Source organism: Mirounga leonina, unplaced genomic scaffold, assembly GCF_011800145.1.
Source record: "Mirounga leonina isolate KUSES-001 unplaced genomic scaffold, KU_Mleo_1.0 Mir_53, whole genome shotgun sequence".
Taxonomy (NCBI): Eukaryota; Metazoa; Chordata; class Mammalia; order Carnivora; family Phocidae; genus Mirounga; species Mirounga leonina.
In genome coordinates this window covers 28,636,845-28,708,933 of record NW_023270807.1, presented here as the reverse complement: position 1 = coordinate 28,708,933, position 72,089 = coordinate 28,636,845, and the positions used below count along the sequence as shown (strand labels likewise).

General features: G+C 35.0%; 1 pseudogene; it reads right to left on the bottom strand.

Moving 5' to 3' along the window:
• Nucleotides 1-38,581: 38,581 nt before the first annotated feature.
• LOC118001176 lies at nt 38,582-40,137 on the bottom strand (annotated as a pseudogene).
• Between the last annotated feature and the right edge of the window lie 31,952 nt (nt 40,138-72,089).

Below are 72,089 nucleotides of genomic sequence, written 5' to 3'. Positions count from 1 at the left end.
GATCCCCAAATCTCATTATCTAAATGGATTTATTGGGCTGAAACATTGTTATATATCTACTGAATCAGATAATGAGGACCAACAGGTTAAAAAAACAACTAGATATTTTATGCAACAAGAACACAAAATTCCCCAACCATTACACAAAATAACCTTAAATTCTGCTTCTATACTCTATACCATTATTCTTCCCAAAGATCTTCCCTCACTTTTTCCCCAAAGAAGAAAACAAAACCAGTTACACATTAAAGTGATGATTTTTCCCCCAAGATTTTAAATAATTTGTGTGCAATATATCTTATAGTAAAAATTAAAGGAATTTTAAGGTTGAAATAAATTTTAGTTATTTAACTGGTTAATTAGGTATACCAAACTAAACTAACTAACTAACTAAATAAATAAATCCTTTAAAAAAGTAAAAAAAAAAAAAGTTTATGCAGAGACATCTAGTTGGCGTTAATGATTTTTGGCCCACATCATACTGTAGATTTGATTCTAGGGAGAATCTGAAATGGTATATGTACTGGTCAATGAATGTAAACAGAAATAGTATGTGACACCTCATGATGAAAAGGTTAAACATTATACACACACACACACACACACACATATATATATGTATATATATATATACACATATGTGATATATATATATATATATACATATATATATATCTCATACTTTTCTTCCTCTTGCTTAGTTAGCCTGAAGGCCATATGTTGAATAGAGCAGCATGATAAGTTGGAAAGAGTCTAGATCCCTGACTCACAAATTATAAGAAAGCTGTCCTGGAGAGCCACCCAATTAGCAATATCTACATTGGATATTTCCATGAGTAATAAAGAAACTTGTACTTAGCAATGAAGATTTTGAAATTGCCTTTATGTATCAATTGTTATAATTTTTAATAAAGAAAGAAAGAGATAAAATAATTGTAGAGAGCTATAGCCAAAGAGAGATATTAGTTTCTACATATTGTTTGAGAGCATTGGGGGGAATGCTTCAAAAAAACTTGAGGAAAATGCATGTTATTAAAACTTTATGATCCTCAAAATTACGAATTCATTGGGAGCCCATGATAAATGGGGCAGAATTTAAATTTGACAGTTTTTCAACGAGAATTCAATAAGGAACTTGAAGAATTGTGTGTGTGGGGGGGGTGAGTGGGCGTGAAAGAGAGAGAGAGTTTGAGAGGAAGGGGGGGAGAAGAAGGAGAAAGAAAGGAAGAGAGGGAGAAAATCGGTTCAGAATGAATCAGTGCATAGTGAATAGGAGAATTTAGAGGCACTTATGGAATAATAAACCTTGAGAGAAAGTTAGGTAGAAGATGCCAGAGGAATGGTATAGGAAAAAAAAAAATGATGAAGTCATAAAAGAGGAAGCTGACAATAATGGGATTCAGAATAAAACTGGATAGTTAGGATATTAGAATTAAGGGTATGTCCACTTCTTTTTAATATTTTGGGGATGCTGTATTCATTTGGGAAATTTATTTAAATTCAACTTCTTTAACTCTTAAATGAAGAATGAGAGGATAGAAAATTGTGTCCTCACCTTTCTAATATTCTTTAGTTTAAAAGTTGTGAAACTTCTAAATACATACATATAATTTTAACTAAGGAATTGCACTTGCCATGATAAAACAGTTCTTGAAATCCTGTATTATTTTTTCTCACTGAGTTAAATAAAGTTCCACACATTATAATGTGCAAATCTCTAGTCAGAACATAAGTATTACCTCAGCCTCTGTCTTGGACTTTCTGGAGTGATTGCATTTCAGCACCTCTTATGACAGGAAACAGAAAAAACAAGCTTAAGATTTCATTTTAAAATAAAGATCTTTATCCTCTACCATTTACTTCTGCAGGAAGAATAAAATATTATCACACTTCCTTGATGAAAATAGAAGGACTGGCACTAAAGGAGACCTATGATCAAATGATTGACACTATAGCTTTCCAAATTGAGGAAGATTTAGATATGTATCATTGTAATTCATACCAGAAATGACAGAATTGTTGCAGTTTCTATCCTTAAGTCAGTGCAAATGTACTGGTATGAGTAGAGACACTTTCACTTCTAAGGTATTGAATTATTTCCTATCTTTTCCAAACCATGTCTGCCATGAATTCCAAGTTATAAACTTCCAGTTCCAAAAACTATGTTACTATTGCCTTAACTTGGGTTCTCCAGAAGCAGGCCTTGGGACAAAGATTCTGCTAAGAGTAATTTATTTGGAAGGTGAAGGGTGAGCCAACAGAGGTGTAGGAAAATGAGACAAGGAAAGGAACTGATATAGATGCATTATCAAATCAGTTACACTGATGGCTATTGAAAGTTAACATCATGGGAAAAATCTGCAGCGTCAGACCATGGATGGGCAACTGGACAGAGATATTTAAACAACAGCTCCTATCCAATATCACTTAAAGGTTGAACTTGAGCATTATATATTCCCAGCATTTCAATCTGCTGCATGTGTGAGAAAGTGACTTCAGAAGCAGAGAAAGCTCTTAAAGAGATGAACAAACTGGCAAGTGAGGCCAGTTTGTGCTGATTTCAAAACACCAAGGGCACATTGTGCACACTGTAATAAATCCTTCCAAACCTATGATGTCTTTTGAAAACCTACTTTCTTAATAGCAGGGTTTTAGGACAGAGTGCCTTCAATTTCCTTCAAGATATTTTAGGAGATATTACAAAGTGGTATGGAGGATTGTGGCCAATACTCCTCAAGTTTGGTGATTCCACAGACTTTCTACAAGATAAGCCTATAGCTGTCATGGGAAAATGTAGAATTTGGATCATCCTTCTTCTCAAGTGGTAATCCAACAGGTAAAGCTGTTTAATTATGTAATATAACATCAAGTGCTTTAGGACTATTTATTGAATAGATGGACGAGTTGATGCATTATAAAATGATGGTAATTTCATCAGAAAAATGAAAATCAGAAAGATATTGGAAGTCAAGTGGAGGGAGAATGATGTGTACCTTTATCAACTCCTTGACTTTGTGGAGTGATTCACTTATCTCTAAGAAAATTTTCATAGGGTTCTAATTAGGTTTACACATTAAAATATTAGTTATGTGGAATATTACTGTGCTGCACAGACATTTTATAACCATTTTTTCATCATAACAATAATTTCTTTCCAAACATACAGAAAAATAGAATTTTGCCATCTGGATATTGAGCCCAGATAACAGATTTTACTTGTTTATAAGCATTTTAGTAGGAAACAATGCCTTTACTTTTTATATATGAAACAAACATATTTAGGTACACATAAGTCTAAAGTAGAAATTGATAATTCTTGATTTCTCCATGATTCTGCAAAGATTTCAATTGATATACCACATATGCATATCAATGATCCCAAGCCCTCTTCTCTGGGAGCACCATTAACTGCTCCAAGTGAGGCTGAGGAATCTGGCTTGCCTTTACTGCATGCTGTTCTGTCAGCATGTGCCAGAATCATTGCTGTTAGATTACTAGAAGTATTTTTACCATTTGGCTAAGCAGCTCAGCCACATTCATTAGGAAGAGTACTAACAGGTGTTTTTCATGCTAAACTGTGCTTTTACTGCCATGTAGTAATTCAGGCTGTGTGTAGGGCACCACTGAGAAAGGTGGGGATGTAATCTATGCAGATGTTCTGTACGGTTTCAGTGGTGAGGTTACAGGTGCTTCGGAATTAAGATATAGGTATTTCAGAAGAAGCCAAAAGACAGTGAATTGTCTGGGGACTGGTATAAAATGGATGAGTTCCTATGGGCTTATATAACATATAGAGAAATCAGAACATCATAGGATCATTAGCAGAATATTTAATTAGACACCACCTTAATTAGACACTACAATACGTATGTGGAAGACTAAAATGAGTAGATGGAAGACTAAAATTTCAAATTTCACATAGACATAGAAAGCTAAAATATTTTTTTAACTGACCTATGGTCTTCCTTCCACAGGATATTTCTATAGTTGTTGGATTTGGCACAGTTGGAAAACAGAACTTTTCTGTAGTGACTTCAACAGGAGGAGTCACTGAAGCCTAGAAATAATTCACACATCTAGGATCTAGGATCTATCTAGGATCTGGATATGAATGTTATATCTGCAGTGGGAGGGAAGACAGTTTATAGATATACACTTTCACCTATTTCCAAAACTTGTTAGGGAAGATTTCTCAATTGAATGCAAGTGTTTTCTCCATTGAATGCATTTTTCATCTATTATTCAGCAATTAATTATTGAATACCAACAATGTTCTAGGCTCTAGAAATAAAAGAAATACACCATCCCTGTTCTTTTGGGGCTGTATCAGTAGAATAGGAGGAAAGAAATCCATTAAAATTGTTAGTTTAATAAGTCCAGTAGGGACAAATAATCCAAACATCAACATTGAGTACATGAGAGGCTTCAGCAGAGTCCTATTTTAATCTCTGAGTTTCTACAAGTCTTCCACCAAAATATGACATTTAAATCACCTGATAAGGATTGTTAGTTAGTGAGGTGAAGAGAAAGGGAATGGTTAGAAACTATTACATGTACATTTTGGAATCCCTAAGAAAGGAAAGTTCTTAGTTCATTCCAAGAACACCCAAAGAAGATAGGTTTGACTATATTGCAGTCAACCCAAGAGTCTAAAAGTGGTGAAGGATGCAGAAGAAATAGGCACACAGCTATAAGGTGCATACAGATGCAGCCCTGTAAGGTTTATTGAGAAATTTACATGTTCTCCTAAGGATTATTAAAACAACAACAACAACAACAACAACAACAACAACAACAACAACAAAACACAAAAAATAAAACACTGGATAATTTTGACCTAGAACAATGATTCTTGATTGGGGACAATTTTGCCCCCAGTAGACATTTGGCAATGACTTGAAACATTTTTGGAGGAAGCAGGCTATTGGCATCTGGTGGCTAGTTCACAGGGATGTTGTTAAGCATCTTGCGATGACAGGACAAGCCCCCACAAAATGAATTACCTGGCCCAAAATGTTAATGGTGCCAAAGCTGAGAAACACTGACTTCCTAGAAAATTTCACCGTTGGATTTAAAATCCAATTGTTTGTTTGGAAGAGGCTGAGTTTAAGGGGAGTAACAGAAGATGTGAGATAAACAGTTGGGAAGGTATTCCAGTGATGTAAGCAAGAGGTCATTGTAGCTTGGATTGAGTTTACAAGACAACTGTGACATTTAAAAATATTAGGAAAAATGGAGTGTTTAAGAGGTGAGATCAGACACTATTGCTGCTCATGCACTTTATTATGGACTTGTTGGCTTATCTTTTTGATGGAAGACAGCAACCGGGCCCACAGCTCCTCCAGGTCATCCTTTAGCTTCTCCAGTTATTGGGACAGATATAGATTTAGCTCCATGATGAAGATTACCATTTTTTCCTGTTGGTCATTCAATCATTGAAGTTAGAGATATGCCAGTGATGAGAAAACAATGTGAGATCTAGGTTATCCTTGCAGACTCCAGCTCATTTTCACAAGTTCTAAGTTCTGTGTTCTCTTCCTTACTGCTCATCCTTCTGTTTTTTTCCTGATAGCCTACCTTGCTGCCTGCAGATCCAGAACCAGATGCAAGTTAATAGCTTTGTATAAACTATCTCCTCAAATTGTGTAATTTCAAATTCCATAGTTTTTCTGTACCACTCTTAGAATCTACACATTTCTAATCAAATCCTGCCTGATACAGTTGGGAATCTTGAACTCAAATTTCAAAAGGATGGACAAAATTTGGAGTTCAGAACAAACCAAGAAGTGAAGACCTGACTTGCAGTTTAGGATACTAGAATTGTCAGCCATTGCAGTAGTGGTAAACTGCAAAGAGAGATGTTTTCACAGAGACTGAAGCAGAGTTTTGAATAAATCAATTCTGGCTCATATTAAGGTGGTCTGCTCCTACCCTAACTGGTTTCCAGGGAGGAAAGTAAATCTTCTCTTGGAAAAGAATAGTATCACACAGAACCTCAAATGATTTAAGAATTTTAAAACTTGGGGCACCTGGGTGGCTCAGTCATTAAGCATCTGCCTTCGGTTCAAGTCATGATCCCAGGGTCCTGGGAACAAGCCCTGCATTGGGCTCCCTGCTCCATGAGAAGCCTGCTTCTCCCTCTCCCACTCCCCCTGCTTGTGTTCCCTCTCTTGCTGTGTCTCTCTCTGTCAAATAAATAAATAAAATCTTAAAAAAAAAAAGAATTTTAAAACTTGTGTTTGTTCATAGCAACCTTTCTTGGAAGAACTTTCATTCTATTTAAATTTTATTTTTTAAATTTTTTGGCTGTTCTTGAGGTCTTCTCTTTCATGTGAAATGTAGGATGAAATTTCTGATGAACTATTTTATTACGATTATTAATGAAATTCCATTAAATTTGCATAGATCAATGCACAGATCATGAAATTTAAATTGTGGTTTTCCCAACTTCATAGGATCCTATCTGTCTATATACTTGGATCTTTATTTATGACTTTCAAAATCTATTTGTGTTTTTACAATATATATAGCACATATTTTTTATTTTATAATATATAACACATTTTTATAGAATATCCATAGTTATATAGATTTTGCCACTGTGAAGAGGATTTTATTACATTTTATAACTGATTACTTTCTAAATTTTATAATTTTTTAAGTTTTTTAAAGATTTATTTATTTATTTGAGAGAGAGAGAGAGAGAGTGGAAGGAGGGGCAGAAGGAGAGAATCCCCAAGCAGACCCCCTGTAGAGCACGGAGCCTGAGGAGGGGCTCAATCTCCCAATCCATGAGATCATGACCTGAGCAGAAACCAAGAGTTGGATACCTAGTGGTATCCAACTGAGCCACCAGGCACCCCCTTTCTAGATTTTAGAATTACTATTTCTGAATCTGAGAACAAACATTGGCAGGTTCTTGTTCTTAGCAGGATGACAGAGATGAAAATTATTTTAAGATGGTGGAAAAGAGATAGATCCCATCTTAAAGCCCAGCGCTATGTAGATTTCCAATCAAGCTGGATTTATGATTAAAGGAAAAAAAAGTGACTCTCAAACATGGGAATTGGAAATTTTTTTCCTGGGAGACTCAAACTTAGAGAGACAGAAAACACAAATAATTACAAAGTTCATTTAGTAAAATATAGCATCCAGAGGTGGGAAATAATATTTCACTTTTTTCTTCACTTTTTATATTACATTTATCCTAAAATATTCACATTTATGCATAATTTAAATTAATATTAAATACCAGATTGTAGCAACAAACAAAATTCTAAGAGGCAAGAAACCATGTCTTTTTGTCTATCTAATTAACAATATTGAAATTAAGGCAATTAATAACAATGACCTCTAAGTACTAAATAGTCACACATCTCTCACTTTAAATCAAAAACTAGAAATGATTAAGCTTAATGAGGAAGGCAAGTTGAAAGCTGAGATAGGCCTAAAGCCAGGCCTCTTGTACCAATTAGCCAAATTGTGAATGCAAAGGAAAAGTTCTTGAAGAAAATTAAAAGTGCTACTCCAGTGAACACATTAATGATAAGAAAGCAAAACAGACCTTTGCTTATAGGGAGAAAGTTTGAGGGGTTTGGACAGATGATCAAAGCAGCCACAACATTCCCTTAAACCAAAGCCTAATCCAGCAAGTTCCTAACTCTCCTCAATTCTGTGAAGGCCAAGAGAGATGAAGAAGCTGTGGAAGAAGAGTTTGAAACTAGCAGAGGTTAGTCCATGCAGTTTAAGGAAAGAAACCATCTAACAACATCAAAGTGCAAGGTGAAGCAGCAAGTGCTGATGTAAAAGCTTCAGCAAGTTATCCAGAAGATCTAGCTAAGGTAATAAAGATGGCTACAATAAACAATAATTTTTCAATGTATATAAAAGAGCCTCATATTGGAAAAAGATGCCATCTAAGAACTTCATAGCTGGGGACGAGAAGACAATGCTTGGCTTCAAAGCTTCCAATGACAGGCTGACTCTCTTATAAGGGGCTAGTGCGGCTGGTGACTTGACATTGAAGCCAGTGCTCATTTACTGAAATTACTAGGGCCCTTAATAATTATTCTAAGTCAACTCTGCCTGTGATCTATAAATGGAATAAAAAGACTGGATGATCACTATCTGTTTATAACATGAATATTTACAGAAATATCTACTATTTTAAGCCCACTATTGAGACCTATTTGCTCAGGAAAAAAGAAAAGAAGATTCCTTTCAAAGTACAACTACTCATTGACAATGCACCTGGTCCCCCCAGTGATCTAATGGAGCTGTACAAGATTAATGTTCTTTTGATGCTGACTAACAGGTCTATTCTGCAGCCCATGGATCAAGAGGGTAATTTTGACTTTCAAGTCTTATTATTGAAGAAATATTTTTCATAAGGCTACAGCTGTCATAGATAGTGATTCCTCTGATGCATCTGAGCAAAGTACATTGAAGACTTCTGGAAAGGATTCACCATTCTAGATGCCATTAAGAACATTCATGATTATGAACAATGGATAATATATGGAATTGTTGAATCACTATATTGTACACCTGAAACTGACATAACACTGTATGCTAACTATACTGGAATGTAAAATAAAGTAATTTTTTTTTTTTAAAAAGAACATTTATCATTCATGGGAGGAAGTCAAAATATCAACATTAACACTGATCCTGGGTAGCTCAGTCAGTTAAGCGTCTGCCTTTGGCTCAGGTCATGATCCCAGGGTCCTGCCATTGAGCCCAGGTCTGACTCCCTGCTCAGCGGGGAGTCTCCTTCTCCCTCTCCTTCTGCCCCTCCCACTCATGCTCTCTCTTTCACTCTCATTCTCTCTCTCAAATAAATAAATCTTTTTCTTTTTTAAATCAACATTAAAAGAAGTTTGGAAGAGGGGCGCCTGGGTTGCTCAGTCATTAAGCGTCTGCCTTCCACTCAGGTCATGATCCCAGGGTCCTGGGATTGAGTCTTGCATGGGGTTCCTTGCTCAGCGGGAAGCCTGCTTCACCCTCTCCCACTCCCCCTGCTTGTGTTCCCTCTCTCACTGTGTCTCTGTCAAATAAATAAAATATTAAAAAAAAAAGAAGTGTGGAAGAAATTGATTCCAATCCTTATGGTTGACTTCAAGAGACTCAAGACTTCAGTGGAGGAAGTAAGTGCTGATGCAGTGGAAGTCGCAAGAGAACTAGAACTAGAAATGGAGCCTGAAGATGTGATAGAATTGCTGCAATCTCATGATAAAACTTGATTGGATGAGGAGTTGTTTCTTATGGATGAGAAAAGAAAGTGGTTTCTTCAGATAGAATCTACTCCTGGTATAAATGCTGTAAAGATTGTTGAAATGACGACAAAGCATTTAGAATATTACATAAACTTAGTAAATAAAGCAGTGGCAGGGTTTGAGAGGACTGACTCCAATTTTGAAAAGAATTCTATTGTGGATAAAATGCTATCACATAGCATTGAATGCTACAGAGAAACTGTTCATGAAAATAAGAGTCAATCAATGTGGGAAATTTCATTGTTATCATATTATAAAAAATGGCATCAGCCACCCCAACCTTCAGCAACCACCACCCTGATAGTCAGCATTGAGCCAAGACCCTCCACCTGAAAAAGGATTATGATTCCCTAAAACTCAGATGATGGTTAGAATTTCTTAGCAAGAAAACATTTTTAAATTAATGTCTATACATTGTGTTTTCAGACAAACTGCACACTTAATAAACTATAATGTAGTGTAAACATAACTTTTATATACACTGGGAAACTAAAAAATCATTTGACTTGCTTTATTTTGATATTCACTTTATTGCAGGTGATCTGGAACTGAACCCACAATACCTCTGAGATATGGTTGTATAGCACTAAGCTGCCTGGTGAGACAGAGAACACGGGGCCTCAGATTGCTCATCCTCCATCAGACAAGTCCCTGAACTTTTTTACATGGTAGTGACAGGCATCCAAAAAAGAGAAGGGAATAACATTAAAGCTCAAGGCCTTGTTTCAGGACTGGTGTGCTGTCCCTTCTGCTGTCTTCTGTTGTTAAAAGACCATCACAAGGTCTGTGTACACTTAGGAAGTTTAAGTAAGCTCTATCTCATCATAGAGAGAAATATTGCAAAGGGTCTCATACCAAAAAGCATAAAGGTTTGTGGGTATTTGCAACTGATCTACAAAAAAAAAAAAAAAAAAATTGAGAATGACCAAAAGTGTGGGTGAACTTAGCATACTGAATATCATACTGAATATAATATATATGTTGTCTCTGCTTTTAAGAAATTGGCTTTGATGTTATCTTATAATTCTGTGATTTATGCTGACTTCTATTCTCACTGGCATGCTTACTTAACTTCTATGTCAAAAATAATGGATTAGCTGAAATATGGCAATATTAATGTAGCTCTTTCTCTGGTTGAATTCAGTGCTTGGAAATAAACAGGTAAAGAGTTGTGAGACTTCTTCATCTGAAAGCTTATATGAGAAGAAATTTAAAAAAGCCTGAAAATAAATTGTCTGCATGGTTCTATCTATAGTGTAACGAGATTTGAAAGATTTTTACTTTTATCCTAAAAAAGGTGAAAACACACAGGATAACAACCATTTCTATCCTATTGGCATGGGTTTACTGATACTGATGTGAGACTAGAATAAATTATTATTAACATCTAAAGTATAGTATGGAAGCTCTGAAAGTAACCATTAAAATTGTTGAGTACAGACAATTCCATTAAGGCATAGATTTGATATGTATTTGTTGGTTATTTATCTTCTTCACTATGGTATAGGTTTCTATAATACATATTTGGAAGAAGTATGCCTGACTTTACATGTTGCTGTAATCTTTCCCATGTTGCCAGGGAGTACAGAGCTAAGAATTATGCTCAATTGCAGTAACTTTTTTTTTAAATCACATACTGTCTGCTATGTTAAATCTTCTCAGTCTAAACACTTTTATCTCACTTGAGCTAACTTATTTTATCTTCATTTTATTGAACCTATTTTTTTGTTTTATTTATTTTTTTCAGAGTTTATTTATTTATTTGTCAGAGAGAGAGTGAGAGCACAAGCAGGGGGAGCGGCAGGCAGAGGGAGAAGCAGACTCCCCGCGGAGCAGGGAGCCTGATGCGGGACTCGATCCCAGGGTCCTGGAATCATGACCTGAGCCGAAGGCAGACGCTTAATGACTGAGCCACCCAGGTGTCCCTTTTGTTTGTTTGTTTTAGATTTAGCTTATTCCAATCAGATCCAGAGATAAGGGATAAACTAAAATATCAAAGGAAAACAAGCACAAATTTATCTGTCACAGTTTCTATGTTCACCTATTTGGGAATAATTGTCATAGAAACTTTTGCTAGAGCTAATGAAGCAAATAATATATTTTCAATGAGAAACAGTGCCAGATTTTAGATGGTAAAAATGAATTGCCTTAGGCAAGGTCTTAACCCCAATTACTTCGATTATGTGTTTCATGGAAATCATTATACTCAATTAATATTTGTTGAATTTATTCTATATTCATAGCACTTTTATGAATGCTATAAAAACTCAGACAAAGTGAACTCAAAGCTTCTATCACTGAAAGTTTACTTTGAAATATAGCTATTCAGATTTCTGTAGTGAGTAATCAATATTTTACAGGTTCACATTTTTAACTTGTAAATTTAGAAATTCTTTTAGATCTTGGTTTTGCTGCATTACTATTTCAGGGTTACTGGGATCTTTCTTTTATAAACTAATAATTATTCATAAATTGATCCTACCCATTCCCCCCCCCAGAATTCTTATGATCTGGTCTCAAGGTTTGCTTATACTCCAACTTCTCTTTTATATTACTTCTGGCTGTGTCAAAATATCTATGTTAGCCTGTATCATCACCCCTCACAGTACCGCTCAAACAGAAATTTGAAAGATTTGTTTTGGAAAGCAAAAATTCTCAAAAGCCAGTTTATAACATGACAATTACATCTAAGTGATGTATCTGAAATTTTATTGAGTTTTTAAGTAAAACAAATCGTTTGAACTCTTAGCTAAAAACTAGTGGTAAAATTATAGGAAGAACAAGTGGAAGTTATTTTCCTGGGAGGGAAGACTTCTATAATATTACATAGGAAAAAATGGAAAGTCAAAAAGGTTAAATAACTATTCTAAATAAAAGGACTAGGAAGTGGAAGAGTCACCAATTCTGAACTCTAGTCCCAAGACTACATAACATATTTCTCCTACATAATTCTGTGAGGAGGTATTGACCCTCTGAAGGGCATTAATTTAAATTTATGAATTCACCTCTCTGATACATAATTTACTGATCTAAGAAGGAAAGTCAGCTGTCATTAGGGACAATAGGAGTTGCTAGTTCACAGAATCCTTATTTATCTAAATCTGTCAGAATCCTTGTGAGAATCAGCTAATAAGTGGTAGAGTTTTAATATCAAGTTGTTAAAGCTGCCTAGCTGCCAGACTATATCTCTACTGCAATAAAAAAAAAAGAAATAGCTATATAATTTATTGTCATGGCTTCCTATGTTCCAGTTTTTGATTTTTCACTTGGAAAAATATGCATCATTAACTATAACTTTATTTCTTTTATAGTTTACTATGAACTGATAATATTGATTTGATACAAACATCACTTTATTATATTCCAGTATACTCAGTATATGGATGAAGTTTTTGAATAAGTGCTGATTATTCTATAATCTTAAAATTTAAATTGAAGCAAAATTAAATTGATGCAATATTCGTATCAACACATATTTGCCTATATATTTGCTGACATTAGAGATGTCAGATGCCAGATCTTTGGTTTTGCTGCATTACTACTTCAGTGTTACTAGAATCTATCTTTTATAAACTAATGATTGTTCATAAATGGATCCTATCCACTTCCTGACATTAGAGATGATCAGAACATATGTCTCTTTCTCTGTATCTATTCATATCTATCTGCCTATCTATCATCTGTCTATCTACCTCTCCATCTATCAAGAGACATCCTTGTAAGTAAAATATGTAATCACCAAAACACTATGCAACTATGCATACTATGAGTTTTAGTTCAAAAATAAAAAATGATCTGTGATATAAGATAATCCAAGATCCATAGAATGCTGCTATAAGCAGGAAAGAATATCCAATGGAAAAAAGACAGTCTTTTCAACAAATGGTGTTGGGAAAATTGGACAGCCACATGCAGAAAAATGAAACTGGACCATTTCCTTACACCATGCACAAAAATGGAGTCAAAATGGATAAAAGACCTAAATGTGAGACAGGAATCTATCAAAATCCTAGAGGATAACACAGGCAACAACCTCTGTGACCTAGCTGAAGCAACTTCTTGCTAGACACGACTGCAGATGCAAGGGAAACAAAGGCAAAAATGAACTATTGGACTTCATAAAGCTAAAAAGCTTTTGCACAACAAAGGAAACAGTCAATAAAACCAAAAGACAACCAACAGAATAGGAGAAGATATTTGCAAATGTTTTATCATATAAAGGGTTAGTATCCAAAACCTATGAAGAACTTATCAAACTCAACACCCAAAGGATAAATAATCCAACCAATCAAGAAATGGGCAGAAGACATGAACAGACATTTCTGCAAAGAAGACATACAAATGGCCAACAGACACATGAAAAAATGCTCAACATTACTGGGCATCAGGGAAATACAAATCAAAACCACAATGAGATACCACTTCACACCAGTCAGAATGGCTAAAATTAACCACTCAGGAAATTACAGATGTTGGTGAGGATGTGGAAAAAGGGAAAACCTCTTACACTGTTGGTGGGAATGCAAGCTGGTGCAGCTGCTCTGGAAAACAGTATGGAGGTTTCTCAAAAAGTGGAAAATAGAGCTACCCTCTGACCCAGCAATTGTACTACTAGATATATACCCCAAAGATACAAATGTAGTGATCTGAAAGGGCACCTGCACCCCAATGTTTATAGCAGCAATGTCTACAATAGTCAAACTATGGAAAGAGCCCAGATGTCCATCGACAAATGAATGGATAAAGAAGATGTGGTTCATATGTGCAATGGGATATTACTCAGCCATCAGAAAGGATGAATACCCACCATTTGCATCAACATGGATGGAACTAGAGGGGATTATGCCAAGTGAAATAAGTCAAACAGAGAAAGACAATTATAATATGGTTTTACTCATATGTGGAACATAAGGAATAGAATGGAGGACCATAGGGGAAGGGAGGGAAAACAGAATGGGAAGAGATCAGAGAGGGAGGCAAACCATGAGAGACTCTGGACTCCAGTAACCAAACTGAAGGTTACAGAAGGGAGGAGGGTGGGGGGATGGGGTAACCAAGTGATGGGTATTAAGGAGGGCACGTATGGTGATGAGCACTGGGTGTTATATGCAACTAATGAATCGTTGAACCCTACATCAAAAACTAATGATGTACTATATGCTGGCTAACTGAACATGATAGTAAAAAAAATTAAAAAAAGAAAAAGAAAAGAAAATCACTAAGTTAAGCCTGACCTCCAATGGAGGGAAAATAAGAAACATCTTTGGAGGGAGGTGAATCAAACATCCTGTTTCTCATAAAAGTTCATCACTAATTTTTACATTCTTTGGTGAATCTCACATCAACTATTATTGGAATTCTATTGGTGATTTTCTATGTCCCTGATTCTTTCCACGTTTATTATTTGGAATTTTTCTACAAGGGTAATTCTTTCCTTTATGTATGCATGTATGTATGTAATTACTTACTTATTAATTTATGTAAAAATCCAAGGATTTATGGATCTTATTTTATTCTTTGGTTTATAATTTGATACTATTGTTGTCTATTATATTCCAACTTGGACCATTTGGAGTTCTTTCAGGTTGGCTTCTGTCCTTTTTAAATGCCCCCATTCTTTTTTTTATGTGAGCAGTTCCTTAATTTCTGTTACTACAAGATGCTTCAGGCTTATTTTGAATTTCCTCTGTCCTGGTGCTAGAATCAGACATTTCTCCAAAGAGTTTCAGTTCCTTACATTAGAAAATGTCATTGGAAACCAAGACCTCTGATGTTTTTGTTTGGTTTTATTGTTACCACGTCTTAGTTCATTTGGGCCATTATGACAGAATACCATAAACTGAGTGACTTACAAACAACAGATATTTATTTCTCATAGTTACCAAGATCAAGGTGCCAGCAGATCTGTGTCTGATAAGATACCACTTCCTCATTCAAAAGCCAACATTTGCTGTCTCCTCACATGACAGGAGGCAAAGGGAGCTCTCTGGGATTTCATTTCTACAGCACTAGTCCCCATTATGAGGGCTCCACCCTCATGACATAAGCAACTCTCAAAGAATCCACTTCCAAATGTATCAAATTGGGGATTCACACATGAATTCTGAGGGACATAAATTTTCAGTCTACATCAATCACATTTATTTTTAGTCCTGGGCCAGCAGTTATATCTGTGTCAGTAGTCAGTATAGCTTAGAGGTTTTCCTTAAGTTCCTTGAGTCAGTAAGACTTCTACCTTTAGAAGAGAATCTATGTACATGTGTGTATTAGAGTTAACTTCAATGTACAGGCAGTGTATAATTCTGCCTTATGCTTCACTTCCTACTCGTTCAACGCCTTGAGAACAGCCAGAGGTGAATAGTTGCAGCCCTCTCCAGTCTTTCTTGGGCATATGTGCAGTTTTTTTTTTTTTTTTTTTCAATTACCAAGAATATGTTACAACTTTTTAAAATCCTTCATATACTTCTTGTTCCCTAGATATTACTTCTAAATTTTTGGCTGTGCTCCTTTGTCCAAACTGTACCTTAGGCAGCTCCTGTGTTAAATAGTTGCAGCTGATTGTTTTCAACGACTGAGGATAAGGTTTCTCCTCTGGAGCTGAGCTCTGAGTCAAACAGCCACAACACACTGGGAATGAAGCTTTTCCTGGGAACTTCATGTTGGGTCACAGAGTGACAATACACTGGTGATGGGACTTCTAATGAGTGCCAAACAGGTATGCCCTTTCTGATGGCTAAGAAAGAGGCTGTTGTTTTTTGAGGCTAGGGTTTGGGAGTAGTCCTAAATTCAAACATCACAAAACCTACAGTTCTAGTTGAGTGTCAGTATTTGTTATTGTATAAACATTTTTCTGTTTGTTTTAAACATTTTGTGAATTTCCAGAGCTCAGCATTTGTGAAATATATCTTGAATAAATACTGTGCTTTTAGATAGAAATAATTGAATTTTAGTTTCAAATATATTTCCAGTCAAAATCCTAGCCATTTACTTTATTTTTGTCAAAATTGACAAAATGATTCTAGAATTTATTCCAAAGTAAACCTAAGTGCAATTTGACACATTTAGATAAGAAGATACATATAATTTTTCACAACTGTAACATTCTTTTTAAATCGTGCAAAAATTAAGGCTTTGTGATACTGGCCAAGATTTTGTTTTCATCTTGATTGGAATCCATTTTCTTATTAAAATAATCAACCTAAAACACCCATATTTCTAACAGATTTTTTTCTACTTTCTAATGTTTTATAAATAATTCCTTAGATAGAGAATATTCATTTGAATATTACTCATTCAAATGAATATATTTGAATTCATTATGCAACTTTTCATGTACTTTATTATTTCTTAATCATACCTTGACACAAAGATATATTTGACTTTTTTGTATTATATAAACATGATATTTTGGAAGTAAATCTGATAACTTCTGCACTTACTACTTCCTTCAATGAATAAATACTGTTGTTACATTCCAAATAATACACTGAAAACTGGGGACACAGGATTGAGCAAGATGAATAAGATCCCTACCCTCATGAAATTTTCTTATCGGAAAGAAGACACAAATTAAACGAACTAAATATTGAGAATGTAGCACAGGGCCAATCAGAATTGCCAAAATCAACAAAAGGCTGAAAATACAATCTTGTTTGCTTTTAGGATATAGATAACAATATTTTAAAACATCACCACATTTTCATTCTATCCAACTAGAGCAAAATGGGACTTAGTATATCATAAGAGATAACACTGGCCAGGGATAGAATTTGTCACTTTCAGTGCCCTATCTTTCATTGGACAGTTAAGGGTTTAACTCCAGAATACTTGTTTAGAGATAAGAGGAATAATTTTGATAAAAATCCAAATAGAGACTCTGCTGAGCACTCTAATTAAAATAAAGTAGTTTTATAGGCTTCCAGTTATGGAATGAGTAAGTCACAGGAATAAAAGGCACAGCATAAGGAATATAGTCAAAGATATTATAATAGAGATGTACAGTGACAGATGGTAGTTACACTTGCCGTGAGTATAGCATAACATATAAACTTGTCAAATCACTATGTTGTACTCCTGAAACTAATGTAACATTGTGTGTCAACTATACTCATATTAAAAATTTTAATAATTAATTAATTAGTTAATTAAGTAGCATTATAAAAGACAATATGGACAAAGGTATTGTCTTGGAAAAAATTGTAAATAGCCTTACATTTTTCTGAAAAAGATGACTAGGGATAGCAATCACACACGTAGTCCATATGGACTCTGGAGCTGATGGTTAGACTATCACAAGGTTAAGTAGTTAAAAATTATATATCCTCTTTTTTCATATCTATAAAATAAATAGCTTCCAGAAATGTTGATGTGTCATTGAGCTTATATGACAAGACTTCAGGAGAAAAGGTAAACATTCTTTTATTTGAATTATAACACACTGTGAGACTTCCAGAAAAAAAAAATATATGGTATGTATATATATAACACACATGCCTATATGTGCATCTTGCTTGTTTGTATATACATATGTTCGTATGTATACATATGCCTTTGGAACATATACAGACAAAGGTAAATATACACACATTTTATTTTGGGATATTTCTTTCTGCCACCAACCTCCTGATAGTTTATTGAGAATATTATCATTGTTAAAAATATTATTGATTCTTCTAGCAGTTAGAAAATGATGATTATTTGAATGATCTCTGCACCATGAAATATAAATTCTGCATAGGATACATATATGGCTTTTAAAACTTTGTTATTAGAACAAACAGGGTTCTAGAGGGGAGGGGTTGGGAGGATGGGTTAGCCTGGTGATGGGTATTAAAAAGGGCACGTCCTGAATGGAGCACTGGGTGTTATAGGCAAACAATGAATCATGGAACACTACATCTAAAACTAATGATGTAATGTATGGTGATTAACATAACATAAAATAAAATAAAATAAAATAAAATAAAATAAAATAAGAACAAAATGGGAGTTGGAACTAGATCCATGTTGCACAGTGATTATGTAAATAATCTATTAAATAGATGAGTCTCGATATGTGGAGAGAATACTCACATTTATTGTGTGAATACAGTGACTTTCCCTTCCTTTTTATTTTATATCTTAAGATTCCAAGAGCACTTTTTTGCTCATCTAATGTGTTTATTGGAATAGCTTAATATGTTGTTTGTTTGCTGTACTTTTTTTGTTGTTTTTTGTTTGTTTTTTTAGGTAGTGAAATATTGGTTATTTTCTTACGTGATATTAGGTTTGTCTTCTCAGACTATTTGGGGGGATAAAAATGCAGACAACGTTTTTTAGGAAAAAGGTGGGTAAAATATTTATATTTACTCAGTATGACAAAGTGAATGCATTAAAATCTATATTGATGGAAAATTCAGTTTGTTATCAATTTTATATATCGTGGCTGCTCTAGGATACTAGTTAACATCCAGGATTCTAAAGCTAGACTGAATTAGACCCTTATTAACTCCTAATACTGTCATTAGATAGCCTGATGTCACTGCTTTGATAAAATTGGAGTAAAGAATTGCCTACTTTGTAAAGTAGAAAGTAACAATTAATTGCATTAATATATATAAAGAATTTACAGTGCCTGGCACATGGTGAATACTCAATATATGCTAGCTGATACTATTCTCAAGTGGCAAAAGGAAGATGGCTTTTTTTCTCTATTGGCTCTAATGAAAAAATCTTTGAATTTAGGTTCTTGTCTCATGAAAAGTTCTGAAGTGATATTTCTAATTTGGAAGAGAATACTTTTAAAAAATGTACTTTCCATGCATTGGTAAATAAAGGGGTCAAAAGGAGACACAATTAATTATATTTCTAAATTGCTTTTTGGGATAAGCTTCTGGCACAGTGCCAAACTCAGTGCAGTGTTACCACTTTCATTTGCTGTGAGGATAAACTTCCCCCATATCAAGTCACTGCTTTTAACGCAGCCTCAGTGTCTTCAACACTCTCTAACTTCAATCAAAGATGACTCAGAGGTGACTCTTAGTGTTTGAAAGCTCTAGTGTTTCTTTACATATTTTTCTGCTAAAAGCAGTTCCTTCAGTCCTACCTGTTTCCTTCTAAGCAACAGGCCTTGGTGTTACCTTAACCCTTAGTTAACATTCTGATGTAAACCTGACTTCCATTCCTTAGAATTTCCTGGAAAAAATGCTATGTCTTGTACAAGAGATACCATAGCTCTCCCGTTCCTATCTCCAAAACCATATTTGTGAAAGTTTGGAAAAATGTAATAGTTTCATACATTCATATTTATATGATTGGGTTATTTTTCATTGCAACTAGATACAATTTCACACTGTCAATGTGGGACTGTAAACTTTATTCCTTTTCGTGTTGTTCATAGCATCCATGTTCATAAGGTATCTTCACTTTTCCTAAAAGTAGACATTTTTGACATTTTGATTAAATGGTAACATAATTTTGAAGTGAGATTTACTTATTTGGATCTGTGAACATAATAGTGATTGTACAGCATTTGGAAATTTTTGAAACATATAAATAAAAAATTAAATAACTTATAATCTGGCCACTTAACATCTATTTAAATATTTTCATATATATGAGAATTGTTATGTGTGTGTACATATGTCTGTGTTTCTGTGTACGTGTGTGTATATATCTGTTTATACAGATGTACAGAAACAGACATATACACACATATAATAGTTTATATATGTGTATATATATATATATATATAGAAAGAGAGAGAGAGAGAGAGAGAGAGAGAGAGATGTAAAGACACAGACACAGCATTCTCATATTACATATATATAGTGGATCCTTGCTGTCTGTGGTAGTTATACTCTATAAAGTCACCAAGAACACTGTATGCTGAACCATTGGTCTTGGACATAATTAGGTTTCTGTGAGCCTCTGGTCACAACATTTTCATTAATTGATCAATGCATAAACTTGTTTTACCTGTGTTTCTGTTTAAAGATATCTTATTTAGTATATATTGTTGATTCATGAACATTGAATTCACAGTCAACAACACTATAGCTCATGTCTGAAAGAAGCTTATCTAACACATGGATTTTCTCAGTAAAATACATCACAGCCTTCTCACATTTAGAAATAATGCACAGCACTGCAGCACTATATTTGAGAGCCATTTTGAACAGCAAAATTACCAGCAAAAAGCACAAAAATGTGACACTAAATATACTGGGAAAAAAAAAAAAAAGGATACTTTTTATAGTGGAAGAGCCGAAACAAGAAGGCAGACCATCAATTTGGTCAGCCTTACCTGGGAACTTGAGTAGTGGGCAACTCAAACTTTTCATTACTCAGCACATGTCTGAATGACCATGAAAGCATATGAGTATTGATTTTGGAATTAAAAATAAATTTTTATAAGGAAGCAAACAGGAATCCAGGAATAATTTGGATTGACTTGTAGATATCTATAATAAGAGAGACAGAGTTGGAGAGAGAGGTGACTTTTTGTCTAAATGTGGCAACCTACTGCATGACTAGAGAAAATATAACCTTACTTATAGCAGAAAAATGTTCACTTTTTCTTTCAGAGGCTGAAGCTAAAATACATCTTGACTTTTTTTTTTTTTAAAGATTTTATTCATTTATTTGAGACAGAGAGCATGAGAGGGAGGAAGGTCAGAGGGAGAAGCAGACTCCCTGCCGAGCAGGGAGCCCGATGCGGGACTCGATCCCGGGACTCCAGGATCATGACCCGAGCCGAAGGCAGTCGCTTAACCAACTGAGCCACCCAGGCGCCCATATCCTGACTTTTATCATAAGATTACCTTTCTGATTCCATCAAACAGATGGATGTACCAAAGTCTTTTCTCTTGACTCCTTCTATTCCTACATTGGAATTCTTCATTTACTAGGAAGTTGGCTATCCTGTCCTTGGCTCTTGAGTTCAAATTGATTTACCCATGTGGCCAAGCACAGTAAAACTTTGCCTAGGTGTTCAGTCTTCAGACTGGACCATGGGTCTAGCCAATTCCAAATCCTTTCTCTGCATAACTATAGCATACTGTTTGATAAATGACCCACTCATGACTGAAGCTGATGATCCAGAAGCAGCACATATGAAAACAAGATAATGAACTCCATTTTGTGCTACAGTCTGACTAGGATTTAGGCATTAAATATGTATTAACTTGACCAATTTACTTCCAGAAAGTTGGCATGAGTGTACATTTCTTCTAGCACTCTATGAGAATACACTTTTTCCCATTGCATTTTACTAAAACTTTTATTTTTAACCTTATGATTTTATCATAAAACACTAAAATTTGATTTTTTTTCCTGGTGAGGCTGAATTTGCTTTAATTAACTATTAATTTAAAAAAACATTTTTTTTGTAAATTGTTATTTCTTATCCCCCTCTTTTTTTTAATGGGATATGTGATTTATTTATAAATTTCCATTCGCACATTGCTGATTGAGACTATTAAATTTGGTTTGCTTCTTTATGCCACAACCCTGGATTTAACCTCTTCTTAATATTTTAAGAGTTGAAAATCATCTGATCTATGAAACTAGAGACAAACATGCACTTGATTTACATCATCATCTGTAAATAAGAAAAACGTCAGAATACAATTTTATGTTAACCCCTCTCCCTACCTCACCACAATTCTCTCCTACAGAAAAGCTTTCAAATCAAGCATTTACTATAGTAAATGCTTTCAAATCAAGCATTTACTATAGTATCAAGCAGAACACCATCTTTCATTTACATAAAGTACAAAAATTGCCTATGTGAAAATTAGGAAAAGTAAGGGAATCAAAGATTGATTTATTTCTTCAACTGCTTTTACTATCTTTTGATTTTGTGGTGACATAAGCCTTTGTTCTCAGAACAATTACTTCCAGCTCCTTTCCTGCCACACTGCTAGTAAAAGTTTTACCACTTGAAGATTCATCTTCACCCAGTCTCTAAACCAGTATTAAACCTCTGTGGTTGTTTACTTAAGCATCTTCCCTAGATATAGGCTCCAAAAATGAATTGCTCTTCAATGACTGAGTGCTTATGGACCCATGATTTGGCATTTCCCCAGTAGACCAGGACTCCTCTTTTTCAGAAGCCCCACCATAACATCTCTTTCTATTTTCTTGTATAGGGTCCTACTAGTATTAAAGCTGACTTCATTTTGCTGTCTGTCGCTTGCCTAATCCATGAAAATCACCTTGAGTCACGATCTTCAAAACACTATTTTCAAAGAATTCCAGGCAAACCTGAGCTCTTTTTCATTGAAATTATTTCATGCATTTTCTTAGCTTAAATACAGATACTTTTTTATTTTTTAAGGTTTTAAAAAATATAATATTTTATTTATTTATTTATTTATTTATTTATTTATTTATTTATTTATTTGAGAGAGAGAGAGAGAAAAGCATAAGCCTGGGGGAGGGAGAAGGACAAGCAGTCTCTGCGCTGAGCATGAGCCCCACACAGGCCTTGATCTCAAGACTGTGAGAACATGACCTAAACCAAAATCAAGATTTGTATGCTTAACTGACTCAGCAACCCAGGGGCCCCAATCATACAGATATTTTAAACATTTAAATATTTATAATGCTCTATCAGACTACACAACTTACTATTTTATTTTGTTAGTCAACAATGACCATATGTTTTGCTATTCCATTTGCTATTGACTATTCTATTATTACCTTAGGAATAATGCTAATTAACATTTATTCATTTATTATTATTATATAATTAAATATATTAAATATGATTATAGATATAGGTTCCAAAAGATCATTCTTGTTTACATTTCTGCACATTTATGTAGAAAAACATTTTGCTCTGTATTATCTTTTCAAAACTGTTTTATAATGATCATCCATGAAAGACAGAGTATCTCTCCCTGGAGCAGATTTGCTTAATGTCCAGGAAAATAAGATATTTTCCTCTATGGCAATTTGGTCAGGTTTGCTAGTAGCCTCATATATAAGATCAGGGTTTCCTAACCTCAGGGTTCTTTTCCTATAATACATAGTACTGAATGTGTAGATTGTCTGGCACTCACCACATAACACCAAGGTTTGGGATTTAAGGAACAAGTACAATAATGTTACTCTGGCTATTGTTATCTGTTAGTATAAACTGTCCTTTGATTTTTAACCTACAGTCTCATATCTTCTTCGAGCTTTATGTTGCGTCCTCTTATTTCTCAAACCATTTATTTATACTATCAATGTAATACTTGTAACTTTAGTAATATGCTTTCACATGTAGCTTTCTTTTATCTCCATGTAGATGATAAACACTTTGAGGGCAGAGTCTAAATCACATGCATCCTATTTTTCTACCAGGATATCTAAATGAATCCAGTCCACATTGAAGATTAACATTTGATAAAGTTACTCTAAATGCTCAACATATTCTAAAACCCAGATATATTGGGCCAGTGAATAAATAATTTTGGACATACTTATTTTAAGATGTTTCAAAGCTTAATTTTTGTAATTGTTTTCTGTTGTAGCCTTTCATCATTTTAGGGAAAAGTAGATACTTATTTCTGCACATGTACAAATAATGTTACTTAAATTAGGAAAACTTCCCCAAAATTGTTCTTGTGATACATATAGTATGAAAGTTGTCCACAAATCTGGGCATCTTTCCAATAGTGTATGATTGACTTTCCCAAATGTGGTATCATAGAACAGTAAGTTAGTAATGATGAACACAAGAGCATTCTTTATATTATAATGTAAATACCATCAATAGTAATTACAACTAGGAAGCAATATTCCTGGAAACCTCACAAATCTTTATCTAATTAGATTTATGCTTCCATTTATGTGTCTGAATCCTAGAGTTTTATTTAAGGAATTTGTGTTTGCAACTGACCAAGTACTCAAAGTAATTTTATAATTCAAGAACACTTTCATAATTATAAAATACGTAAATGCAGGTAGTTTAGTTTTAGATATTCTGTATTTCAGAAGTTTCTAGAACTATGACAAATAATTTTAAGCATAAAATAGATAGCTACTAATTGAAATGTCATTGTGCCAAAAAAGTAGAGTATAGGTACACTAGGGTAAAAAACATAGAATGGAAATATAGTTTAACCAATTGTTAAACAGACATGTGAAATTAGTCCATCAAAAATAGGTAGCTAAGTAAGATGTGGCACAGACCTTAATGATTTAAGACTTCACTTGGAGATTAGTCTTCAAACTAAGTTGATGTTAAAATTAACCTTATGCTTCAGAAGACACATCAACTAGTTTTGATCCTCTTTTATTTTGAAATCATGGAAGCTATCAAAATCAGAAGTGTTTATAAGTAAGTATTAATTTGCATATCTTATAGCAATTTGATAGAAATTTCCCAACTTGTTTCAAAAATTACAAAATAACAATTTAGATATTTAATTTAACATCATAAACTGTATAAACAAACTGGTGTTAAAACAATAAACTAGCGCTCTGTGATGATAGAATGAGCACCCTGTCATAGAATTAACTAATAGTATCTATAAAAATTATGACAGAAATTTTTATTTTTTTATCTGTTTGATTCCATTTTTCATAATTTGTGTCATAGTAATACTTGAAAATAAAATTAAGAGGTAATTTTAATCCATATAAGACTGAAATTGAGTTAATTGACATGGCATTACTACTTTTGAATGAAATCTGTAATTAGTTTTGGGGATAATTATCGTGCAAATATGTGATGTGGCACCATTGAATTTATAGTTCTTTTTTGTCATTACCAGACAATGAATGTTCCATAATATCATGTTTCTTATATAACAAAGGAAATGTGCATTTTTAGAGAAAACAAATCACAATTAATTGTAATATGTGCAACAGATGGTGGAACTTATAATCATTCTATCAGACTAATAGTATACTGTCTGCATTTTGGAACTTGTTTTTCCCAAAAGATGATGCTGGGTTGAAGCCATATTGACAGGTGGTACATTGCTAATGTAGTTAGTTTGATATACCTCATCTATTAAATCTTGTACGTTTTCCAAAATAACAGATGACAAGTGCAATTGACCACCTGGGGAAAGGCAATTTCAATAGAAAGAGAAAATTGATCTTCTCTTTTGGTGATTGTCGAGTTGCTTACTGCTTTTCCTATTTTGGGTGACATTATTAACCAGCAGCATATTATTTGCTTCAAAAAGTACACATTTTTTTTAAAGATTTTATTTATTTATATGAGACAGAGAGAATGAGAGAGAGAGAGCACATGAAAGGGGGGAGGGCCAGAGACAGAAGCAGGCTCCCTGCCGAGCAGGAAACCCGATGCGGGACTCGATCCAGGGACTCCAGGATCATGACCCAAGCCAAAGGCAGTCGCTCAACCAACTGAGCCACCCAGGTGCCCCAAAAAGTACACATTTTTGAACACAGATCATGATTAAGAGTAATCTATGGACGGCTAACAGATGCTCTACCTATCATAATTCTTAAAAATGTAAACATGTTTTGTGGAATATCAGTTCAAATGAGCACTTACAATATATGTTTTACAGATGCTACATTGAAATATCAATTAGATAATGAATTTCTTTAATATAAACGATAAAACATATCTCACAGATAGTTGTATGGTTTATAATCATTTTTATTTAATTATTGCAGAAAGTATCTATTTGTTGCAAGGACAGATATATAATGTCTTATGCTTTCAGATTGAATATAATTTATTATGAAGTTTCTTTGGCTTCAGCAAGAATAGACAATAGATAATTAAGACAAAATGTAATGGATTCTAAAGGCACGAAAACTATATGCTATTAAACTGTGATTTTAACTTGGTCGTATCACTGAGGACTGCATAGGTATGTAAATAAGAACTCCTATGTCAGTAAACAGCTATTCCTAAGAATCGTATGTATTCGAGAATTGGTAAAAAGTCAAGACCTAGTATAATATTATTAGATAATAACCAGTTCTGTTTCTTTTTTTTTTTAAGATTTTATTTATTTATTTGAGAGAGAGGATGAGAGATGAGAGAGAGCACATGAGAGGGGGGAGGGTCAGAAGGAGAAGCGGACTCCCCGCTGAGCAGGGATCCTGATGTGGGACTCGATCCCGGGACTCCAGGATCATGACCTGAGCGGAAGGCAGTCGCTTAACCAACTGAGCCACCCAGGCGCCCAACAGTTCTGTTTCTAACATGGTAATATTATTTCTTCTCAAAATTTTCAAAATAGGAAAAATCCATTTTAATCTTAAATAAATTGCAAATCTTAACAGTATAGACACACATTCAAGCAACAAAAGACTTTAAGCAATAATGAAATATTTCCATTCACATCAGATATATGCCCAAGCTAATTGAATTTAAAATATGTGAAATAGGGGCGCCTGGGTGGCTCAGTTGTTAAGCGTCTGCCTTCGGCTCAGGTCATGATCCCAGCGTCCTGGGATTGAGCCCTGGGTCAGGCTCCCTGCTCAGCGGGGAGCTTGCTACTTCGTCTCCCTCTGCTGTGCCCCCTGTTAGTGCTCTCTCACTCTCTCTCTGTCAAATAAATAAATAAAGTCTTAAAAAAAAAATAGAAAAGAAATCCATTTTTCTGACCAGAGGAACCAGGAAGAAAGGTACCAAAAGGCCAGGCTGGGTTGGGGAGGGGTTGAAATCACAGAGAGGAAATAGTGCTGTGTAGGACCCAAAGCAGCTCAGCAAAGCATCAGTTAAAAGATAATTAATCCAATTAAAAATGGACAAAGGACTTGAATACATATTTCTCCAAAGAGGACATACAAGTGGCCGATAAGCACATGAAAAGTTACTCAACGTCATTAGTTTCTAGGGAAATGCAAATAAAAATAACAGGTAACACTTCACATGTACCATGATGGCTGCCACCAAAAATATAGACAATAACAAGTTTTGACAAGGCTATGGATAAAGTGGAACCAACCCCACATTGCTGGTGGGAATACAAAATAGTGCATCCTCTTTGGGAAACAGTTTAGCAGTTTCTCAAAAAGTTAAGCATGAAATTATCATCTGATCTAGTACTTCCCTTCCTAAGTATGTAACCAAGAAAATAGAAAGTATATGTTCATACAAAAACTTGTACATGAATATTCACAGCAGAATTATGCATATTGGCCACAAAGTGGAAGAAACCCAAATGTCCATCAACAGATGAATGGATAAACAGAAAATAGAATAACCATAAAAATGGGATTTTTTTTTAGTTATAAGAAGGAATGGAGTACTGATACATGCTACAATATTGGTGATCTTGAAAACATTATGCTAAGTAGACAAGGCAGGGACAAAATCTCACAGATTTTATGATCCCATTTATATGAAATATCCAAAATAGGCATATCCATAGAGACAGGAAGTAGATCAGTCTGGGGGAAAGGAAGATGGGAGTGATTGCTCTTAGGTATGTAGTTTCATTTTGGGGTGATGAAAATATTCTGGAATTAGAAAATGGTGATGCTTGACCAACTTTGCAAATAAACTAAAAAAAATTGAAATGTACACCTTCTGTAAAAACTTATATATGAATTATTCCTCAGTAAAAATATAAGTGGTATAAAGACAGCAATTAAAGATGAACATTGGATTAAATAAGTCCAAACTATGAACACTGTATAAGAAACCTATATTAAATATAAGGAATACTTAAGTTTAAAGTAAAAATTGGCAAAAGCTAAGCAGTACAAATAATAATCAAAATAAAACTAGAGTGGCCATATTAATACCAGAGCAAGTGGACTTTAGGAAAATGAATATTTTTAGCAATTAAGAGGAATATTACATAAAGATAAAATAAATTCATGAAAAAGACATTAAAGTCTTAAATGCAAATGTATATAACAATGTTTACTGTTAACTCATCTTTATTTCTACTTTAAAAAATATTATATCTGCCATAGTGTTAGGTATGATAGTGCCGGAAAGAATATAGACATTGGTGTTAGATTTTGTGTTTAGTCCTCTGGGAAATATCCAATTTATAGACAGGAGGCATCACTGAAAATCCATGAGATAGATTTCAAGATACTGCGATTTTCCGATGTTTATTCTTGAAACCCAGGCATAGAATGAAGTAAATGGAAGCTATGCTCCAGTCTGTCTCTTGAATACCATAAACTGAAATATTTACTGACAATTCCCAAATAAAATCTACCATTGAATTATCTTTTCCCCTTGGCTTATATCTGGAAAAAAATACGTAACTACATTAAAAATATAGTAAAGACAATCAAGACAAGTTGCTCTACCTGAGTCTTCAAAAAGCAGAGGATTATGCCATCCACCTGATGAAAGAAAGGGTTATAAAATCTCTAGATGTCTGTATGACATCAGACTTTCTCCACACTCAATATCGATGAGTTTTTATCATTACATACCATTCATTCTTGTCAAATGTCAAAATTAGGTCCTGAAAAGAACCCAGTGTTTTCTTGAAGTGATACTTGCTAAAGTAGAACTTTGCTTGCAGGACACGTAAAGAACATGGAGAACAGCAGAATACCTAAGCAGATGCTCTGTTCCGAGATGAAAAAAAGGACAGTCCCAAACAAGCAGGACAGAAAAAGTATTCACAGGAAACACTGAAGCACAAAGTCATATACTGAATCCCAGCCCTGGATTGATATAAATCAGACGTGAAAGAAAGACAAACCCTGTGTGCAGCCATTAGGAATATGGAGGTGATTTGGTGCAAAGTTTTCAGACTACTAGACATACAGACTACAAATGGCAATGGGCACTGGAGTCAACTGCTACAGATACAAATGAAAAGATCACCCTTCTGTACATTAAGTTTATTTGTCAGACATGTGTATATATGTTTATGTGTGTGTGTGTGTGTGCATGGTAAGTGTTGGTGTGTTCACTTGCTCGCACACATACGTGTGCTCATTTTGACACGTTTGGACATCAAGAGAAGTTAGCAATAGAATGGGAAGTGACTGATATCAGATGAAAAACTAGTTCAGAAGGTCCTGAAATGTGTTTACTTACACTAGTTACATATAATAAATACAGGAACCATCACTAAGTCCTTGCACATAAAAGAGAATGCTAAAATGTGACATTATTAATGCTATAAGGCATCTCACGCAAATGTGGTTATTTAAATTAGTATTTGTTTGAAAGAACTATTAATTTGAACACTATTCTCTCCAGCAGGGCCTTAGTTTCAATACAGTCACTACCAACACTACCTGCTCCGTCTGACCAGGAGACTAACTCTGGTTGAAACCTCGAGTTGTGCCACTCAGATCATTTTTCATGTCTCTGTGTTTGAACTCTTTTTCTGCCCAGTTCCTCTTCTTTGTTAATGTGCCTTAGAAATTTCAGCTGTTTCACGGTTCTTTACTCCACCTCCTCAGCTTGGCAGAATGGGTGCCACTGACCAAACGTATCTGCATCAAGAAGCCGTATTTTTGGTGGTGGGGCTCATCCTGTGGGTTTCTCTTCCCGGAGAGGTGAAAGTCCCGCATTGCTTGATATACAATGTCCAAAATACGTGCTTCATATGTTTTGTTTAGTATTATATTTGTTTATTGCAATTAGTCTTGTACTAGATAGTTTCTCATGGGCAGAGATAGATACCCCTGGTCACTACTTTCCAGGGGGAAAAAAGTTACCTACTAGGTAGTTCCAAAATACATCTGGGCCTAGAGTTAATGTGTATCCTACAGAAATCCTTGGCCGTTGGCTATGCAGCCTCTCCCTAGCAATTTTATGAGTCTCACAATAATATAATAGCACCATTTTACATGATTTTTTTTTTTTTTTTTGGACTCCACTTATCACATTTTTCCGGGGGCTTTACTGCATTTTGTGCCTCATCCGTACTAAAAATTTTACTTATGTTATCTCTAATATTCAATATTATGCTATGAGTTTAAAAATGCTGTATTTTATTGATTATATCCATTGATTATAGACATTGACTATGTCCATTTTTCACATATTAGCAACTCTGAAAGCACGCACTAGCTCAAAAATCAGTTGCATTTTATATTACTGTTGGCCAGGTGGTAGTCATGTCAAATCTGGCATTGCCTGGCTTGTCAGAGCTTAGCCGTTATTCTAGAGTCGATGACCGTAACTCCTCAGTATGTCAGTCTCCAAATCACTAAGGGATCATTTGAGTGAGGACTAGGAGTACTCGTTATTATCTGAAAATCTGTTAATAGCTACGGGTTTTCATAGACATCCACTATTCTGAGATGCAAATTATTCAGAGAAGTCTGACCCAGAAAATAAAAAAAACAATGATTGAAAACCTTTACCTAGTATATGTCATTCATATTTTTTTTTTTTTTCTTTTTTTAATTCATTTGACAGAGAGAGATACAGCGAGAGAGGGAACACAAGCAGGGGGAGTGGGAGAGGGAGAAGCAGGCTTCCCGCTGAGCAGGGAGCCCGATGCGGGGCTCGATCCCAGGACCCTGGGATCATGACCTGAGCCAAAGGCAGACGCTTAACGACTGAGCCACCCAGGCGCCCCCTGTCATTCATATTTTCTTTTTTATATATGTACAAGAGTGCTATAAATTTTTAAATCTATTGCTAAATAAGCCTAAACTAACTTCCTAGGAGTATAAAATATTGTAGTGATAATATATTTTAATTCATTATTTTATATCAGTGTTTTTCTCTTTTTTCTAAGTAGTGCCAAAATTATATTCAATTGTATTTTAAAATAGTTTAAATGTACTATATCCATATATTTACATATGAGAAAACAGGATCAAAATGGGTTCTTATTTAGCATAGCTCTCCTCTGCAGCCTCTGGTGATGGTGTCCTCAAGAAGTGAATTTCTAAAAGGATCCCCAGCAGACAAGAATAAAAAAAGCCTGGGGCGCCTGGGTGGCTTAGTTGGTTAAACGATCTGCCTTCGGCTCCGGTCATGATCCGGGGGTGCCACGATCGAGTCCCGCGTGGGGCTAATAATAAATAAATAAAATCTTAAAGAAAATAAAAAGCCTATAAATGCATTTTTAAGTAGACAATAAAATCTTAAAAATTAAAGCTGGCTACAAAAGACCTTCATAATAAAGTGAATCTGAGAAATTAAATATTTTAGAAGGAAACAAATTAGAGCCAACATTTGTACCTATATGAAATCAAATATTAAAATTATTAATGTATATTAAAATTATTAATGTATAAATGGTAAACATTTCCCAGTGACACAGAAACCTAAATTCTGCACTTCTTAAAATACTAGCTCAAGACTAGTTCTCTTCTTTGAGAACTTTTAGTCATTAATCAACATCTTTGCCATATTTTTTGTACCTTTGTCCAATTTCACACACTAGATTGAATGTTTCCCTGAAATGATGTCTTTGAAGTTGCTTAAAAGGTGCCTCCAAGTCTTCATTTTCTTTATAGTACCACTTGTCCTTTAAATAAATAAGATAAGGAGAATAAAACTGAGTATGCTCACTTTAGGCATCATTTTTTTCTATCTTTGCCAACAATGTATTTAATATCGGTTCACTTTGTGAATTTCGCAAGCCTATATAGTACACAGGACGATGACTTTAAATTAGCCAATAAAGAAATAACCTCCCTTCTGTAACCCTCAGTTTAGTACTATATGCTGGCTAATTGAACATAATAATAAAAAAATAATAATTTAAAAAATAAGAAAGAACCTACTCCAAACCAATGTTAAATTTTTTTTAAGATTTTATTTATTTGCGAGAGAGAATGAGAGACAGAGAGCATGAGAGGGGGTAGGGTTAGAGGGAGAAGCAGACTCCCTGCCGAGCAGGGAGCCCGATGCGGGACTCGATCCAGGGACTCCAGGATCATGACCTGAGCCGAAGGCAGACGCTCAACCATCTGAGCCACCCAGGCGCCGGAGCTATTTTAGATCAGCAAAGTTTAGCTTTGCCCAGACTAACCGCTCAGAGAGTTCTCACAAACTCTTGGTATTTATAGTCTACATGTCTGTCTGCCATAGTTGTTTCTTGACACGTTTTACTGATAAGCCCCCCGGCGGTGCCCTTCAGCAACTGAGCTGCTGAGTTCTTATGGGTGAGAACAGATGAGATAATGATATCCTGACACAACCTACTTCATTGTTATATATCAAATCTTTACTTCTAAAACTACTTTTTTTTTTTCTCTCTTTGTCATTTTTTGGCATCATTTTTTAAATGGAATATATGGAGTTTGTGTCTATGAACCCAAGGACTTCTTATTAAGAGAATAGATTATCTGAAATGAATTAAAATACTTGTGTACTTTCACCCTCACACACAGATACACTTGGAGAATAATTGAGTTACAGTTACGCTATATCCAGTGTGCTAATAGGTAGCATATACCCAAGTAGAAGCTACAGTAAAACCTGGCTTATGCCTTCAGGAAAACTTTTAGAGAAAGAGAAGTTATTCTCAAACAGATTCTCTGTCTTTTATCATGCTGCATCTAAGCCAAGGAATGACTCACTCCTCTTTCTAATTCTGCTTGCTTTTTTGTTTGTTTTGCCTTTTGGTGTGTAGTTCACGTTTTCCTTGTCACTTTTGGATTTCAGATAAGTATAAAATTATCTTTTTCACATGCTTTCCAAAGGTACTATATTTTTGTGATCCTATTTTTTTATAGTATAGATTTATGCAAATGCAGAATCTTCCAGATATCTTATTCTCCTCCATATAAATGTTTTCCACAGTGCTTTCCAAGTATATTCCATTTTAAAAGTTGGCTACAATCATCATCAGATAGAATCACAGACAATAGTGGGCTTTTATGAGAAATAATTTCCTATGGGGGCATTCATCTGAAAGAAGCCTCTCTCTGTATCATAAAAATTTTATTTCAAATTTCTTTTTTGTCTCCTTTTATTACATGTTTCTGGACTCTTGCATCTGGGGTAACTCTACCTACCAACTTCTTTGGTAGGGTTTCAGTCTTCCAGGTGTTTATCACTTGCAATCCAATCAAAAACATACACATGGTTAATTCATAAAATAATATCCAATAGTGGGATCTAACAAATTAATTTATATTTGCTTTGCAATAAGCTTCTTTTTAATTGCGATCTTTCTGAGTTTCAATGTTTAATTCTTTAAGATAAATGTAAAACCATGGCAAATAATTCAGTCTAACAAACAGATTAAAAGCTCTCCAACAGCTTCATTTTCTGCCTATATTATTTTTATTTAATTTAATTAACAGTATTCTCATAATGCATGAAAGTTGCTTATCCTCGACAAAAATCCCTGTCTAAAACAGTGCTTCTCTTATATAGCTGCTAGTTTCACCATATCTTCATTTTAAAAATTATAAAAAATAGATGTTTTAGTTTTAAATTCTTAAATCTTGCTGAACTTGTATAAACCAAATTTATTTATGCCAATAGAATTATATCCTAGCATATCTGATGATGATGATACAAAAAGTGAGGCTTAAGCAAGTTAAAACGAACATATTTAAATGTAAGTCACTAGAGTTGACTAATGGTGTTTAAAATAAAAAGTTGAACTATATGCCCCTTTGACATGATTTTCCATATTAAAATAGCTTTTTCTAAGTATTCCCCTGCCCCCCCTTAAGAAAACTATGCAGTCATTTTAGACACAAAATACATACACATAAGCTAGATTCAACTTATGGATAGCCAGTCTACATAAGATTTTGTTATTTGCAGCATATTAACATAGATTCAGTAGTTCTAATTACATTGTTTTATTTTATTGTTGTGTTTTCCCACATAAGTCATTGTCTTATTCTCTTTTGACAATTTAACAAAATTATTAGCCAAAAACCTATCAATTGAAAAATATGACAAAATATACCCTGGCATAGAAAATAGTGTATTGCTTTCCACAATATTACTTTATCTATTTATGTATTCATTTATTTGTTTTTAACTTTTGAATTCATTTTTCAGAGTAAATATATGAATGAATTTCCAAACCTACTGAAGCATTTGTCAATAATATTTTGTGCCTGTTGCCAAATTAGAAAAACCACTAAAGTATACTTGGGCAAGCCAGGAAACTAATCATAAATGGAAAACTAAGGTCCAAAGCTATTATCTGTCATTTAAAAATATTTTATTTAATACACTTTAAAGGTTTGAGTCAAACCATTTTTTATAAAAAAATGATTGGAGACATTAATTATATTAATGAGCTTAATGTGCATCTAGTAAGTAGACTACTTGTCCTCTGAAGGACTAGAAATGCTGTAGTCATTAGTTTATTAGAGATTTTTTTTTTTTTTTTTTTTGTTCTCCTCTTACAGGCTTATATAGAAAGAAGAGTACCTTCCATTACTGATGGGCAAACTGAGGAAATTCAAATTTAACTGCCATCCCTAGGATTGATGTGAGACCCACTGGCATACATACACTGCTTTCAGGGATCTTTTCTATAATTTGGTATTAGAAGATACTTTTAAATGGCATGCCTGTGGGATGGCTCATAGTGATACATCTTAATTTTGCAATATTATATATTTTCTTGTGAAAGTTATAGAAAAGAGCTTTTTAAAAAGTGGATTTTTCTAATGCAAAACTGCAAAAATTGTATTTCACGTTTCACACTGGCTGGGTGACTACAGGAATGTTTTATTTATCTGATTTACTTTTAGCCCCATATAAAGATAGGTGGCAAAATATCTCTCCTATGAATACCTAGCATTTCAGTCATGCATTGCATTTTGGTCAGACATGTTATTTACCTGGGCTACACATGATACAGCTAGTGACAGAGACAGAGACAGAGACAGAGACAGAGATAGATCCTTGGTGTATGTACTTAAGATAACTTTAGTACAGTCTATTCTGAGTAGTTAATAATCTGCATTTCATTTCTAAAAGAGCTTATATTCAAAATTCTCTTCCCTGTTTGACTAGCCTCCTATTCTTCAATCCATCTGCCTCAACAGACTCTGCTTTGTTTGTTTTTCTTTTGTTTTTGTTTAAAGATTTTATTTATTTATTTGAGAGAGAGAGAGGGAGAGCACAGAGGGAGCATGAGAGAGAGAAACAAGCTCCCTGCCTAACAGAGAGCCCGACGTGGGGCGCGATTCCAGGACCCTGAGATCATGACCTGAGCCGAAGGCAGACGCTTAACCCACTGAACCACCCAGCTGCCGCAGGCCCTGTTTTTAACAAGGAAATTCAGCCTTTTTATTTTTTCACCTGAGTCACTGGAAGAAGATATGTCCCTAAAGAAAATGACTCTTGTACAAGATGTGGTTTAAGATCATTTAGTATTATTTAAAAGAACAAAACAATCTGTCAAGTTTATGAAATCAATAATAGATGATTTTAATAAGGATTTTTTTAAGCGAGCTTAGCCTGGTAAAGGGTTTCAAATTGTTTTTAACTGAAATGTGAACTGAATTCATAATATTTTGACACGTATTATGAAATGGCTTTCAGGCTAACTTGATAAATACAACAGACTATTTCATTCATACCATCCCACTCTTAAGTTTCAGCAAAAACAAGTATTTGGTATGCCAGACATTTAAAAGCAGAAATCATTTAGTTGCGGTTATTTGGATGAGGAAAAAAGAAAATAGAGATGGCAGGAGTGATTCATCCTTCCAGCTTGTTCCAAGATAAGAACCACCATAGGAAAGTCTCAAGATCTGGCTGTTATTTCTGAGGAACGCACCTGGTAATCTACAGAGGTGATATTAATGAGCCCACTTGATGTATAACTTCCCTGTATTGCTCATTTTTTGATGCTTGATATGTTAGAAAAAACATTCATGGAGGGTGCCTGGGTGGCTCAGTCGTTAGGCATCTGCCTTCGGCTCAGGTCCTGATCCCAGAGTCCTGGGATCGAGCCCCGCGTCTCTCGGGCTCCCTGCTCAGTGGGGGGCCTGCTTCTCCCTCTCCCACTCCCCCTGCTTGTGTTCCCTCTATCGCTGCCTCTCTCTCTGTCAAATAAATAAAATCTTAAAAAAAGAAAAAACATTCATGGAGATTTAGACTGGGTCTATGATTATGATCTAAGCAAACCATGCACGCACCTCAGTAGCATCACCTCCTTACAGGGTCTTAATTATCTTTTAATTCCCTAGGAACTTATAACACCAGTTCCCAGGGATCAGGAGCTTTCCTGATCTTAACTTTTGCTTCTCCTCTAAGACTTTTACATCCAAAGTCTTTAAATACAAGGTGATGTTGTGGTTTGGATCTTGGAAAAGAAAGAGAACATCTGTGAAAGTTTTAGAAAGCATGAAGAAAGCCTGCAGTTTAATTAATATTATTTGTAATTACATTAAATTACTTAGTTTTGACAAATGTGCCATTGTTATATGTTAACATTAGAGTAGACTGAGTGAAAGGCATATGAGAACTCTCCATAATATCTTTGCAACTTCTCTGTAAATCTAAAATTATTCCAAAATGAAAAAGTTAAAAAAAAGTATTGAAGTTCTTAACATTTCATTGGCTTATTTGAAGCTAAAACTGAGGCACGGGGTGGCGCCTGGGTGGCTCAGTCATTAAGCGTCTGCCTTCGGCTCAGGTCATGGTCCCAGGGTCCTGAGATAGAGCCCCACGTCAGGCTCCTTGCTCAGCGGGGAGCCTGCTTCTCCCTCTCCCACTCCGCCTGCTTGTGTTCCCTCTCTTGCTGTGTCTCTCTGTCAAATAAATAAATAAAATCTTTAAAAACAAAAACAAAACTGAGGCATAGGAACAGAGGTCAATCTGTTGGCTTAACTGCTCTGTCTGAAGGAAACAAATAAAACCAATAATCAACATATTTGGAGGTCAGAGAATGAGAATTAGTTTGCCTTTATATTTTTTAAAAGAATTATTATGTTAACCTTGCGTTTGCCTATATGATTTTTCTTTTAAAACAAGTTATTCTTGCATCTCTAAAATGGTAGAGAATAACTTAAAAATGAAAAGCAGTAAAACCCTAATTTAACTGTTACTCTTTAGTCTCTTCTACCAGAGACTACGTCTTTAACTTTTTCTGATTTTAGTTTCCTGGTGGTTACTTCTATGTTTCAGCAATATGTATGTTTATAGCCTTGATCTTTATGTAATTATTTAGATGCATAATTTTACTAGACTTAAAAAAATCACAAAATTTTTGTAAATTTTTTGTAAAATACAAAAAAAAATAAAAATTTTCCTTTTTCTAATAAAATTATAGCAATGCCCTTACATTCCTTACTAGACACCTTTGTAAGGTGTCACTTCTCCAGAGAGTGTATCTTTCTTTTTTTTTTTTTTAAAGATTTTATTTATTTATTTGAGACAGAGAGAATGAGAGAGACGGAGAGCACATGAGAGGGGGGAGGGTCAGAGGGAGAAGCAGACTCCCTGCCGAGCAGGGAGCCCGATGCGGGACTCGATCCCGGGACTCCGGGATCATGACCTGAGCCGAAGGCAGTCGCTTAACCAACTGAGCCACCCAGGCGCCTGAGAGTGTATCTTTCTAATCACCACTGAGTGACATGAGGTAGCCCTCCTATCAATACTTCTCCCACTTTTTATTTTTTCTCAGTCAACCAAAACTTTATTTTTACATTTTCCATGTTAAGGTGTATATTCTCCTCTGTAGCCATAGTAACATTCTGTCTATGTTTATTCTAAAATATAACATCCAATATGATTTTGCTCTAAAAGTATTATTTAATACAGGATCATGTACTATGATCTATTAATATTTACAAAACTCTCAGGTAAATGACCCTGAATATTCCTAGTGTGACATTCCACTGGATCTCTAATCTGCATTATAAATTTTTCAGAAGATACCATGGTTTTTGTTATCTTTATATTTGGATTTTGCTTTTCTTGTAATTTTTCTTTGCCTTTTTATCCCCTTGATATTTGTAATGTTTTTCTTTGTGTTTGTGTCTTCTTATTCAGTCATATCTTCTACCGTGCCTAAGATTCTACTCATGTACTTTGGTAGCCTGAATCCTATTTCCCCAAATCACCTTTACTCACGAGTTCTATACTCTGCAGCCAATCTGAAATTACTGTTCTCTAGACCTGCTGCACACTTAGGCCCAAAGACTCCCCTTCTCTACTCTAGTCTGACTCCATCTGTTTATTTTTTTAAAGAAATTTTTAATTTTTTTTAATGAAAAGGGTGGAATTTAATCTCTACTTACAGGACACTGCAAGATATGAGATTCCACATAAAACTAAGAAACCCACTGAGAGAAGCTTCATACAGTAGGTACCGTTTGGAACTGGTCAAGTAGAGTTTCGTTGTAAAAAGTGCTACCATAACAAAACACATTTAAAAAGAGTTCTTAGTCGAGAAACAGTAAGACAAACTTATACCAAACTTGGTATGCAACAAGCAATTTTATGCTTCACCTGTACAATCTAAAAGTTAAAGTTCCCAGGAGTACCATCCTCAACTTGGAATAGCGAGCTGTCAGAGGTAGTTTCTGGCACAACATTTTGATCTTCCTCTTCCTCAATAGAGATACATCTCAATTAAGTTTAATGAAGCTTTGTACACAGACACATTCTCATGGTTTTGTAGAGCTTCAGTTTTGTCCAGACCTCCACATTCTTCAATCATACTAAGTTTCTCAGTTTCACCTAGCTTCTCAGCAGCCTGAAAGATGTTGGAAGCAGCATCCAGAATAACCGGAATACTTTTGGTAACTTTTGCAGTTGAGAGGTTCATCAATGGTTCTATTACGCCACAATGAATGAGGTATACAATCTGTTCGTCTGTCCCGCCACTTGTATAGTTCGTCACAGCCCAGACAGCTTCCTTTTGTGTCTTAAAGTCTGCCTTAGAACCCCAATGAGAAATGGAACTCATCCATGATTCACAACTTGCTGTATCTGGTCCTGGTGACCAGCTGTGATATTTGACATTATCCATGTAGCTTCCTTTTGAATATCAGTTTTGGGGGTCATTAGCAGGCTGGGAAAGACAGCAAGTGCTCCTGCATCTATTACACTCTGAGTCTGTTCATCTGTCCCAGTGACAATATTTCCTTTGGCTCTTAGCGCAGGAGTCACAATGGGCAATTCAGTAGCTCCTAGAAGCTTCACAAGTTGGGCACAACTTCTGTTTTCACAACCATTTCAATCCCTTCATTTGGACCAACAATAAGGTAGGAAATGGCCCAGCAGGTATCTGCTAATACTCCTGGATCATCATGATGCAGGAGATGAACTAAAGTAGGAAGAATCTGGTCAACCTCATCTAACAGGATTCTTGTTGAAACAAAGGTTTGAAAGTGTTCAGTAAGGCTCTGTAAGTAACCACATGCTAAAGATGACATATCAGGAACTTCAAGGAAAGCCAACCATGGGCCAAATGCCCATACTTGATAATCAAGTCTCAGAAAACCAAACCATCACTTGCAATGTTTTTTAGAGCCCATACAGCTTGTTCACTGATGTGGACATGGGGAGATGCCAACAGAGAAATGAATGCTGGGATAGCACTTCCATCTACCACAACCTTGGTCTGTTCTGATGTCCCAGAAGCAATGTTAGCGAGGGCCCAAGCAGATTCAAACTGAATGGGGCGACAGTCAGTTCTGTCCAAGAAAAACACAAATTTTGGGATCAAAGGAGCCTGATTATGTTGTCTGTGGGGGGTTGTTTTCCCTAGAAAGCAGTTTCCCAGCGGCTTGAGTAGCCTGGAGCTGGCTTTCCAAGTGGTTGCTATTTATGCCTTTGACAATGTCATCAACAGACCAATTCACAGTGCCCTGGTTGTTGAGGTTTCCTGCAGTGGACAAGTAGCATCATCAGGAAGTGAGCTTACATTTCTCCTTTTCAGCATCTGGTCATCCTTCTTAGCTTTCCTCAGCTCCACATTAACTTCTATTCACTTCTGTACTGTATTCCCCCTTGTTCTTGAATCTGTTAAGGTGGGCAGTTGGTGAAATAGCATTCTTATTGGTGGACATGGTTAGGAGACAAAGGGAGAGAGCTACACACTGGCTCAGGCTTCCATAGGAGACCATGAGGGGCATCACAGGCTGCAGGTCAGCTGCCCTCAAAACGTCCACCATGGCTCAGCCCAAAGATGGTGTGCTGACTCCATTTGTTTAAATTAAATTTTAATTTTTAATTGAAATTATTTTTTTTAATAATTAAAAAGACACGCTGGGGTGCCTGGATGGCTCAGTGAGTTAAGCATCTGCCTTCAGCTCAGGTCATGATCTCGGGGTCCTGGGATTAAGCCCCTGTGTTGGGCTCCCTGCTCAGCAGAGAGCCTGCTTCTCCCTCTCCTTCTGCCTTGCCCCCCTCCCACTCTCTTTTTCTCTCTCTCTCAAATAAATAAGGAAAATCTTTTAAAAAATGCTATTATTTCCTGTTATCCGAATCTTTTATGTAGCAACCAGTTCCTGCTTTATGTCTGCAAAATCTTTCCAAATATATTAGAAGATATTTACTATAGTCTTTTTTAATGTTATCTTCAATTATCTGTATTAGCTCACTGTCTAGGATCAGATCTTCGGTTTGTATGTATTTGTCCTCTTCTTTAATATTTCCCATGTTTTTTCTTAATACACTGGTAATACATGTTTATTATTCATATTTGCAATGCAGAAACTGTATGGGAGCATTATGTGCATCGAGAGAATGTCAATTGGCCAGCTAGACTTTAAGGCGTATTACACATTATTATGCATATTATGGGTGAGTTGCATATTATTCCTGGGTATCCCTAAAAGCTATATCATCTCAATTAGCTGTAATTATTCTCCCAAGGCCTTTGTTCCATTTCTCAAGAGAATATTCTATCAGTTTTATGCCGCTAAATAACAACTTGTTAGCAACTCCATGTGAATATGTGGAAGAGGCTTTAGGAGAGAGAAAAAGGATTCTAACTCTTTTAAATGCAGAATTTCAAATGGTCACAGAGAAAAGCATGATGCCACACCTGGGCCCCTGAGACTGAAAACCTCTCTCTATACGGTCCCGCTGGACAGTTCAGTTCTTTCTGCAGCTCAAGGACCCGGGAACGCTACATCTTAGGTTTCACAAATCAATATTGTTTATATTCTTAGCATGTTCTAGCAATGTATTGAAACATTCCCTATATCATCTTCCTCATTGTGATTTTACACATTCTTTAATTTTTTACTATTATTTTATTGTAGCCTCAAAGTAGAGGAGATAGAAAGATTAATATGACTCTTCATTTTGGATTTTCAACGGAGGAAATATTAGTATCTGGCAGAAAAGTTGCCATTACACATTTATGAAGCCTGCTTTTGTTTATTCATATGAATAACTGAACATATATAAATTAAAGTAGCCATACACTCTCCTTTAGTTTTGCTAAGATTATGTGTCATTGAAGTTTACTAGTGATGCAACTAGTTATGTCTTCGTATCCTTGGAAATAAAACAAAGAGCTTGTTTGTCTTCTAATTTCTGGGATCCAGAAAACTTAACATTTAAAGCCTCTTTTTAAATGTAATTCCATTTGGATTTGAATAATATAATTTAAAATTAATATAACAATATTTGAAGATAGCAGAAATTAAAAATAAAAACTATATTTTTTGCTAACAAACCTAATAAATTATGAAAAAAACATTTATTTGCTCAACTTTATTTCCTTTGGTCAAGCATTTCCAAAATACATATTTGCTTTTAAGTGTTCTGCGGTCCAGTGTATCTTCAATAATGACATTTCACAACTATGAAGGAATCATCATCAAGAATCAGGCCTTAATATAATTTCAGTAAAGCTATCAATATACTGTTTAGATGTTAATCTTACATATGATTTTTGAATCTGTTTTTCTCTGTATTTGGTCCAGAAATGGAAACTAGTAATTACCTCCAAATAGGGCATTTTTCTCTTGTCTTTTTGCAACACTTATTCTTGTTCTGTGAAAGACATGTTGGGCAAACTTTGAACTAATATCTATTCATGTTTCAGCACTCCACCATGATATGCTGACCTAAGATTGTAAGTGTTAATGTCAAACAGATTTGTATGCATGTCTTTTCTTTCCTGCGATTTATGAGTATGGCATAAATTAAATTGATCTTTGAATCATAGTTTATACAGCTCAAACTTAGGAAAATGATATATACATCATGTATTTTTTTAGGAATGAAATGACCCAAATTTAAACACAGTATACACAAAATGAATTTTAGTTACTTCTCTTACCTGCCACTGTTTTCTTTTTTTTTTTTTTAATGTGCTGTTATATCTCCCCATCTCAGTTCTGCCAGTTTTAAAACAAGAAAAACAAAACAAAATTAAATTTACAGGGAGAAGAACCAGGTTCAGATTCCAGCACCTTTTATTCACACTGGGAGAGATTGCAACATAGGGCTGTGGCCTCTTAGATGTTTAAATTTCTCACATAGGTGACTTTTTTAAATACCACACCCCCTAATGGTTGTGAGAAATAAAGAAAGAAAACTTTAATGATAGAGTTTAAAAATGTGTACCTCCATGGTGAAAAATAATTTTACTTGCATGCATACTAAGTTCCATAGGAAAAGAATCTTTTCTCTTAAGTAGATTAAAATATTGGGGCGCCTGGGTGGCTCAGTTGGTTAAGCGGCTGCCTTCGGTTCAGGTCATGATCCTGGAGTCCCGGGATCAAGTCCCGCATCGGGCTCCCTGCTTGTCAGGGAGTCTGCTTCTCCCTCTGACCCTCCCCTCTCTCATGCTCTCTGTCTCATTCTCTCTATCAAATAAATAAAATCTTTTTTAAAAAAGTAGATTAAAATATTAAATATTATATACATTAGAAATGTTCACATTTTAGGGCACCTGGATGACTCGGTTGGTTGAGCATCCAATGCTTGATTTCGGTTCAGGTCATCATCTCATAGATCATAAGATTGAGCCCCCCAAGGAACTTTGCCCTCAGTGGGGAGTCTGCTTGAAGATTCTCTCCTTCTGTCCCTCATCCCCTTGCTTTCTCTCTGTGTGTGTCTCTCTCTCTAAAATAAATAATTCTTAAAAAAAAAAAAAAAAAGAAATGTTCGCATTTCCTTTTCCCTTAGTGGATTAAAAATATAAGATTATATATATATTAGAAATGTCCACATTGGGGCGCCTGGGTGGCTCAGTCATTAAACATCTGCCTTCAGCTAAAGTCATGATGCCAGGGTCCTGGGATCGAGCCCCGCACTGGGCTCCCTGCTTGGCAGGAAGCCTGCTTCTCCCTCTCCCACTCCCCCTGCTTATGTTCCCTCTCTCACTGTCTCTCTCTGTCAAATAAATAAATAAAATCTTAAAAAAAAAAATGTCCACATTATAAGAAAGAAAAACATTCAGAAATACTCCAACTGTTCTTTACAATGAAGTTGAAATTACATTGTACTTTCTCACTCATAGAATGCTTTTCCCTTGTGGCCAGTTCCTTTTTGATCTGTTATATGTAGTCATGAGAAAAGATATGGATAGTCTGATCTAAAACATTTTATGCCATAAATAAATAGTTTGATTATATCTTAAGCAACTTCTATGTTCTATACTTGTCCTGGATAATGTTCTAAAAAGTTTTCTAGACATATGTATAAGAGGATGGAAAAAAAAAAAAAAAGACATGATGCCTATTTTTAAAGATTCTACACTTTACATATATATATATATATATATATATATATATATATATATACACACACACACACACACATATATATGTATATGTATATGTATATATCAGTTGAATTTTTGTTATTTAACAGATTTGGTGGCAGTGGCAGTGGAATTGGAAGCAAACTTCTGATGACATTCAGGGACAGTGAGAAACACAGGTGTGGCACCCATGAGCCCCATTTTGAGTTCACTGACTTTCTTACCATTTTTGAGGGATGTGGTTAAGTTCCTCTTGGTTCTGAGCTCCATTCTCTTTGTGTTGGGCCCCAGATCTAATTGGGTTTTGAGTCAGTTCCCCATTTGTTTGGAATCACTAGTTCCACAATGGGAACCACTGGTAGTTCAGACCACAGTTCTCCCTTTGTTTGGAAATTCTGGTCCTTGGTTCCATACTCAGACTCCATGTTGGAAACTGCTGGCTGCAGTTCCCCATTTGTTTGGAATCAGGTTGCAGTACCCATTTGTTGAGGTCTGCTAGTTCAATCCATTCCCCAGTCCCAGGCTCCATGGTGGGAATTATTGGATGTGTACACAGGGCCTTCTCTTGGCAAGGATGCAGTAACATCTCTTGGTTACTGCTAAGACATTAAGAAGCACATGTTTGTTTTTCTTGTTTTGTGTAGATAAAGGCTAGCTAAAAGAAAAGGGATCTTTAAATTCCAAAGAGTTAAGCAGACCATCTTCCAGCATACCTGCTTATTTTGTGTCTAGGAATTATAGTCCTGGAAGCTGTCGATATCTACAAAAATAGCAAAATCCTGCTAAAAACAACCTAGAATTACAATGACCATTGTGGGGCATGTTCCAGTTAGATAACATCATTCATTTAAGAAGCACACTTGAAAGCAAGGGTCCCCAAATTAAACAGAATAGGATAACTATTTTAACTTATATGCCAAAGCTTCCAAAAGACTACAAGATTGCAAAATAGCTTCATTAAAAGACTAGTTACAGAAGGCTAGTGTAAAATTAGAGACATAGGAGATAACTAAAACAAAAGACAATAAAACTGATGTGACTCCTACTGGTCCCCTTTTCTTTAGTGAGTATTCACATTTTACTAATTCTCAGTCTGAAATGCCTTTCCACTCTGAAGAGACTATTAAACAGTTACCTTTTAAAATCTTTAAAAATAAAACTACCCAAGATTGCTGACAAAACTCCTCATGTATATTTTATCCTTTGGTCAAAGACTGAACTCAGAATCAGAGTTCAAGAATTTCCTAACCCGAGGGAGGATCCCCAGAAGTTTTTTTTTTTTTTTTTTTTTTTAAGAATTTAGGGTAATTATTGGGGCCTATGACCCTGGCTGTCAGATTTGTATCAGCTAGTCCACATATTGGTAGTGTTATAGAACCTGGACTGGATCGCCCGACGAAAGAACCAAGTGGCACTCGGAGATCTTGGAGGTTAGGAAGTTTATCTAACGCCAGCAGGCTCAGAGGAGAGTGATCTCCAAAGGTCTGAGCCCCGAGCACAGAAAAAAGGGGGCAATTTATACACTTCTGCTTCTGCATACTTGGCACTTTTGGCATGTGACCGAAGCAGGGCAGGGAGAAGAACACGGAAGAGCCCCGGGGCAAGGACTGGGATTCTGTCGCTGGCTCAGTTGGCCATCCTAGGACACTGATTTTCCTTACCAGTAGGACCTAGTGAAGCCGAAAAACAGATGCAAGAAGCAAAATGGCAAAACCTTGAGGAGGATATTTAAGATGATTGATCTTCAATGTGCTCCTTTTACAGATCAGAAAGAGCTTACAAAATAGCAATTGAACTTTTACAGTCCATTCCTAGGGTTTTTCCTGCCCTTACTGATTGATTGATTTATTATTCAAACATGCAAACAAAAGAAAGATGAATCTGTAGAGAACTTTAAAGCCCATTTGGAAGTCCCCTTTTGATGGCATTCCAGGTTCCATACAATAAATAAGCTCACCAAACTTGCTGTAGCTGTTCTTTTTGTAAATGGAGTAGATCCCGAGATTAGTGGATTAATAAAAAGGCAGAAAATAGGATGGGAAGCCAACCCTCTGACTGAACTCATGACCATAGCTGGCACTTCGAAATGACTTGGAGCAAGTCTCCAAACAAAAATATGCCAGGCTATTAGCCTTGCAGTCACAACAAAGCCAAGGCAAGAGACCTCAAATAATACCTGGGTCTTTCATTCTGTGTCTTCTTAGAGTCCTATCATAAAAACACTGGCTCAAAAATCAACATCTCACTTGTAATCAACTGGGACACTGGAAAAAAGATTGTCTTCAAAGGTCTTATGCAAATTCTTCAACTTGATATATCTACCCCCAAGGTAGCCCCCCCCATATAGGTCCCTCCCAGAGTTGACAGGACTCCAAGGGGTTCTCCAGTAAACTACCAGTAATTTCCTTAAACACTCAAGAGGAAATTAAACTTGAAATTAATGGGAAACCTTGCCAAGGATTAGTTGATACTAGATCTATGCTTTCTACTTTAACCCCTATCTCAGAGGAAAACAAATCCCTAGAAGGAAAAAAAAAAAAAAAAAAAAAGGTTTTTCCATGTTGGGGGTATCCGGTAAAGCTCAGAAAGAATTTCTATTTCAACCAGTACAAATGATTTTGGGACCTTTTACTGAAAAACATTCCCTTTTGCTATGAGATACATCCCTTTTGAATCTATTAGGTAGAGATCTCCTTTCTAAAGTTAAAGGACATTTTGCTACCAATGGAGACCTCACCTTAGAATTTCCTGACCAACTTGAACCTGGTCTTTTATGTTCTTTACAATCTGCTTTTGATATAGAAGAAAAAGAATTCCAACAAAAGTCCCTAATTTAATCAAGGTGCCTGAAAATCTGCAGGCTGCTTCTAATACTGACATTGGAAGAATAAAAAGTACAGAGCCTATAAAGATTCAATAGATGTGACTAAACCTTTTCCTGAATTGCCTCAATATCTACTAAGGCCTGAGACCATACAACGCTTCACTCCCACAGTAGAAGACCTAATCACCCAATCATTCCCTGTACCAGCCCCTGTAATATACTAATCTTGCGAATCCAAAAAACTAATGGGAGGGAATGGCAATCTGTTCAGGGCTTGAGAGTCATTAACAAGATACTTATTTCCCATTTCCTAGTTGTTCCAAACTTGAAGACCCTTTTGTTGCAGGTTCCACCAGACTAAAATCGTTCACTATTGTAGACTTCCAATCAGCCTTTTTCAGCAATTCCCATTGACCCTAACAGCCAGTATCTATTTTTTTACTTGGAACATACAATATATCTGGAGAGTTATGCCTCAAGGGTTCACTGAGGGCCCTTCTTATCTCTCCCAAGTACTTCACAGATATTTAAGCACCCTTTAGCTTCCTAAGAAATCAAGCTTTTTTTTTTTTAAGATTTTATTTATTTATTTGACAGAGACAGATACAGTGAGAGAGGGAACACAAACAGTGGGAGTGAGAGAGGGAGAAGCAGGCTTCCTGTAGAGCATGGAGCCCAATGTGGGGCTTGATCCCAGGACACTGGGATCATGACCTGAGCTGAAGGCAGACGCTTAACGACTGAGCCACCCAGGCGCCCAGAAATCAAGCTTTTTACAATATGTAAACAACCTCTTGCTCTGCTCAGTTATCAAAGAGGCATCCATAAAAGAGTCCTTTTATTTGCTACAACAGTTAGCTGAAAAATAACATATGGTCTCTAAAAAAAGGAAAAATTATAATTATCTCTAGACACTGTCCATTACCTAAGTTATAATCTAAGTGCTGAAGGAATCCAGCTATCTCCAAAAAGGATTCAGCTAATCCAAGAAATTTCCTAGGCCTTCACCTATGTGACTCTCAAACTAAAAATCTCTAAACTTGCTGAAACTACTGAACTCACTTGGCCTAAGATATTCTCTCTATTCTTGTTCATTTCCACTTTGGGAAACATAAAATCACTCTACATGAGATAGTCACCAGTAGACCGATGTCTATTGGTATACAAGTTTCTGGTGAGCCCTGTTGTCTCATGCTAATGTGAGCAGAGACTTAAGTCTTTAATGACTTATGCTGCAGCCTGTCATCATGACATTCATGACAGGTTAAAGAAGACTTCCTGAACCACAGCTGAAAGGATCCTGTTGGTCTTACTCTGGAACCTATGACTGAGTATTCTGGAAATTCATCAGAGGGAAACAGACCTGGAGCCCTATTAGAAAGGACCTTACCAAGTGCTCCTGACCACTGACACTGCTGAAAAACAAGAAGGTATTGAGCCTTGGGTATGCATCTCACAGCTAAAGAAGGTTCCACCAGATAACTCTTCCTGTAAAGATGCTGGAGAACTTGAATCAAACTGACAGGGAAGAGAAGTAGCTGACATAGAAGTAGACTGCTTTCACACAAGATGCCAGATCAAGACTTCACACAATCACAAAGCATGAAACCTTTTTTTCTTTCTTTCCTTTAGTCTAGTATTGGCGTAGAAAGAGAACACTCCCATCTATCTCCCAGACCACTGTTAAGGAGGGTAAAATTTCAGACTGCTGGACTTGTCATCAAGGTATCTAATCTATCCACAATGCTAGAGACCCTCTGGTCCTTCCTGTGACCAATTTCTCTTCTATTTCCAATGTCACCACAAACTATGGTCGACTGTCTTTAGTCTCTTACCATATATGCTGAAAAATTGACTGGCCCTAGCTTGAATGGATAAACACAGAAATCCCTGCAAATGAACACATTAATATTACATCCTTAATGGGATTATTTGTACCCCAACAGGGTTTGTCTGTGGTGGTGGTCATCATTCTCCTTGGACCTGTGAAGGCCTAGATAGCTGGCACATGGCCAGGTAATGCCTCTTAGGTTATTTAACAATGCACCTAACTTCCCACAAATGAACTAAGCTATCTCACTAGTCAGATCCCTTGGATTTATCCTATTAGAAAGGATCTACTAGAAAATATTCATGACTCAGGATTCACTTCATTTGGCAGGGTCATACTTTCCTGATTAGAAGTAAATGTAAGTGAGAATATGATCAGAAACCTCTCCTTAATTCTAGAAGGTATTTCAGAATCCATGGCTAAGGCAGTAGCTGTCCCCCCTTAAAATCCTGAGATTCTCAGGCCATGGTTGCCCTTAATAACAGGATCACCTTTGATCATCTTTTAGCTGACCAAGGAGGTATCTGTTCTGTGGCCAATGCCACCTGCTGTATCTGGATTAACACTTCCGGGGAAGCTGAAACTCAGTTACATAGGATCACTGAGCAAGCCACTTGGCTTTTAAAGGTGACTTCTTCAGTGGGGTCTTTCTTTGACTTATTTGATTTTAAGTGGTTTGGGTCTTAGGGACTATGACCTCAAAGTGCACTCCAAATGTTGATAAACCCTGCTTACTATAATCATAATAATCTCCCTGGTGTCTTTTATTCTCTCAAAAGCTTTCAGTGCACATTCGCAGCCTCTAACCATAAGCAAATGATCTCCCTTAGACTAGAATGTCAGAAAAGATGTGAAGAGAACGACAGGTTTTAAGATTATTAATCTGGAAGTGTGACCTGTCAATGTCACAGGAGTTAAGCACAAACATCACGACCTATGGATACCACAAAAAGAAATAACAAAAGCTGCCAATGATAGCTGAGAGTGGTAATGACGCCTTCAAGTTGGTTCACATCTCCCAGTCAAGCTGAGGGTCTGACCAGAAGTGGGGACTTGCTAAAAAGAAAACCAGAGCCCCAAATAAAGTCACCTGTGCTAAGCCCATGTCACAAAACCAGGTCTCAAGATCTAATCTAATTGCAGTCGCAACTTTCCCCGGGAATGTAATGTTAACCAGTCAGTCTGCGATTTCCTAGTCAGCACCAGTGAGGTATCTAATAAGAACTTTTTGTCTCCCAAAAGGAGGTGACCTTGCCTGGTAGAATCATTATTATTATTATTATTATTATTATTATTATTATTATTATTATTTTGGCTGTTTATGACTGCCTTGCCCTCTGTTTAAAAACTTTTCCCTTTCTGTAGACCTGCAGAGTTCCTTTCTTCTCACTTGATGGGATGCTGCTCACTTACGAATCTTTCAATGAAACCAGTTAGATCTTTAAATTTACTCTGTTGAACTGTTGTTATTTAGCACTGCAATGAAGAGGTAATTAGTACCACTTATATTTGAACACCATGCCAGATGCTATTGTAGGGATGGGAAAGTTTTCCTTTCTTCCCTCTAGGTTCTTTGGCTGGTTCAGTAATTAAGTTGACATAAGACAGATTAACTGGAGAAAACAAACAGAAGTTTAATAACATGTATACCTTGTTTATACATGGGAGAGACCCAGGAAAACTGAGTAACTCCCCAAAACGTCCCAAGCCACCACCTTAAACACACTTTAAAACCTTCAGTGGTTTGTCACTGACTATAGGACAGAGCCCAAGGTATGCGGCCACATATTCAATGACTGTTAACTTCAGTTAGCATGTTATTAAACTTCTGTTTGTCTTTCTCCTGTTAATCTGGTATTATTATTATTATTATTATTTTGTTATTATTATTATTACAGGGGTGTCTCAGCCAAGAACCTAGAAGAGTAAAGGGAAATTATTTTCCCTTCTTCATGTAGGTAAAAGCAAAGCAAGATGAATAAAATAGGCTTCAAAGTTTATATGTAACTGCACCTTTCACATTTACCCCACTTATATACTAGGGAGTCTTTATCAGCAGCTATTTAATCTAAAATAACTAATATTACTCTATTCTAAATCAAAATTAAATCATTAATAATATTGTGTACAGTATGAACACATCTCTAGATCCTTGAGTTAAATGTTTTACATTTCATTTTTTTTACTTTTTAAAATTTACCCTTTTAATCATCTTTAAGTGTATGATTCAGTGGTATTAAGTACATTCAAGGGCACCTGGGTGGCTCAGTCGGTTAAGCGGCTGCCTTCGGCTCAGGTCATGATCCCAGGGTCCTGGGATCGAGTCCCACATCGGGATCCTTCCTCAGCGGGGAGCCTGCTTCTCCTTCTCCCACTGCCTGCCACTCCACCTGCTTAAAATCTTTAAAAAAAAAAAATCTACCACCATTAAAAAAAAAAAAGTACATTCAAGATGCTGTGCAACCATCACTACTATCAATTTCCAGAATTTTTTAATCTTCTGAATTAGTTTTACATTTTCAATAGAGCTCTTAAAAACTCCCAATTCTTCACAGTTCCTTTAAGTGATTATTTGTATTCTAGACCACTTTTAGGGCATCACACTACTAAATGTCAGTATTTTCTGATAATTTCTTTACTTTGTAATTATGTTTTAAATTCAAATGTAGGTAAATGCACAAAAAGAATGTACAGATTTATAAATTTTTATAAAGTAAATACATCTAGAGGCTCCTGAGTGGCTCAGTCGGTTAAGCATCTGCCTTTGGCTCAAGTTGTGATGGGGGTCCTGGGATTGAGCCCTGTGTCAGGCTCCCTGCTCAGCGGAGAGTCTGCTTCTCCCTCTCCTTCTGCCCCTCCCTCTGCTCCTGCTCTCTCTCTTTCTCTGTCTCCCTCCCAAATAAATAAAACCTTAAAAAAATAAGAAAAAAAAGTAAACGCATCTATATAGCCACCACAAATATGAAGAAATAAAACTTTATCAGCATTTAGGAAGATGCCCTTACCTTTTCCCCATTTCCAGACACCTTTCCACCTCCCACCAGAATATAGAAGAGAAGTTATGGAAAGCTTTGGGGAAAGCATCCAAACAAGGAGGAAACAACCACCATGAGTTAGAGCAATAATGAAAGATCTCTCCATCTAAATTGAAAGTTTAAGAAATAATGATAGTAGAATAAATCAAAAAAGATCAGATTAGATAACTCAGAAATTTATGCAGATGTGTTCAGTTTTTATGCAATTGAATTCAAGTATTTTGTGATTTTTCTTTTTTTTATTATTTTATTTTATTTTTTTTAAAGATTTTATTTATTTATTTGAGACAGAGAGAATGAGAGACAGAGAGCATGAGAGGGAGGAGGGTCAGAGGGAGAAGCAGACTCCCTGCCGAGCAGGGAGCCCGATGCGGGACTCGATCCCGGGACTCCAGGATCATGACCTGAGCCGAAGGCAGTCACTTAACCAACTGAGCCACCCAGGCGCCCTTTTGTGATCTTTCAAGTACTCACATTTTTTTTTTTTAAAGATTTTATTTATTATTTGACAGAGAGAGACATAGTGAGAGAGGGAACACAAGCAAGGGGGAGTAGGAGAGGGAGAAGCAGGCTTCCCCGCGGTGCAGGGAGCCCGATGCGGGGCTCGATCCCAGGACCTGGAATCATGACCTGAGCCGAAGGCAGACGCTTAACGACTGAGCCACCCAGGCGCCCCAAGTACTCACATTCTTAAAAAGTTATTTTGTTCTTTAATCTTATTGAATTGTATTGTAATTGCAAAACACTTTAAAGTCCATTTTCTCAAATATAAACCATTCTACCAAGTATCAAAGGTAGGAGTAACCTACGTACAAGAAAGGAATACAAGAGACATTGAGACTCAAAATACAATCTTTTCTAAATTACTGTGTATCATTGTAGTAAAAGATGCGGAAAGCTTAATTTAACACAGATAGTCAGCACTAGACCCCACGTGCACTTCAGGCAGCAGAAGCCACTCTTTTGTGTTGTTGTGTTGTTTTGTTTGTGGGTTTTGATTTTTGTTTGTTTAGTTTTTCTTTTTTGAAAAAGAATTTTTTTTTTTTTTTTTCCAGTGAGAAGTGAAATTGCAAAGCAAAGCTGTGGAAGAAGTGGGGAAGGAGAATGAATGGAGCCCCACAAAGTACGGTAGTCTCTTCTAGTGCATAAGCATTTTTCCAAAGAGTGTAGGTGTCCATGGGCCATAAATGAAGAGTATGCACTAAAAGGAAGGTAGCTAAAATGTTATATTGTGGAGTGAGTCGCTTTAATACATATCTTGCCCCCTAGACGCTAAACTCTGTAGTTTGATGTGGATAAAATGTCTTTGTGATTTTACGCCTAAGCACACTTGAGAACTGATAAAATCACAGTCCTCGAAAAAAATGGCGTATCTTGACAACCATTCAAGTTCTTTTATTTCTCTATTGTATCTGTGTATATGTTTTTAAAATGATCATGAAATCCTATAATAAAGCTACTGAATTGAAGACTGGAGAGAAAACTCAGATATATATTCCTACTAAACAGAAATTCTAAAATGTCAATTAGCCAAGCAAGCCAAAACAAACAAAATATAACAAAAACCTGCCTTCTCGTCCCACCACCTCCTACCTCCATCCACCCTCTCCGCCTTTTAACGTCTGCTTCCTTTCTACTTGGCACAGAAGCAGAAGTAAGCAAAGTACCAGTTATTATTAGTGTTTGTAAGTAACTTTGTAATTTTCATCAGTCTTTTGAACCCATTTTACTAGAGACACAAGTTTTCATTGTGTGTTTTGTTTTGTTTTTGTTTTTTAGACTTTATTTATTTGACACAGAGAGAGAGAGCACACAAGCAGGGGGAACAGCAGCAGAGGGAGAAGCAGGCTCCTCATGGAGCAGGGAGCCCAATGCAGTGCTTGATCCCAGGACCCTGGGATCATGCCCTGAGCACAAGACAAAGGGTTAACTGACTGAGCAGCCCAGGCACCCCAGTTTTCATTGTTCTAATTTCAGGTACAAAAAAACAAAGTTCTTCCTTCCACAGAAAATTTAAAAAATAATATATGGAAACATTTAAACTCTGTGCTTTCTCATTAAAATATGGATAGATGTGAGGTGCCTAGGTGGCACAGTTAGTTAGGCATCCAACTCTCGGTCAGGATCAGGTCATGATCTCAGAGCTCTGTGCTCAGCATGGAGTCTGATTAGTGTTTCTCTCTCCCTCTGCCCCTTCTCCCTGCCCCTCCGCCCCATGCCTGTGCTCGCTCTCTCTCTAATAAATAAATATTAAAAAATAAATAAAAATAAAAAATAAAATATAGATCGGTGTTCTCAAAATTAAACTTTATTGTAGCATGGTCAATCTTTGATTTCAAAACCTGTCTCCTTTAATAAATGGATGTTTTACTAAAGGTGAAAGTTTTACAAAGAATAGGAAAGGGATGTTTTGTCAGCACATGGTAAAGCCGTAATCTGGCAGAGTAACTACAGTGTGCGAGGAACCACATACTATTCCTGCATCCTAAGTAAGTCTTTGTTCAATGTTTTATTATTTGGGGAATGCAAATAAATATACATAAAATTTAGAAGACTTCCTAATTGTATGTATATATACATATGTAATTATATACAAATGCAATAAAAAGTATATCAGAGTCTAAATAGTTTACAATCCCTATATTCATTTTAGCATAATTAAATTTTGTATTTCCTTATTGTGTATGTTAAAATATAATATTTACAGGATGAAAATTCATATTTAAAGTTTTAACTTCAATTATTTACAAAAAAAGAGGAGATACTTTTCATCTTTCACACCAAGTTTATCATTCAAAGACACATTTAACAACAGAAAATTGTTCGTGTTTCAAAAAATACTTTGACAGTAACCATCAAATAAGAAAAAATGTCTATGCGCTTAACATTAAAAACTTTATGAGTTCAAAGATGATGCTTTTAGTACTATTTTTATATCTAGAAAGGTAATAGTAATACATTTGCCTATTCATTGCCTTTTTTTTGACAGTATTACTAGGTAAATCCCTTATTGCTTTTTCCTTTGCATGGTAGTACGAGAACATAAAAAGCTAAAACTTTGCAAATTTCTCTTACCCATTGATGATGAGAGAAAAACTCTCTAAAGTTCTGATATACAAGCGAAACCACTTTAGATTGCTTTCTAGGTCAGCATGACTGTACTTCAGTTTGTACTTTGTTCAAACTAAAAGCCTGATTTATGGTGGCATGCATGCATTGTACATCTGCTTTGCGAATGAGCGGCCTCAAGGAAAACCATCTTGTCCTTGAGATATCGATCAATGCTCCTACTCCTTGCATTCCCCATAATTCCTGCCTATATGCTAATCTATAGTCTTTTCAGCTTTTAAAAGATATTAAAAAAAAAAGAAATATAACCCTGTAAAAACTGTTCATTCTCCAGAGCACTTTCTTCCCTGTGAATATCAGGTTTCTGGGGAGCTGACCTAATTTGGGCTTGAATAAAACTCTATTTTCTTTTTATATTAGAGTTTTCTCTCCTGGTAAATTTGCATCGACACAATCAATGGAAAAAATAAGTTTGTTCGTGTACAAAAACCACGTTTTTGTGAAACATTAGAGACTGTATTACTATTGGCTATAAATCTGTAAGAAAATGACAAAAGTAAAACATTTATCTATGTGGTACACTGTAATTTAAAGTATAAGAAAAATTGAGAATTAGGTGTTTTCTTTGTAAAAACTTCTGAAAAGTTGTGTAAACAGCGCTTGTCTTCTCACTATGTAAGTTATGATATGAAGAGAACTTCATTTGTACATTTTAGTGAATTATATCCCTTTCTAAATTTGGATTGCTTCCAGCATTTCATCCTTTATGATTTCAGTGTTAGGAATTATTTCTGAGAGTTCCTTTAATACAAATATTTTACCCTTGTCACTTCCTCTGAGATATCATCATCCTTTTGGTTACAAACGCCTGCATTAAGTAGTCCTTAGAATCTGGCTCCAAATTTCACAGCAACCTACTTGTCTGCATTAGTAGCTTAACCAGATAGATTAACAAGAGTCAGTGCATTCCACTTCCTGAAATGATGGAATGAATCTTGTTGATAGTAAATAAAAACAAAAGAAAAGAAAAGAAAGAAGAAAGAAAGAAAGAAAGAAAGAAAGAAAGAAAGAAAGAAAGAAAGAAAGAAGAAAGAAAGAAAGAAAGAAAGAAAAAAAGAAAGAAAGAGAAAAAAAAAAAGATTGTCTTCAGTCTCTTACTAATTATCTTTTTTTTTTTCCAATGTAGCAACTAAAGTTGATGCTTTGGCCAGGATTGTACACACAGAGATTTAGATTTTTTTTTTTTTTAATTTTTTAGGTTTTTTTTTAAGATTTTATTTATTTATTTATTTAATTGACAGAGAGAGAGACAGTGAGAGAGGGGACACAAGCAGGGGGAGTGGGAGAGGGAGAAGCAGGCTTCCTGCTGAGCAAGGAGCCTGATGCGGGGCTAGATCCCAGGACCCTGGGATCATGACTCGAGCAGAAGGCAGTTGCTTAACGAACTGAGCCACCCGGGCGCCCCAAGATTTTTTTTTTTTAATGGAAGCATTTACTCCAAAGTAGAAGTAAACATTCTATTTCAGCCATAAGTCACTTTCTGTTCCTAGTGTAATTTAATCCAAAACTTGTCAAAGAAGCTTTACCCTGTTTTTTTTCTATTCATCAAACTTTTTCAATATAATTCGTTTCTTAACGTCATGCATACCTAGGTCAAGTTCTATATTTGCTTTTTTGTAACCATTTTAAAATCTTCTTATCACAATCAATTTCACCTACAGAAATATCATATTTGGTTTCTTTCCTAAATTTTCACTATCCAATTTCTTCTCTCAATAATCCCTTTCTATAGAATGTCACAAGAGTTATCACCAGGAAACAGGGAAGCTATACTACTATATGCTTTGCTGTCTGTGTATAAACTGAGTAACAGATGCACAGTGATCATTCTAAAGAAGAATTTTAAAGAAGTGACATGATTAGATAATGATACTGGTAGTGATATGGATTAATGATCTAGTAGCAAAGTTCATACTTTACACAATTATTTACAGTTAATATACCATGATAAAAGAAATCTGAACTGTGTTGTTGGAGGACTGGCATGATTTAACTAAACTGTGGTCATTAAAATTCATACACACCAGGGTCATGCAAAGTGATAAATGCTGTATATAAAATATTATGATTCATTGTTATGAGCTTTATAACTATAAAAAAACACAAAAAATCAAATATTATGAAATAGTTCATTATGTTTTATTACAGAGGTATACACAGTGTATTACTGGAGTCCAAAAGAGAAAGGGGTCACCTCAATGGCACAGTATTTTTTTGTGTGTGTTTCTAAACATCACATGTAAATAATAATATAAAAAAGAAACATGTATATGAAGATATCTGAGAGATGCCAAGAGAAGAGGAAAAAAAAGAAAGTAGCCAGATTTCAAGGAAAAGAAGGACACTGAAGGGAGAGCAGCTTTCTCCAGTGCTTTTTCCTTTAAGAAATTTATCAATATACGGAGCTGGGAACTGTGAGGCTATAAGATTAGTTAAAAGTGGTGACAAGTAGTTATAGCTCAAAAATGAGATTTCTTCACAGTTTCATGTAGTTGGGAGAGAATAATTGTGTTCAGTGCCAAACAAGGTTTGGAACGTCTGGTATATATACCAGTGAGGACCCTGGAAGAGGTATGTTCTTAACGTTCTATGAGTAATTAAATAAATGAGGCAACACACATGTTTGTAACCTAACTTTAAACAACTCATTTCAAAAATAGATTTAGGTGATCAGCTCATTCTCTAACTGGAAACCATATTGAAAATCAAATCTACTTTAGGAGAAGATAGTACCAACCACAGCCTAGAATATTGTAACAATATTGTAATGCTTTATTCACAACATATTGTATGAAAATCAAATTTGCATGTTAGGGGACAATAACAATTGACTAAAAAACAAGAGAAATAATATGAATAGATGAGCATTGGAATTCAAACACTGACTTAAAATGAATATAACTATTAAGTACACAAGTATATCTGTAATTCACAGAGAATTTTATTAGGGAACTACAAATTTAGATTAATCCAATAGACTTCCATTTTTAGCTTTGGAATGTAGAAAGCTGTGTAGAGTGTCACTCCCATTGATAAAAAAAGAAAAAAATAGAGATACTGCAAAATAACTTTTCTTGGACTCATCAAAAAATTGAGGTCACAGAGCAAATATTCAAACCAAAATGTGGAGAGTAACAGACATCTTCAGAAAGTAATGGAGACTGAATATGTGTTTACTTGGGCTGCTGCTGCTGAACACCATATAAATATATAGGAAGATCAAACTAGAAAAATTTAAAAGACTGTTAAAGACTGAACATGGGCTTGCTTGACAGTGTAAAGATCTTGAAGACTACAGAAACTCTGATACTCATAGCAACAACAAATTTCTTTCTTTTTTTAATGAAATTATGTTTTATTTTTATTTATTTTTTATTAACATATAATGTATTAATTTTTTCAAGGGTACAGGTCTGTGATTCATCAGTCTTACACAATTCATTGCACTCACCATAGCAACAACAAATTTCAAATCTGGTCATCATAACAACAAAATTCTTCAAATGGAGCCAAACTTTTGGCTAGATAAGCATATATCTCACACTAAATGCCAAGTGTGGGACATGGGACAAAAGTTATACTAGACTCCAAATATATATAGAATATTATATATATATATATATATTACCTCAGTATCTCATATCCTATACAACTTGCCCAGTTAAAAAAAAATAATAAAATAATGGTAGATCAAAAGATAAGGAAAAAAAAAAAAAAACAGGAGTCTGAAAAGATAGAGCAATCATTAGAATCAGATTCAAAACTGACCAAAAAAATCTTGGAACTATCAAGGAGAGAATTTAAAATAATTATGATAATTATGTTAAAGGTTACAATGGAAAATGTTTACAGCATGCAAGCTCAGATGGTTAATTTCAGCAGAGAGATAGAAACTATAAGAATCAAATGTGAATGCTAAAAATAAAACAGTAATAGAACTGAAAAAAAATGTTTTTGATGGGTTCATTCACAGATTATATAAAGCCAAGGAAATAATCAATGAACATGAAAATAGATGGATAGAGATTACCCAAACTGATGCAAAGAGAATAGTGTTGAAAAATAGGTAATATACAGTAATTGTTGGCCAATATCAAACCATGACAGTACAAGTTAATTGGAATTGCAGAAGAACATAGAGAATAAAGGGAGAGTAAAATGTATTTGAAGAAATGACAATTGACAATTAATCCGAACTGTCAGGCAGAATACCACAGATCTGAGAATCTCAAAGGACACCAAGCATAATATTGAAAACTAAAACAAACAAACAAGATAAGAAAACCATACACATTGATATAGATCATATTCCAACTACAATAAATGGAAAACAGAAAATCTTGAAGGTAGCCAAAAGAAAAATTACACATAACCTGAGAGGAACAAAGATAAGAATTAAAGTAGACGTCTCATCTGAAAATATGCATGCGAGAAGACAACGTAGTAACATCTTTAAAAGTATTGACAAATATGCCCAAACAGAATTCTATATATCATGCAGAAAATATCTTTTAAATGTAAAGGAAAAGTAAAGATTTTTCTCAGATAAGTAAAAAGCTTGGGAAATTCACTCTCATCACACGTACAGTACGGGGAATGCTGAAGGAAATTTTTGGATGGAAGCAATTTTGTATTAGTCAGAATCTTGGGTATTTGAAGAAAAAAATGAGTGACAGAATTAGAAAAATTAAGGTAAAATGCAATTATTTTCTTATTTGGATTGCTGCAAAATATCTGTAACCGTATGAATCAATGATTATAATCATGCATCACAGGTTTATAAGCATATGCTAAGGGCAAATGTGACAATAAGGCTCAAGGTATGGGAAAGAGAAATTGAGAACATACTATTTTGAGAGGTTTTCACTGCACCAATGGCAGTGTGATTTTACCTGAACTTGGACTTTCATTCCTAGAATAAAATTTTAATTCATGTAAAATGTGAACTTGTAAAGATGAAGAATGTAATGGCAAAAAAAGAAATGTATATACTTGGTTTCCCTACGCAATCTTTTTCTTACGTTTAGGGAAAATTTAGTTACTCCCAAACTATGTTACAATTATAAATTACTTACCATTGCATTTATAATCTGCCTTCTATAATTATGCAATATTTAGGAAGCAAATGTTCCCTAAGAAAAATATAATATAGTTAAAGAAAGGACATGCCAACTTCAAAATTTAGCCATTGCAATGTGCTAAGAAATTAAATTTTATGAAGAAATAATTCAGTGATACTAACTTGTTTTTGTTTTTTTGTTTTTTAATTTTGTTCATCATATAAATAGGAGGAAGCACATATTGGAATGGATCTTGCCCACATGGTGAAATGAAAAGCATTTATTATTTGCATGTGTCGCCTTCACAATTTGTCTTCTGATGCATTCAAACATCCGTGCGATGGGCTTTTCCCCTATGATCTTCTCTTAAAACACTTAACTTTGAATGGTCATGAAGTAAGTAGGGTATACTTACGTGTGTATGTGTGAGTTTGGGGAATGGAGTTAAATGCATCTCCCTGTAAAGAATATAATCCTTCTCCTTGAAAGAAGAAAAAAGAGAGAGAGAGAGACAAAGGGCATACATTGGCTATTTTTCTTACACTTCTATTTAGGCTTTATTCACTCACCTTCTATAAATTTTTGTTGATTTTTATTGACCATTTTTTCCTGATATTCCTAAATAGTAATTATCATCCTATCTGTGTGCTGAACAGGGTTAAAGTATGTTAATATCATTGATATAGAACTTATATATAGTTTCAATATCAAATTTACTTCATTACAATACAATGGGTCTGTCTTAATATCACTGTTTCAATTATTCTATTATCAATATTATATTTTTCATAGTTATTCTTAGCAACTGAAGTATATTTTGTGTGCCTTTACAGAAAGTGCTTCAGATTGCAGTATTGATAGACTATTGACTTGGAGCATTAATTGATAAATTCAAATCAATAATTTATTTCTTTTTTGAAAGACTTATTTATTTGTTTATTTGAGATGGGGGAGAGAGAGAAGGGCATAAGGAGAAGGAGATGAGTAGACTCCCCATTGAGCCAGGAGCCGACTCCAGGCTGGATCCCAGGACTCTGAGATCATGACCTGAGATGAAACCAAGAGTCAATAGCTTAATCGACTGAGCCACCCAGGTGCCCTCAAATCAATAATTTAAAAGCATATGAATTTATACAGACAATTGCAGTTATACATTGTATTTTATAAGTTGTCAATGACACAACTCAATTTAGATAAATTTAAAAATGTGTTTTATTATTTGAAGACTCTCATCAATTTTTCACAATTTTCTGAATTTAAAATGAAGCTAAAGTATAAACATATTGAAGACTCATTATTTTCAGCAGAAGCTGAATGAACTTAATTAGTTTCCTACATATATTCAAATTTTCTTTACTCTTATTTTAAGGTAGTCTTTAAATAGACACATGGGGAATTTTTGAAATCAAAGGTAATTTTTTTCAACTTTTGTAGAATCTTCAAACTAAGATTTACCAAAATGAAAGAAGGGATTTAATTGTTGAGCTTTGAGTCAAGAGATTAGAGTAGTTCCAAATCTTATAAACCAATTTAATTCATGTTGTACAATTATTAATATCCTTATGCTTCTGTCATATGTACAAATTGATGATTGAGAGGCAAATGGCCTTTTAGTTGTGGTTTTAAATTTAAATCTCAAAAGTCCAGGAACTACAAATGAGTACTTCAAAAGTTTCCTTTCTAATAAACTTAAGTCTTGTTATTACAGACATTTTAAAAATGATTTAAGCCATTTTTTCTAATAATGGGCATTGTTTAAATATTTAGGATTGCAATTTTTCATTTGTATTTTTTATTCTTTACTTACTCAAATTTTTGCTTTTATTCATTTCCTTTTCCCCCTGTGTTTGCTTTTGTTACAGGCTTGCAGGGTTCTTGTCTCATGGAGTCCAAGAATGAATCTCGCAGACACAAAAGGGTGAAGTGAAGTGAAAGTTTATAAAGTGAAGGTGAGAGTAGAAAGGGAAGAAGAAGCTCTCTAGAGTGAGAGGGGTCCCAAATCGGTTGCCACTGAGGGCTTTTAGTGGCAGTCATTTATTGAGAACTGACTGGGAAGCTTGTGGCCTTGGGTTTCTTGTGCCATCTTGGTTTGAGCAAGGACTATTGATAACCCCCCTAATGACTTAATTTTTGAGGTTTGGTCATTTTCTTTTCTCTCTCTTTCTTTTCTTTCTTTCTTTTTCTTTTTTTTTTTTTTTTTGAGGTATGGTCATTTTCTGTGATACACTGTAGCCGCCAAAGAAAAATGCTCCCTAACATTCAGGGCCAGATGGTCTGTTACCTTATCTCTTGTTCATTTTGGTTTAGCGCTTCTGCCTGCCAGGAATAGTTTCAGAGCCCAGCCAGGGGCCCCCATCTCTCCCTGCCTATACCTTAATCCTTTCCCTATCCACTTTGTTTTAAAAATATTTTGTTAATTAACAAAATTTCTGGGTAACAGAAATATTAAAAAAAAGTTATGAATGTAACTTGTCCTACATATGGTGATATTTTGACCAATGGTGATTATTCTTAATATTATGTAACAACAGAAGATTCAGAGATATGAGTCACTCTATTTGAGCTTGCCATTATAAAATAATTTTCAAAGTTTGTATGATCCAGGTATAGGTGTGACACCACCATCCTCTGAGGGCTTTCTCAATAGATGCTCTCTACCCAAAATGACCTATGAGACAATAAACCAGGGACAGCATTTAATTTGCAAGCAGTATGGACCAATATGGGTTATATCTATAAGGACTAACTACTAATTCATTCAGAGAATTTTTATCTAAAACAGAAAGATGAAAAAAAAAATTCTTAATGATGTGGCTGCAAATCCCTGCCAAAATTTCTAAAATTTTAAAAGCAAGGGTTTTAATTTTCTATTTGGTGGACTGGCTAAGAACCATCATCTAAAAGACTTCAGAGGCTGTGCATCTTCAACTAGATACATTCTTACTCAATACACTGCAAGACTGTTCTATTATTTAAAGGAGAATTTACTGGAGCTTGTCAGCAGAACTTTTAAATGGCATTGGCCAGAAGTAATCTAGGCTGTGATCCATACAACCTCATTTAGCAGAAAAAGGAGAGTAAAAAGGGTATTTAAATCATGATTTATTAATAAAAAACATGAATTGCTTCCACTCAGTATTAAATTCACAATTTCCAAATAAACTAGAGATATCTTTCATCTTGCTAATTAAGGGAATTTTGCACTGTTGTGCTTATTAACATTGTGAATACCGTCACTTAATTAACAAACTAAACTCTTTCATTCCTAATAAATAAAGGGAAAAATCCTCTCAGCTCTTATAGGTACTTTATATTTCCTTTACTGGCTTTCAGTTTTCTTTTAACCTTTTTTGTAAGTGTGTTTGTATGTCTTCATCTCACCTTTTAGATTTGATGAATATCACCATTTTCTATTTCATAAGGTTTGTATCTACCTGTTGGACACCTGCACAATACTCTGGTTTACATTTAAAAAAGAGAAACATAAATAAATAAATAAATAAATAAATAAATAAATAAATAAATAAAATAAATAAATAAATAAATTTAAAAAGAGATCAGACATCTTCTTAACAAACCTGCTGAAGTCTATTTTTATTTCATCTCTTTGTATCCATCCTGCCTTCCCATGAGACTTTTGAAACTAACTAAAGATCATGAGAAATTCCTTGCGTGACTATTTCAAGAAGAAAAAGGAGGGGAAGGAGGGGAAGGAGAGGGAGGAGAGAGGAAGTAGGAGGCAAAGGGGAAGAGAGGAGGAGAAGAAAGGGAGAAGGGGATACAGAAGAAAATATTCTGAAATTACTTTCCTTGGCATGTGAGAGTCATCATAGGTTAAAGTAATCCCCCAAGGTGACCAAATAATACCAAATCCTAATCAAATACAACCCCCCCCCAAAAAAAACCAAAAAACAAAAAACCTTGCTAAGTCAAAGCTTTTATCTCATTTTTTCAATAGTTCTTTATTAAGTTAATTTATTATTTGAGTATAGTTGACACAATATCACATTAGTTTCAGGTGTACAATATATTGATTTAATATCTCTATACGTTCTGCTCTGCTCACCACAAGTGTAGCTACCATCTGTCACCATTCATTTATTCAGTAGTTCCTCTTTGATGAATAAAACCTCCAAATCCCAGATAATTTTCTTTTAATATTACATAATATAAAATTACAAAAATAAATAGCTTGGAATTGTTTCCAAGGGCAAACCCCACAAAATAATCCCCAATATTTGATATTAATGTGTAATCAGATCATTTTTCCATACCTTTAACATTTCTAGAAGTAGTCACAATATAAAAATTATAATAAAGTTGCTTAAATAAAGGTGTTATGCTTGCAGATCTGTCAATTACATTTGTTCAACTGATTCAACTCCTATTAGGCTGTCTTCAAAAGGATTATCCTATGCAAATCTCAATTGTGTGACAAATGAAATAAAATAGAACATTTCTGAGCTTTGATTATCTATAAAAAATTCTTATAGAAAAGAGGTCTTACATGAAACATATAAAAATAGCTCTCCACAGCTTACTTTATTTTTGATCATTGTAATGATCACTTCTCAGTATATATTTCCATTTATGTTATTGTTTATCTACACAAATACAGTAGCAAGTACAGAGAGAAGAATACCTTGTCTATTTTGTTCTCTGGGATATACTCCAACCTAGAAGATCCTGGCCCATAGAAGTGTTTATTAAATATTTGTTAAATGAATTCATGAAAGACAGACACGGTAGTTCCTAACTAGACCATAAAAAGCTGACAAGAAGAAGAAATTTGGTTCAGAGGTTGACTGCAATATTGCATAAAAAATATTCTCATGAATTTCAGTTCAGAAATGATTCTTATTTCTTTATGCGAACCCTAATGTGAAATATGAGAATGTTAAAGGCAGTCTCATGGACTTGCAAAAGATACCGGTTAATATTTAGTGTCCACTGGGAAACCTAATCAGTTATAGCTACCACTGATTATTAACCCTAGCTTCTTTGTCCTCAAAACAGTTGGGCTTTTCCATTGCTCAGCTGGGCTTTTCCATTGCCCAATTCCATTAATGGAAAATATGGAACATATTGAATATGGAACATGGATTGAATATACCATTGAATTCACCCAAAATATGGAACATATTTTCCTTTAATATGCCCACACCTCAGTTTGGTACGCATTAAAAGCAATTGTCTCACACTGTTTTCTCATTGCTGAGTCTTTATCTAGGTCCTTCATGGATGGTGTATTCAAAGTTCCCCCCACCTACCACAAGTAATTAACTGTTTATGCTCTGCTTTACTCCATTTTTATAAACTAGATCTATATATCTTCACCATGATAAAAATAAATAATCATAAAATCCTAAACTCTAAATGGCAAATGGTTTCATTTTTTCCAATAGTGGCAGTTCTACAGAACATATGACTCAACGACATATATCGTCCCTCGGAAAAAAAAAAGTATGATAAAAAGTTAAATTTTTGCTGCTTGCTAATCTTCCTTCTAAATATTAATATTGTTTGTTATTAGAGAACATGAATTTTGGACAATGAATTCTCTCATATACATGAAGCCATCTATTTTAGAACCCAAACTTAAGATAATTAAAAGTGGTTTCAGAATTAATATCAGTTTCATCAGTGTAAACCTGACAGACTTCAAAGTATATAATCTTTGATTATGCTTTGTACTTTTCAGATATTTACTTCCAAATTGACACTTCTTTTTGACTGTTGAAGTTCCCCAATAAGCTTATCATTTATTCTTGGTAAGGGCCAAAATATTTAACATGGCTCCTAAGACCCTACATAGTCTTTACTACATTTTCATCTCATCTTACACCCATAGGCTTCTTGCTTCCTAGGCTCTAACTACTTAGAGTCATAGTGCCTAAAGAAGAATCTTTCTAACTGAAGTAATGGATTAAGAAATTTACAAACTTACAAAATTTGCAAATGTTTGAATGATGCACCATGGACTAAGCATGGAAGTTGGAATGTAATCCTGTGAGAGATTCTGAGATTCAAAGTCAAGTTTTATAGTTTCTGTTTTATTTCTCATATATTGTTAGTATGTATTTAGGTTCAAGTCACTTAATCTTTCTGTATTTAAGTAAAGTGGGGCTAATTATAATGCTCACCTAACAAGATTTCTCTCAGTCATTTTATAAATCTATATTGAACATCTACTATATTGAGCATCTACTATTGTCAGAGTCTATGGAAGGGAAAAAAATGACATAAGAATCCCTGCCATCATTGAGTTTTCATTTTTGTTCTGAGTGGTAGAATTAGAAAATAAAAAGTAGGGCGCCTGGGTGGCTCAGTTGGTTAAGCGACTGCCTTCGGCTCAGGTCATGATCCTGGAGTCCCTGGATCGAGTCCCGCATCGGGCTCCCTGCTCGGCAGGGAGCCTACTTCTCCCTCTGACCCTCCCCCCTCTCATGTGCTCTCTCTCTCTCATTCTCTCTGTCTCAAATAAATAAATAAAATCTTTAAAAAAAAAAAAAAGAAAAAAAAAAAAAGAAAATAAAAAGTAGTACCCAAAAGGTAAAATATTTATGAATAGTAGATATATTTTCTTCAGTAAGTAGTACTAACATATAGGATTTTTTTGTGTACCACTATTTTTATTATTCGTATCTCCATACTGCATATCTTTATCATTACCACAATTTAAAATTTGATGTATTTTTCCTTCATTTATTAAATGTATAAATAATACTTAACATATGTTGGCCACTGTGCTAAGTGCTCTTGCTACAATACTTGATTTATTTTTTTTATAATTAAATAAGGGTGTTCCTAGTATTATTAGCTTTATTGCACAGATGAAGAAATAAAAAGAAAAAGCAATTAAATTATTTTTGCCCAGATCAATCAACAATAAAATGGAAAAGATTTTTACTTAGACGATTTTAATCCAGTTTTGCCCCCTTAACCTTTATGCGAGGTACCCTCATAATGGCTTCTAATGTTAATATGTTATTAATGCTGAATAATAATATTGGTGATTATAAAACTCATACCATTATTTATACTTCTACAAGGGCCAGCAATCTTTCTGTAAAGGGTTATGTACAATCACTGTAAAATATTTGTTTTTTTAATATGCTATAAACGTAAAAATGTAAATGTAAAAACCTTTTTCAGCCGAAGGCTGCACAAAATCAGGTCAGGAATTTGATCTAGGGACTATAATTTAAAGATCACAATTAATAATAATTAAAATAAGTCTTATATTTAGAAGCATGCTGTTGTTTTTGCAATACTTCTTAATGTGTAAAAATCTACTATGCAATATGCTATGAAAAATCTACTAATTAATCTGTCTTTTGTTTTTAGAAACATTATTTTTGCTCATAATCAGATTCCCTGAAAAGGAAGAAAATCATATTGAGAATATTAAGATTTAACTTTTTTATAATTTTAGTACTTTAATATATAAACGAATCTTTCCAGGTTCAATAAAACTCCAAAATTGTAGCTATTCTGTAGATAAATAAGAAGTGTTACTATTAACCAAAGTTACATTGTTATTGGAAATAGACACAAAATAATCATTCAATTATCGTTATTTTTATTTCCATATTGAAAGTACAGTAATTATCAGCACTGAAAAAAAGAGTTGCCCATATTAGATATTAATTTTATCTAGATTATGCGCTACCTAAATTTGAAGATTAATGATAATGAGGATAGTGACCTCTGCCTGGAATGTAAAAAGTTGGAAAGAACATCACTCTCAGTCTCACAATGCTTAGTTTGGATGAGCAGCAAGTGCATAACTTTCCTTCAACCCATCTGAAAGCTGAGGTTGCAGTATAACCAAATAGCTAAAAAAAAAAAAAAAAGAAAGAAAGAAAGAAAAAAAAAGGCAAGCAGCTCCCCACTTCCTAAGATGGGATGGCACATGGAGATTGTCACACTTTTGCAGAACATGGAAGGAAGAGTTCAAACTGCCACACAATTAAGCGAGTAGAAATCAGATAAAATTTTAACAATTTGGTAAGAGCAGAATGTGGGCTCCTGTGAAAGTACTCTGGGGTTGGGGTGGGGGACAGACAGAAGAGGACCTCACATTTTCTAGTAGGCTCTCTTTCACAATCTCCACTGAGTACTGAGGAGAAACACTGGGGAGATTCTATTTGGGGAATTGAAGCATGATGGAAGTTAATGGTAAAAAGGTATGAATCCCTCATTCCATGTCCAGACTCTTCCCTCAAATGGAGCTAAAGCCTTACTCTACTGGGAAAGGGGCAGCAAGGACATCACTCCCGGGGCTCAAGTAAAAACTCATGCTGTTGGAAGAAAGGGAAGGAAAAGTCCTCTACATGTGGTATGGGAAAGAAAGCACTGGTCCTTTAAATCCTATATTAATACCATCAGAGGTCTCTTCCTTCTGAGAAAGGGGCAGGACATTCTATCTTGCAGAACATCCATCAGTTACAAGGCAGAAAATGTCTTCCATACTACTGAAGCTGAGGAACAACTCTTAAGCAGATAGGGCTAAAATAAGAGAGAATGAGTCAAGAAGTTATTATGGAAATTAGAAAATATTTTGAAATGAAGGATAATAAAAATACAACATATCCAAATTTATGAACCATAATTAAAGTAGCATTTAAGTATAAATGTATACTATTAAATGTTCATATTAAAAAAAGTTGCAAATGAATGATATGGCTAATATTTTTAAGAAACTAGAAAAAGAAGAGTAAAATAAACCCAAACAAGCAAGAAAAGAAATGAAATAGAGCAAAAATGAATGAAGTTAAAAAGAAATAGAGAATATCAGTGCTCTCATTTTTTTAAAAATAGTAATAATTTTGGTAATCCTACAACTAAATTGATCAAGAAGACAGAAATTACTAATATCACCAATTAAAGAGGGAGCATCGCTATAGACACTCATGGATATTTAAAGGAGAGACTATCATGTCCAACTTTATGTCAATAAATTAGACAACATAGATGAAGTGGACAAATCCTTTAAAAGACACAAATTAGCAATGTTCACTCAGAAAGAAATAGTTGATCATAATAGTACCAAATTTGTTTAAAAATTAAATTCTTAATAAAAAATATTTCCACAAAGAAAATCTTATAGCCAAAAAGCTTCAACGGTGAATTCAGTCAAATACTTAATGAGGAAATTATATCAATTCTACACAAATTCTTGGAGAAAGTTGAAGAGGAAAGGACACTCATCTTATGAGGTCAACATTACCTTGATACCAAAATCAGAGAAGATAAAGAAAAGAACTACTTCAGGTGCCTGGGTGGCTCAGTTGGTTAAGCGACTGCCTTCGCTCAGGTCATGATCCCGGAGTCCCGGGATAGAGTCCCACATCGGGCTCCCTGCTTGGCGGGGAGTCTGCTTCTCCCTCTAACCCTACCCCCTCTTGCGCTCTCTCTCTCACTCTCTCTCTCTCTCTCTCTCAAATAAATAAATAAAATCTTAAAAAAAAAAAAGAAACGAACTACTTCACACCAATATTCTTTGTAAACATAGACTCAGACATCCTCAACAAAATGTTACTAGCAAATTAAATCCAGTAGTACATAAAACGTATAATATCTTCTGATTAAGTGGGCTTTATCCTGGAAGTGCATAATAGTTTCGACATTCAAAAAATGGGAAGCGGGATTTACCCATATCAACATGCTAAAAACCCATATAACTATCTTACTAGATGCAAAGGAAACATTTGACAAAATTTAACATATGTTCATAAAAAACAAAAAACAAAATTAAAAAAAAACTCGAAGCAAAGGTGGAATCAAACTTCTGCAATCTAATGAAGGATATCTAGGGTAAGCCCAACCCTCACACTATGATAAATGGTAAAAATAACAAATGCTCTCACCTGGTATCAGGAAATGGTCAAGTGTATCTGCTGTCATGACTTCTATTCAACATTATAAGGAGCTTATACTCATCTCATCAAGGCAAGAAAAGGAGTTGTTTAGATTTCAACATTTAAAAAAAATCCTGCTCTTCAAAAGACATGTTTAAGCACATGAAAAGAAAAGTCAGAGACTAGGAAAAAATACACATAAAACACATATCTGCATATATAATTTACACACAGGAAAATGTGCTGGAAACACATACAGGTATACTCAATTATGAGATATGAATGAAAAAAATAACCCAATTAAAAGTAGACAGAGACTTGAATAGACACTTTACCAAAGACATATGGATAACATACGAGCACAGGAACAAACTCTCAACATATTAATCATCAAGAAAATGTAGATTAAAATCCCAATTATTGGGGTATCTGGGTTGCTCAGTTGGTTAAGCATCTGCCTTCAGCTCAGGTCATGACTCCTGGGTCCTGGGATTAAGTCCCACGTTGGGCTCCCTGCTCAGCAGGGAGCCTGCTTCTCCCTCTCCCTCTGCTGCTCCCTCTGCTTGTGCTCTCTTGCTGTCTCTCTCTCTCTAGCAAATAAATAAATAAGATATTTAAAATATAAAAATAAAACCTCAGTTATTTATCTTTAATACTTTAAACTGTCAAATTAAAAACACCTGAAAATAATAATGTCTGGTTAGGGTGAGAAACAACTGGAACTCAGCATTGTTGATTGGCGTTCAGCATTGGCATAACTGCTTTGGAAAGCAGTTTGTTTTTTAACAAGTTAAATAAATGTTTACATATGTTCCAGAAAGCTCACTCCTAAGTATTAATCAAATATATATGAATACTGATGTCCAAATACAATCTTAATTTGAACATTTATAGTACTTTTATTCATAAATGCCCAAAACTGGTAACAGTCCAAATGTTCCTGAACAAATGAATGGACATACCAGTTGCTATGCATTCATACACTGGAAAACTACTCAGCAATAAGAAGGAACAAACTACTGATAGGTGGATCAATCAATACTTTAGGCTCAGCTAAGAAAGACTTAAAAAGCTGCTTATTTTTTAAGTCTCTTTTTATGATCTTCTGGAATGGTAAAACTATAGGGACATAAACAGGTCAGCGGTTACCAGGGTAAAGTTCAGCTCATGGGATTTAAGACAAAGGGTCACAACTAAACTTTTGGAGCACTGGAGTTGTTCTGTGCTTGATTGTGATGTCAATGACATGACTATAAATATTCACTAAAATTCAATAGAATTTAATATTTAAAAAGGGTGACTTACTGTATATAAGTTATAACAAAACTTACTTAAAAATAGTGTATATAGGGGTGCCTAGGTGGCTCAGTTGGTTAAGCATCTGCCTTTGGCTCAGGTCATGATCCCAGGGTCCTGGGACCGGGTCCCACATCGGGCTCCCTGCTCAGCGGGAAGTCTGCTTCTCCTTCTTCCTCCGCCTCTCTCTCTGGCTTGTGCTCTCTCTCTTTAAAAAAAAAAAAAAAAGGAAACCTCAATTAAAAAAAAAAAATAGTGTATGTAACAGCCATATCTAGCAACAGTGATTAAAAGCTAAATTATAGTATCTAGAAATTAACATTGAAGGGTTAAACGTTCTGCTAAGATTTGTGTCTAGTTCTAAAGATAAATATCAGTGTGGAATTATACAAACTAAATGAGAGTTCTCCCAATTTATGACCATTAAGCCAGGCAATGGGTTGTGAAAAGCAGAGAGAAAGCCTATTAGTTTATTTGGAGATATTAGGGTTGTTTTGTCTGTTTACAAAAATAAAGCAGAAGATTTAAGTCATACCTGCTTCCAGGACTTGCTTCTTTAGGGAAAGATGGAAATTGTACATGCTATCTAGGTGTGCTCAGAAGCAGCAAAGCGTCTAGCCACATAATTTGTCCTGACAGAAAAAGGACAAATGGCTCCCACCAACTAGTATAAACAGAAGCCCAATGCCAGAACACAATTCTAGAGGAGGACAGGCAAGCTTTGGGCTCTTTTAACCCTTTGCCTACCAAGGTATAAGTTCTTCAGAACAAATTGGGAAACAAAGTTAATATTTCTGAAGAAATATCTTTTAAAGTAAGATGAAATATGGTGTATCTCTAGATACTCATTGTAACAACAATGAACATGCAAAACAGATTTTGATAAATCTGCTTTTGGACTAGTCATTAGTAAAAAATGCCACAATAGCACAGAGGACAACCCTAAGTCACTTTTTGTCCCCAAGATTTTATTTATTTTAGAGAGAGACACAAGCAGGGGGAGGGGCAGGAGTGGGAGAAGCAGACTCCCTGCTGAGCAGGGAGCCCATTGCAGAGCTAGATCCCAGGACCCCAAGATCATGACCTAAGCCAAAGGCAGATGCTGAACCGACTGAGTCACCCAGGCGCCCCCTAGGTCATCTTTTTATATAAAATAATCGATAGCTCTAACCCCACTAACAAAAATATTAGATATTTTCTCTTTTGTGCATTTTACTTGTTTGCTTTAAGAAAGGCATTCACAAGTTATTTTTCTTCA